At 40.8% G+C, this 64,186-nt stretch overlaps 2 protein-coding genes and 2 pseudogenes across 3 annotated transcripts; 2 read left to right on the forward strand and 2 right to left on the reverse strand.

Moving 5' to 3' along the window:
• Positions 1 to 3,461: 3,461 nt before the first annotated feature.
• Positions 3,462 to 3,580, reverse strand: LOC118606295 (annotated as a pseudogene).
• A 2,403-nt stretch (positions 3,581 to 5,983) lies between these two features.
• Positions 5,984 to 27,887, forward strand: ACTG2 (actin gamma 2, smooth muscle). The gene is made up of 9 exons (XM_016130708.2): positions 5,984 to 6,099; positions 14,547 to 14,708; positions 15,564 to 15,692; positions 20,464 to 20,574; positions 20,819 to 20,903; positions 22,114 to 22,275; positions 23,103 to 23,294; positions 25,063 to 25,244; positions 27,667 to 27,887. Exons 2-9 carry the CDS (start codon positions 14,583 to 14,585, stop codon positions 27,808 to 27,810), a joined length of 1,131 nt encoding a protein of 376 aa, XP_015986194.1. The 5' UTR covers positions 5,984 to 6,099; positions 14,547 to 14,582; the 3' UTR covers positions 27,811 to 27,887.
• A 5,758-nt stretch (positions 27,888 to 33,645) lies between these two features.
• DGUOK (deoxyguanosine kinase) lies at positions 33,646 to 63,849 on the forward strand. Of its 2 annotated transcripts, XM_016130694.2 has the most exons (7): positions 33,646 to 33,843; positions 44,349 to 44,461; positions 52,938 to 53,125; positions 56,422 to 56,569; positions 62,340 to 62,455; positions 63,051 to 63,150; positions 63,603 to 63,849. In XM_016130694.2, the coding sequence occupies exons 1-7, from the start codon at positions 33,702 to 33,704 to the stop codon at positions 63,627 to 63,629; spliced, it is 834 nt and encodes a 277-aa protein (XP_015986180.1). In that variant the 5' UTR covers positions 33,646 to 33,701; the 3' UTR covers positions 63,630 to 63,849. The 2 variants fall into 2 exon arrangements, with proteins under 2 accessions (XP_015986180.1, XP_015986183.1); XM_016130697.2 differs by lacking the exon at positions 44,349 to 44,461 and having other exon boundaries at positions 33,671 to 33,843.
• On the reverse strand, positions 40,092 to 40,209 carry LOC118606008 (annotated as a pseudogene).
• Positions 63,850 to 64,186: the final 337 nt, after the last annotated feature.

Here is a 64,186-nt window from a genome sequence, read left to right on the forward strand (position 1 = left end):
TCTATATTAATGAACACAGAAAAAGAATTCCAAGACATTTTTAAGTGGTAAAAGTACAATTTATTTATTTCTCCATTTAGCAGGTATTTATTGAGTGCCCACATGGGTCAGGCTCTCCTCTAAGCATGGGGGATACAGCAGTGAGCAAAAAAAAAAAAAAAGAAATTACTGCCCTCCTGGAGTTGATGTTCTAGTGGCAAATGAGAGATAATAAACATTGAAATAAATTATGTAATATATAAAGCAGTGTTATAGTACGAAACCATTTTTCTAGATTTGTATTTGCATTGAAAAATATCTGGGAAAATTTTTTGTTTGTAGTGGTTATCTGGATGATGGGGTTTTTTTTGTTTGTTTGTTTTCTACTTCAGACATTTTTTCCCTGAAATTATTTGAATGAGTATTCCTTTTAAATCAGAAGAAATAAGTCAATTTCTATATTGATGAAAATAAAATGACAAAAATTTTATTTAAAGAATATCTGAGTAACTGATATTTGCTATTTCTTTCCTTCAAAGAAATTAACAGATCTACTGTCAAGTGAGAGAATTTTTTTGACATTAAAAGGAATAGCTCAAATGCAAATCAAAACCACAACAATGTGGAATAGTAGAAACTCTTATTCACTGCTGGTGGGAAGGCAAATAGTACAGACACTTTGGAAAACAATTTGGAAGTTTCTTACAAAACTAAGCATACTCTTACCATATGATCCAGAAATCTTGTTCCTTAATATTTAGTCAAATGAGTTGAAAACTTATGTCCACACGAAAACCAGCTCAAAGATGTTAAGAGCAGCTTGATTCATAACTGACAACATTTGGAAGAAACTAAGATAACCTGCAATAAGTGAATGGATAAATACATGATAGTACATCCAGACAATGGCATATTATTCAACACTAAAACAAAATGAATTCTCGAACTATAAAAAGATATGAAAAAACCTCGAGTGCTTATTACTAAGTGAAAGAAGCCAATCTGAAAAGGCTACCTACTGTACAATTCTAACTACATGACATTTTGGAAAAACCAAAACTATGGAGAGTGTAAAAGATCAGTGATTACCTGGGGTTGGTGTGAGTGAAGAGGAAAGAATAAATTAAGAACAGAGGATGTTTAGAACAGTGAAACTATCTTGCATAATACTATAATGATGGATACATGTCATTGTCCATTTGTCAAAACCTATGGAATGTACAACACCAAGAGTGAACCCTAAATTGAACTATAACTTTTGAGTGATACTGCTATGTCAGTGTAGGTTCACTGATTATAACAAATATACCACTCTGGTTAGGGATGTCAATAGTAAAGGAGAATATGCATGTTGCAGAGGGGTTGGTCAAGGTGTGGGAAATTTCTGTACTTTCTGCTCAATTTTGCTGTGAACCTAAAGCTACTTTTAAAAATAAATTCTAATTTTTAAAAAAAACAATAAGATACCACCTCACACCCATTAGGTTGTCTAATATCCAAAGCAAAAACAAAAAAACAGAATAACAAGTGTTGGTGAGGATGTGGAGAAATTGGAACTCTTGCGCACATTGGTGGGAATGTAAAACAGTGTAACCACTGTGGAAAACAGTATGGGTGTTCCTCAAAATTTTTCAATAGAATTACTACATGATCCACAGATTAACTTCTGGATATAGACCTAAACAAATTGAAAGCAGAGTCTCAAAGAGATACTTGTACACTCATGCTCATAGCAGCATTATTCAAAATAACCAAGAGGTGAACACAACCCAAAAATCCCTCAACAGATGAATAAATAGGCAAATATAGGTAATACAAACAATGGAATATTATTCAGCCTTAAAAGGGAAAGAAATTCTAAAATATACCACAACATGGATGAATCTTTAGGACATTATGCAAGTAAAATAAGCCAGTCACAAAAAGACAAGTACCGCATGATTGCACTCATATAAGGTAGCTAAAGAAGTCAGATTCATAAAGTTGGAAAGCCGAATGGTATTTGCCAGGGGCTAGGAGGAGGGAGAAAAGTGGCAATATTGTTCAATGGGTATAGAGTTTGAGCTTCATAAGATGAAAAATTTTTGGAGATTGCACAACAAAGTGAATATACTTAACGTTGCTGAACTGCACACTTAAAATGGTTAAGATGGTACATTTTAAGTTATGTGTATTTTACCACAATTAAAAATAAAATAAGAAGTGCTCGGCCTTCCTTAGGTATTATGAAACTCAAACACCGATAAGGAAAGATATTTGATTAAACTTCAGTAAAGCCAATGATACCAGACAAAATCAAAAGGTGAAAATTAAATCGAGGGTGGGGGAGTATTTGCAACCTTTGTGACAGGCAAAAGGCTGATAGTATCACCAATGTACTATGCCAAGGACACTTATAACTCAAAAAGAAAAAGGTGAAAATTCTAAGAGAAAAATGATAATAGAAAGACAAAAAAGTTAATAAAGGCCAAATATATTCATTCTCATTAGTTATCAAATAATTTCAAATTTCGATTTTAAAACAGGAAGACTCTAAGTGTCTCCTTTCAGATTAGGAAAAATTGAAAATATGAATAATTGCCATTGTTCCACACGGTTCTTTTGGGCACAAGGAGAGCCAGTTGAGCACAGTGGCTCAGTTGACACAGTTAACACCTATTTCACATTTTCCTTTTTTTTTTTTTTTAAACCATTGATGTATTACTTTTATAATCAGGAAAAAAGGTAAACAATTCTTAGGTGGTGAGTCATATGAAAATTAACAAGTTTCCACATGTAATAAACAAATGTACTGGACAAAAATCATTGATGCTCAGCGTCTGAAAGTGTGTGAAGAGGTGATCTCATATTGCTGGCAGAAGTGTAAACTTATACAAACTTTTCGGAGGACGGGTTGGCAGTTTCCATCAATATTTCAAATGTTTTTGCTTTAATGAACAATTCACTTTAAGAAATTTACCAGATAGATATACTCACACACACACACAAAGATGCGTATGAAGTTTTATTATGAAATTGCAGCAATGTTTGTGTAAGTGAAAAATTAGAAATGACCCAAGAACCCATCAATAGGATATTGGTTAAATAATTTATGGTATATACCTACTAGAGAAAACTATGACAGAATTTTTCAAAATTATCTAAAATGATTTGGAAAGACATCCGAGAGTATTATTTCAAAAACATGGCAAGTTCGAGAACAGTTGTTAAAACATGTTATAACATAATCCTATTTTTATGAAGTAATATAAAAACCTTGGAAAAAATCTGGAAAAAATCTGAAAGCATACACACCATACTGTTAATAGTGGCCATCTCTGACTCAGGCCTGTGTGAGGTTGTAAGGGATGTTGGCTTTTTATTTATTTATATTATTTATATTATTTATTTATTTATTTATTTTTAGGCGAGGCAACCCTTAGTTGACCTCACAGATTGCAAGGACCTTGTCAGCTTATAATCTCTTATTTTTTAATACTTTACACCTACAGCACCTGGTCTTCCTGGTTGATCTCCCATCCAGGTACTAACTAGGTCTGACCCTGCTTAGCTTCCGAGATCAGACGGGATTGGGCTTCTTCTGGGTAGCATGGCTGTAGACTGACATTTGCTTTTTAAAATGAACATTTTTGCATTCTTTGAATTTTTTGCATTGATTTTTGAAACCAGGAAAAAAAAAAGTGCTAAGGGTGAGTTTGCTTATACTAGAAAAAAAATGAGTACTTCTGGCACCTGGGTTAACCTGCTGCCTCCCCTACCTCCTTCTTTCTATCAAAGTCAAGGCAGACTCCACCTCCCTAAGCATTTCCTATGGGCTCCGGTTTATTCAGACAGGCTTCCTTTCTGATCTCTCAGCTCTGTGGACCCTGATTCACAACAGATTCCCTTTGATTACAGGCTCTTTATTGTTTGTCAGCTGACTGCACCAACCAAGGTGCGAACGTCCACCTGGCCTCAGTGCTGGATGATTAGAAGGGAGTGGAACCAACCCTGCTGCAGTGACGGGAAACGATGCCCCCCTGGATCCCTGATCAGGACAAAGGAGACTGGCACCCCGTCCCTGCCTAGGGTGGGAGACTTGGAGGGGAGATCACCATCTTGGCACTACTCTTAGTCGCCTCTGCCAGCCAGGACTGACAAGTCTGTTCCTGCTGGACAGCTCCCACCTCAGCGTCTGCTTTGCATGCCCCCATTAAACAACCACATGAGGACTTTTCAGGGACCTGCAAGGCTCAGGGAAGCTTCCCAGGAGTCCTGGACTTTAGTCCTAGTGCTAAGCACGTAGGACAGCGGTCTAAAGATGAGAAAGTATGTGCCATGATAGCTACAGTGTCCCTACGGGGGGTTCTCTCAGCAGCAGGAACTCCTTAGCCACACCCCTCAGTCCTCGGTTAATGGGAAGACTGACTTGCACCAAGCCATTGCGCCAGAACACCAGAAGCCACCAGAACTCTCATGTAGTGTCCCCAAAGTGGGTGCAATTGTTCCTGGTGCAAGCTCAGGACAGCTAAAAGCCGAAGAGAAATGTTATTCACACCTGGGAAAGAAATGCCCTGTGTCCTACTCACTCGCTGCCACTCAACAAACTCCTAAGCCCTGGGCTGAGTCACCTGGGGTCCCAGGACACTTTAAGCAGGTGTTCAATGCATGATACATACTTCTTCTGGTGAAGGGCAGGTATCCTGGGCACTTGGGCAGGGGAGGGGTATAAAATACAAATAGCTGAGCCCCACCCCTAGGGTCATCTGGGTGAGGCCTGAGAATATGTATTTCTAACACAGTCCCAGGTCAAGTTGATGCTGCCTTCCATTGGGACTAGGGACTATACTTTGGGAACCACTGGGTTTGAAGATGGGGCAGTCAGGAGGGCCAGTCAGGAAGCTGTGATGGCTCCAGGCCAGATAGGACCAAAGCGTGAAGCAAGGCAGGGCCAGCAGGGATGGACCAGGAGGGCCAGAAGAGAAGACACAGAGCTGAGAGACATTTCTAAGGGGAGGGCCACCAGGAAAGGTGCCCAGGTGGTTGTGGAACATGAGAGGGAGTGAGGTGTCTAGACTGACTTGGGGTTTCTAGCTCGAAGGGCCAAGTGGAGAGACAGGTAGAAAACCCAGGAGGCACACCAGCACTGAGGGTAGGGGACAAGCGTTCAGTTCTGCAGCATCCTCTGGGTGGGTATGTCCCATAGACAATCGGTAAGTTTAGTCTGTGTTGGGCATGAGGTAGTTGGACTGTGGGAATGTGGAGCTGAAGGTTATTGCCACAGAGGTGGTAGCTGATGATATGGGAAATATAGCAGCTGTCCAGGAAGAATATATGAATTATCAAAAGAGCAGGAACCACAGGACTGTGAAAAATTCTACCAGTGCACGAGTCTTGTTAGGTGTGCTTAATCTCAAGGCAGCTCTCTTGCTCTGTAATTCCCAATATTTAGGGACTGGTAGAGGGAATCCAGTAAGGAAGGGAAAACAGTAGGAGACAGTGAAGTTCCAGAGACAGCTTAAGATGTCCTAGGACCCCAGGTGACTCGGCCAGGGCTTAGGAGCTTGTGTGAGGGGCAGCAGGTGAGCAGGACACAGGGCATTTCTTTCTCGGGCATGGATGACATTTCTCTTGAGCTTTTAGCTGTCCTGGGATTGCACCAGACCAGGTACAATTGCATCCACATTGGGGACACTGCCGGCCAGGATGACGCATAGCAGGGCCTGTGAGGGAGGTGTGGAGGGAGGAGGCCCACTGCCATTCTTGGTATGGTTCTCTTTCCAGGAGCCGAGCTACATCTGGCCTCACTCTGGGCAGCTTATAAGGCCTGGTGTGAGTTTTGTTTATGAAAGTGCAGCATAAAAGGAACAAATCCTCCAGCACCAGGGCTGTTGCCACTCAAGTCCTTTTGCATACATTTTTCAAATGATAATTCATTCTACCCAACCCCCTTCTCCACCCCTCAAGGCCGATTTATTGAAAAAAACACCTTATATGGTAATATTGCTAACACACCGTCAGCTGGCCTTTTTAGGGACTCTGTTTAAAGAAGATCCGCCTCTGGGTTTTATATTGCTCTGGTATTTTTGCCCAAGACACACCAGCCCTCAGTCACTGGGAGAAGGACCTCTCATACATTTGGTGAGTACCATACAGCTTCTGGCATCTCTTCCTTCCTGGTGCTGCCTGGCCCCCTGTGTGCAGGAGCGTCTCTAGATTGGCCTGGCTTCCGTGATGCTGGCCCAGGTCGCACGTTGAGGCCCTCGGTGGGCAGGAGTGCCTGCAAGTACACTGCTGCCTGCCAGTAAAAGGCATTTCTGGCCGTGGGGCATCTTGGGGCAGGAGCAGACCAGAACAGTGCTCCCCGCTCTACTAACTGGGTGGTGGGTAGGATATCACATCTGTGGTCTCTACTAGCCCTGCTTGCCAGGGGCAGTGCACATCTATACTCTCACATCCTTCATCATGGCTCTGAAAGTCTGGCAGACTGCTTAAGGGGGGGCAGATGCTTTTTGGAAAGCCCGCTTCTTCTCAGGGTATTTGTATCAAAACCAATGACGTCCAGTGTCAGTGAGATGATCGTGTTGAGAATAAGAGTGTATTCAGTTTCCTGCAGCTCTCATTGTTCTTAGTTGTGCTTGGCTGAGGTGAACAGAAATTTTTTTCATTCTTTGAAGACTCCAGTGTCACTGGGGGATGTTTAAAGTTAGGGATAGCATAGAGACGAGCATTCTGTGGCATGGATCAGTTTTAGGGATAAAGGAACGTAGAACCATCTAATTCATCCTTTGATGAGGATGCTAAGGCCTACAGAAGTTAAGTGACTTGTCCAAAAGACTCACACCCACCTGTGAAACCACCTGCCAATGCAATTATTCCCCCTCCACACACACATCCCACTTCACACACACACACACACACACACACACACACACACACACAAATAATTAAGAGGAAAATGAGAACAAGGGGCTGTTTCCACTTTGTGATCAATCTGCTAACATCTCTTGATGGCTGAGGCAAGATGGTGCAGCGGTGCAGGCCTTGGAGGCAGACTGCCAGCTACCAAAGTTACTGAGTAACCCCAGTTTGCTCTCTTGTAAAATGGGAGTAATAGTAATACAATCTACTTGGCAGTACTGTTGTGAGGATTAAATGAGACAATATATGTATAAAGGGCTCAGCTCAGCACCATCCCCGAGTGCTCAAACTTTAAGAATCACCTGGAGGGCTGGTTAAAACACAGAGGGCTATATACTCCACCCCAGATTTCTATTCAGGAGGCTGGGGTGGGGCCAACTAATTCTCATTCCTAATAACCTCCCAGGTAGTGCTGAGATTGTAGGTCTAGGACCACACTTTACACAGGAAGGCTCTTAAGTCCTTGCTTTTAATATTTAAATGGATTAGAGTTTGAGGTTATCCCTTAGGCTGAAAAGAGAGCTTCTTGTGACAGTGAGGAGTAGGTGCTGGCGAAACTGCAAAGAGCAGACAGATTCTACATGTCAGGCCTGGGAAACTGAGATGGGTGGTATGACATTCTGACCTTAAGGTGCTATTTCTTTCCTCCTTCCATTGGTTCGTTCCACTAACATTTATTGAGCACTTATTATGTGCCAGACGTTGTCTCAGCTTCTTAGGGACAGTTTTGGGACTTCTGAAATCATTGGGTAAGGCAGAAAAACAGGCGAGAAACATAGAACAAATAAATGTATGAAAAGGCTCCAAGAGGAGCTTCTCACTCGGCCCAGGGGTTATCAGGGAATGCTTCCTGGAGGAAGGGGTCCTGAAGTTGAGATTGTCCCAGTAGAGAGGAAGCATGATCTTTGGGATCCTTTAAGTGGCTCAATTCTACTGAATTTCAACTTCAAGGCATGAAGCAGGGAGAGCTAATCTCAGAGGGCCAGGCAGGACTGGATTATCAGAGTTTTGTATGTACTACACTAAATGATTGGGCAACGAAGAACTCCAGAAAGGTGACAGAAATGATCTATCCTTTGAAGGGATTTCTCTGGCAGCTGTGAGGAGAGTTGACTGGAACAGAGCAAGAATGCTACTGCTATGTGTAGTGGCACTGAATTGGTCATGCAGGGTGGTGTGGAGATAGAATTAAGACAGCCTAGGGATTGGTTGGGAGGGAGGAGAGAGGAGTCAGGGTGTTGGGTGTAGGCCCTAGGGAGGGTGGCATGATTCTCTGAGGGGCAATTCCAGTTTAGAGGGCAGCAATGGGAACAGCAGTCTTGGAAGTGGAGTTGAGGTGCCAGGGGGCATGGGGTGTAGATGCCCAACAGGCAGCTGACTCTGCCTATCTGCAGCCCAGGAGGGGATCCTGGACTGACCCAGGGGATGAATGAGAGGCCTAGAGAAAAGCCAGCAGAGCAGGTCCAAATGGCAGAATGCTGAGGGTCAGAAATATCACTAACCAAGAATCATTTTAAATTCAATCATATACATCTACCAACTCTAGATGCCCTGAAGTTAATTATAGGTAGTACTCGAATTTTTCACTGAAGGAATGTTTTTTATGAAATTATTTCCCTCTGCCAGGTTCTTTGATCATGTGAATATATGTGTGTGTGTGCAAATTATAGTAAGCAGTTGCTTACTTGTCATTGGAAGCCCTCGCCTCCAAGGTTTCCCCACTATTGTTTGAGGTCTCACCATCTGACAGGCCTTCCTTTTAGGGCTTAAACTTTCTGCTAATTTCTAAACTGTCTTTGGAAACTAGCACAAATTCAGCCTTTAATAATCATTGGTTGGTGAAGTGGATCATTCAGCTCCTTCCAGTATGACAGACTTCATCCTGGGTGCAAGTTTTGATGGAGAAGAGTAAGAGGGAAAATAAAAAGCATTATTTTTGCAGACTTTTTTAACAGGGATGGGCAAATTGTTCCTGTAGAGGGCCGGATAGTAAATATTTGAGGCTTTCTGAACCTAATGGTCTCTGTTGCAACTGTTCAACTCTGTCTTAGCAGTAGCAGCCACTGACAGTATGTGAATGAACAAAGGGCATGGCCACGTTCCAATAAAACTTATTTGTAGACACCGATATGTGAATTTCATGTAACTCTTTGGGTCATGGAAATATTTTTCTTTGGCTTTTGGCAACCATTGAAAAATGTCAAAACCATTCTTAGCTCATGGACCACACAGAAAGAGGCCTTAGTTTGGCAACCCTGATTTACAATTTATAAAGCACTTTCATTTCCATTATTTCATTTGATTCATCACCCCAGGAGAAAGATGTTATGGTTTCCATTTCTTAGTTGAGGAAACTGAAGGCCAGAGAAGGAGACAAAGAACTGGGCTACAGGAAGGGGGTGCCTAGAGGAGGAGAAGGGCAAAGAAAGAAAGGAGAGGTGGAAGGAACTCTGACGCCAAACCTTCAGAATGACAGGGAGTGGGTTCAAAGCCTCTGTCCTCACACTTGCTTGTGAGGTGGCTAGGGACATGAGTGAGTGAGCAAATTCTTCGCACTCAATACATCTTCAGTTTTTGGCCACCTTTGGGGCGGGATGGGGGGGGAGGGGCAGGTAGCTAACTTTGTGAAATCCTCAATGAAGCCCAGATGTAGTACGAGCTGACAGAGCCAGAACACTTTCCTCAGCTTTCGGCAAGTATAAAGCAGTTGTGACCCCAGGAAACCACAGTGACTTTGGCTCTGGTTCAACTGACACACTCACATCTAGCCACAAGTTACCAGCAAACAGCTGAGGAAGGTGTAGAATTCCCACCCCCAACCCCCCGCGGAGACACTCCGGGGGTGGGGGGGGCGTCAGGCTCCATGGCAAAGCCCTTCTTCCCAGGGCAGCGTGGGGCCCCGCGGAGGCTCGAGTCCGGGCAAGCAGCCCTAACCCCACCTTCGCCTTCGCTTCCCTCACTTCTCCTTTGGTACCGCCTTTGAGAAAGCAGATTTAAATTCACCCAAAGCGCTGTGTAGAACGACATTGCTGACAGCTTTATGTCGCTTTGCGGCTTGTCTCAGATGCTGGGTAACAAAGTCCAACGCCCCTTTCTGTGCGGGATGTGAGGGAGAGCTCAGGGGACCAAAAGGGCTCACTGAAAGCCAGACAGGCTTGAGCTATAAATCACAAGAGAGAGATCCTGAGGGGACCCTAGAGTGAGATAGTCACAGGGGTGTGGCTTTGCCTCTTGGCCACCTTCTAGCCTTCAAGGTTGCATTCCCCTCAAGGTGGACCGCCTGCCAGAACAGGGAAGTATACCGTTTGCTGAACAGCTTGTAAAGAGAAAACTGTTCCTGTGTGGTTCTAAGTCAGGCCCATGTAACCAAGCTGTCATGAGACTGGACTGTGGGGACCTAGGGGAACCAGGGGCAGCACATACCAGGTGTGGGTAGGTGCCCTCATGAGGTGGAATTGTCATCTGACATTTATTGATCATCTACTATGTTCTAAACAGTGAGATAGGGGCAGGGGCTATAAACATAAATCTAATTGTAATCCAGGCATTGGAGAGACTCAGAGGCTCGGAGAGAGGAAAGGACATAGACCCTTTTGTTTTAGGGCTTTGATGCTAACAGTTCCAAAGAGATGGAGAGGTAGACGTGAAAACACCAAACATGGAGAAGTTAGACAGTTTCACTAAGGTGGTGATGAAAGGTACAAGCTCAGGCTCTGGAACCTGTCCTGGCGATGCCAGCCCTGCCTCTTCCCAGCTAGGAGAACTTGGGTTGTTTCTTTTCAATTCTCTGAGACTTGGTTTCCAAATCTGTAAAATGAAGATAAAAATATCTTCCCTCAGGGCTTTGTGAAGATTAAATAGATATGTGAAGGGCCCCCAATTTTTTAAAATTAAAAATACATTTTTTTTTACTCAACACTGGAAACACTGAAATACTGTTGTGTTTCACCTAACAAAGCAGCTGTCACTTTTCCACTGCATTAAATATTCTGCTTTCTCCACTGTATGGAGGTTTCCGGCAATTGGTTTGCAAAATAATGTATTTGTTATTCAATAACTTTTTCGATTTTAAAGTTGTTTCTGATTTTGGTTATTTAAACAAACCTATGATAGACTAGTTCTTGGCCAAATCTTTGAAGTCACCCATGAGTGTTTCCCAAGAATATATCCCTAGAAGTGCCTTTAAAAGTCAAAGGATATGTACATTTTATATCAAAAGATATTGATATATACATTTTAAGTCTTTCGAAGGGCATTTCCAAATTCCTCTTCCAAAAAGTAGTGCAATTTGACACGTCAGCAGTGAATGCAAGTCCACTACCCCACACTTTTCCCAGCAAGTCTGTCCCCCAAAGCTGGACACCGTACTCTAACCACAGGTGAGGTTAGCACTTATCCTGGCCTCAGAACGCAGCTGACTGTCAGATGAGATGCCAGGACCTCACAGGTGCTGAATGAGAACTTTCACAGTTTGGTCATTTAGACTCACATGCAAAACCTCATATTTAGCCTATTAAATTTAATCTTATTGGATTCAGCTTATTTTCTCTTCTAAGTTTTGGTTCTTCCATTCAACATATTTTAATATTACTTTCTCCCCAGATCTGTTTTATCTGAAAATTTGATCAGCACGTGCTCTATGTTTTCATGCAACTCATTTATTATAATGTCACGTTAGAAAGAAAAACCAGAGTAGAGCCCTGAGGCATATCACTGTCTCCAGTTTGACATTGACCCATCAATTAATACCTTCCAGTGACAGTAATTCAGGCAGCTACAAATATGCCTAATGATTTATTATTCAGCCCTCACGGCTTTATCAAAAGGGATATCACAGGAGACCTTGTCAGATGTCGAGATCAAGTTAAGCTCACCGTCCCCCACCTTCTCCTGCCCAGCAGCTCTGAGAAGAAAGGGATGGCTGCTCTCTGACAACATTTGCTCTTAGTAAACCATTACCAATTATAAGAAATCACTGCTTCTTTAATAATGCATATCAAACTTGCACATCAAGATTATCTGAGGTTTAGAGATCTTCCTTTTTTCCCTTTTGAATATTGAACATTTGCCAGTCTCCAGTCTTCTAACGTCTCGCTACCTCTCCATTCTTCCAATATTGTAGGAGGTCAGGGATCTTCTCTGCAGTCCAGAGACTGTCCAGACGCAGAGACAGTATGGTTTTGAGCAGCTATGTGTTTTCCTTCAATCTCCACTTTACCTCAGACCTTGATTTCCTCTCAACCATTGTTTGTTTTATCCTTGTTGTTCTGAAAAGCTTTCTCCTTGACAACCATTGATTCATTCACACCTTCGTTTTGATAACAAATGTTTAAAGAGCCCACTCTGTGCCAGATATTGTATTAGGTACACGGAAGAATCCCTGGGGAACAAGACAGACCCAGCTCCTTCCTTTATAGAGCTGTGAATGAGTCGGGATATGCAGAGTTGATCATTGCTTGGACATGGGGCAAAGAAGAGGGGCTACTAAGATCAGTGGCCAGAGAGGCCTCATGAAGATGCAGTGTCAACACAGAAGCCTGGCAGGTGTTAGAAGTTAGGAGTAGCAAAGAGGTGGGGAGAAGGGTGTTCCAGATCCTTCATCTGAAGGTCCAGAAGGGAGAGGAAGTAGGAACCCTGCTTTGAATATAACAGGAAAGGGCTTTCTTTTACCCTTAAAGTTTTGTTAATAAGCTTTTGCTCAGTCTCTACTTGTCCTTTCTGACTTTGGCTCATGGCTTGGTCTCCTCTTTACTTTGACCATCATCTTCATTGTCCATGTTCAGCATAAAGTTATTAAGGGCCAAAGTCATAGGTTTCCTTAGCACCCATCTCCTTCCCCTCCTGCGGTTGCACATTCTGAATGAAGCTTGGTTGGGCCTTCCTTCGCCACCGCCTCTTCTTTCCATGCCTGGTGCTTCTTTTCTCTGGACTCCTGAAAGCCAGCCTTCCCAACCCTTCGGCTAGGACCTTTCCCACTCCCACCCACCCTGTCCCACCCAGGTGTTCCCAGGCTAAGAGGCAATCTGCTCACTGCCTCCTGGGTGTCTGTTACTTCGCCATTATAACCGAGTGCCAAGGATTTGTCAGATATCATCTTTTAACCTCCCCCAAAGAAAGAAAACCTGCAACAGATGTTGGAAAAATGAATTCCCTCATTCAATTTACAGCCGTCCCGTTCAGCTACCAGCACTGGAAGAGGGACTTCCCCGTTTTCTCCATCTGAAGCGTCAGGAGGCAGTGAGTCCCACTGTGCATCTCTTGCTTTCCTTTCCTCTCAGGCTGCCCCTTCCTCCTTAGAATTTTATGTTTCACCTATGACTACTGAATCTTTTTTTCTTAATGACATGTTAAGTTGGTTTTAATTATAAACTATTCATGAATAAGTCTCCTTTCAAAAATTTAAAACATTAAAGCTATAACCTAGCACCTCTGCTCCCAGCCACTTTCCACCTCCAGAGGTAATCACTGTGATCAGCCAGACTTTTTTCCAGAGCTCTTTTGCTATGTGTTTATGTCCGCAAATAGAGTATCATGGAAAATACACCATATTTGTTTTCTTGTTTTAAAAAGAACTCATACAAATGGTTTTGTGCTATACATTCTATTTGGCAACTTGCTTTGTTCATTCAGTAGAATGGTTTAGAAACCTGGGCATTAGTCCTTAAAGATCAGCCTGGCTCCTCTCTTAACTTCAGTACAGTATCCCGTAATTTATACCTTGGGGTAGTTCCAAATCGTGCATTTGCGTCTTTCTCTAGTTAAAGAGTGCCAGTTTTCTCACACCTTTGCCAATGCCTATCATAAAAAAATTTAAATCTTTAACACTGGGTTAAAAAGGTCTTATTTCATTTGCACTTCCCTGATAACTAGTAAGGCTCTGCATCTTTTCATATACTTGTTGAGTATTTGGGCTTCCTGTCAATTGCCTACTCATAGTCTTTGGTTTTCTTTTGGGATGTTTACTTTTTTCTTAATGTTTTGTAAGAGTTCTTTTTATATAGTAAATAATAATTATTTGTTACATATACTGCACATTTTTTCAACTCCTTTCCTTTCCTAACCTTCAAGTCTTCTAGAGATTCTCTCCATTGAATGAAAGCTTTGCAGCCATTTCAGATATTTAAGAGGCAGTAGTTTGCTCTGACTGCCATAGCAGAATATCACAGGCTGGGTGGCTTAAACAACAGAAGTTTATTTTTTCATGGTTCTGGAGATCAGAAGTCCAAGATCAAGGTATAAGCACGGGCGATTTCCCCTGAGGCCTCTCTTCTTGGCCCGATGTCTGCCTTCTTATTGTGTCTTCGCCTGGTCTTCCCTCTGTGTATGTCTGCGTCCCAATTTCCTCCTCTTATTGAGACACCCATCTTATTAAATTAGTCATATTGGACACCAGTCATAGTGGATTAACAACCTCATTTTACTTTAATTACTTCTTTAAATGCTCTATCCCCAAACATAGTAAGGACTTCGACATATGAATTTGGGGGATACACAATTTAGCCCATGACGACAGGGTAGAAGAGGCCCAAGTGCCAGAGACTGGGAAGCCAGGTACACACTTATTTCTCCTGGAATTGGGCCCTGGCTGCCCTCCTAAGTCAAGAAGACTATCTCCAACATGATTTTGACAAGTGGCTGACTAGTTCTCTTCTCCCTCACTCTCCAAGGTGCTCCAGCCCCAGGTTCACTTGACCACACTCACCATGTGTGAAGAGGAGACCACTGCACTTGTGTGTGACAATGGCTCTGGCCTGTGCAAGGCCGGCTTTGCAGGAGATGATGCCCCGCGGGCTGTCTTCCCTTCCATCGTGGGCCGCCCTCGCCACCAGGTGTGTGCTAATCTGTACATAAGGCTTTGAGCCATTAGGTATAAGCACTGCATTGTGGAGACTATGTTATTATGTGTTCGTGTGTTTATGTGTGTGTGGGTGGGGGGGGTAGGGTTCTCTCTTCTGATTAATAGAGAAACACCCTTTAAATAGAAATATCCAGATTCTTAAATATCCGTCAGGCACACAACGATGTTACTATGTCTGGCTTAAGTCTTTGGGGTTTCTAGGTTTGAAAAAACCCTATTAAAAATATATGCAATTAAACAAGTCCCTTGCCTTTAAGAAATTTATATTCCTTGAAGATATACCCACAACTAATTTGAGATCACAAGCTGGAATAGAGGCAAAATATTTCACCAGGGGAGCACAGAGGAAGGAGAGAATAAATATGAATGAAGGGACTAGGGAACAGGAACCATTTGTAGAAAAAAAAAAATGGGTAACTAAGATTAAGGAGGATCTCAGCACGTGGAGAGAACAAACAACACAAGCAAAGATTTGGAGGTGTAAAGTTCGAGCACAGGGTATCTGAGGAGGGCAAGTACAAGTTGTGGTGGGGGCGGGTTGGTAAGGAAAGGGGAAGAAGTATACGGGTGGGCCCTGTTCTCTCTCAGAAAAGGACATTATCTTAGGAGACAGAAGAGAAACGAGCCCACAAGAAACTCTCTACCTTCTCTCCCCATCATCTCCTCATTCACTGGTATCTCCCTTACCCTTGTCTCCTGCTGTTTTGTTTCCTGGGGAAGAAGGACATTTTTCCTATCTTCATCTTTCTTTGGAGACCTTCCGATGCCTGAGTCCTTCCAATGTGAGCCCTCGGCCAATTCACGTCTCTCTTCTTTTGCTTTGTAGGGTGTGATGGTGGGAATGGGCCAGAAAGACAGCTATGTGGGGGATGAGGCTCAGAGCAAGCGCGGGATTCTGACTCTCAAATACCCCATTGAACACGGCATCATCACCAACTGGGATGACATGGAGAAGGTATCGGTGGACTCCTCCTTTAACGTGTTTATTTTAATGATAATACTTCATCATGCCCCTTACATCCCACAGTCCTCTGTGCCCTGTCAACTCTTTCTCTAAAATGTTTCTCACATCCTCTTTTCCTTCTTGTGTATCCCATGGCCATTTTCCAATCAAGGATGCCAACATCTCTCACTGGACTACTGCAGTGACTTCCTGACTGATTTGTCTCCTGCCTCACCCACCCGATTAATTCTCTGCACTGCTGCAAAGCTTATCTTTCTAAAAACAAATCAGGTCATGTCACTCACCTTCTCAAGAATCATCTATAGGTCCTCAGTAACCAACAGTAGGTTCCAAACTTCCTATCTGCCCTCTGAGGACCTGGCCCTGCCTTAATTCCCAGCTTCATATTTTCATACAGCTTTCACTCTAAGCCAGTGGCTTATTCCATCTTTCAAATGTTACTACTGTCCCTAGAGAGGCAAATGGCTTCTCTTTCTTTTATTTTCCCTCTCATGACCTCAGAGAGCAGCATTGATGCTATATTATTATGATAAATCTTTAATGAAATTTTTAAGTAGGAATCTATAGGGGTTTCTAGAAGCTTTGTGTGTGTGTGTGTGTGTGTGTGTGTGTGTAAGAAATACCAAGCCGGGGCACGAGGGGAGGGGAAGGAATTTTTAAATGGTGGTTTGTGATCAACAAAATCATGTGTGCAAAATGCTAATAGAGCCTTTTTATATCCTTTTGATAAATTCTGCTGACAGTTGGCCGAGAGTTCTTGTTTCTGCAGTGACTGCCTTTTGAAATGTAATAGAGGGCTTATTGAGAAGACTGCCCCTGGGAATAAAGAATGTTGATTTGAAATCTGTAATTCACTATACTTCTCTCTAACTCATAGATTCGGTCACTCTGGATATGAGATAAATAGATAAAAGACAATAGCTTTCACTTCACACAGTGGAACAATGAAGAGCAAAGACACTGGAATCAGTGACTAGGAGATCTGGTTGCAAACCCTTTCCTCCAAGCCTCAGTTTCCTTATTTGTAGAGATAAAAATACTTTCTTCATTAGGTTTTATTAGAGATGAATTAGATAAATACTTAGTATAACCCCAAGGCATGGAACATACTTAATGCTCAATAAATGGCACATACTAGTCATATATTCTTAACAATATCTAATTCGAAAACATAACAGACAAAACATTTTACTCACAGTAGTAACAATATGAACTCTTAAAGAAACCCCTAAAACTATATTATGTGCCTAAAAAGAAAAACTAAATAGGATAAAGTTGTTAAATCTTTTCAAATTAATTTATTGGCTCATTGCCATTTCAATAAAAATCACAATTTTTAAATTGTATACACTTAAGGTGTATAATTTGATGATTTGAAACATATATACACACACATACACATTGTGTAGCAGTCACTACATTCAAGCTAATTAACATAGCTATCACCTCACATACTGACTTTTTTTCTTTTATAGTGAGAACACTTAGAAATTATTGTCTTAGCAAATTTGAAGTGCACAACATAGTATTGTAACCTATAGTCACCATATGTTAAATCTCCAGAACTTATTTGTACTGCATAACTGAGACTTTGTACCCTTGACCAACATCTGTCTATTTACCCCTACCCTACCTCCTGGTAACTACTATTCTACTCTCTACTTCTATGAGTTTGACCAAAAAAAGAATCACAATTTTTAATTATGCAAGATAATCATAAAGTATGTTTGGAGAAAGAAATAAGGCAAAATTTATTAAAACAAAATGAATAAGAAAAGCTATGAGAGGAGACTTACCATATCCAGATATTAAAATGTAATATGGAGTTATAAAAATTAAAACAATTTGGTAACAGCACAAAAGTAAAGAGAAAATACATGATAAATGAAACTTCCAAACCAGAGGGAGAAAAGGATTATTCAGTAAATTATTCTAGGACAACTAATTACTTATTTTGGGGGTGAGGAATCTTTCTTTATTGCACTTACCTCATACCATTTACCAAACACATTTTGATTGATTGTAAAAGTTAAATATAAAAATTTCGAGTGATAAAAAATACAGTATAGTGTGAGTATTTATCAAATTTTGGTAAAAGAAGTCATAGAGAAAAAGAACAACAAATATGACTTCTGAAAAATCAGAACTTTCAGCACATGAAAAATAAAACCAAATTTATTTTTAAAATTTTTAAAAATAAAAGCAAATTTAAAAGGCAAACAACAAATTGCAAAAAATATTCACAAAAAGTGCAGTGAAGGATTAATATCAACAGCTAGTGCAAATTGATAATTAAAAATACAGTTGCCACCAGACAAAGAATATGAACAGATAATCTGCCAAAAAAAATAATAAAAAGTTGCAAATCCGAAATAGTTTAAACACATTTGAAATAAAAATACTAAAAGTGAAACAACTAGGTATTATTTTTATCTATCAAATTATTTCATATTTTAAGAGCAAGAATGCTGAATACAGGTGAGGGTAAAACAGGCACTTTATCGTTCTGGAGTAAAGAGTAATTCAGCCTCTTTATTGATCATAAAAATTAAAAAAGTCTTCCAATTGCCATACTCTTTAGCCCAGTAATTCCACTGTTAGAATTCTTTTCCTTGAAAACTATCCCGAATAGAAAAAAATGTAATATGTACAGAGATGATTGTCACAGGATTATTTAAAAACAAAACTCGAAGATATCACAAATAGTAATATGATTAAATATGTAATAGTATATGATGAAATGATGTGCAAGCATTAAAAATAAATGTTCAACTTGTTAAAGATAAATATTTACTATGAAAAAGAAAATTATTTATGTTATATTAACTGAAAAGTGGAGGAAAATGAAGCTGAACATAAAAATATAATAATAATATAATAATAAATAAAAGTATATGAAATAAATAAATAGCGATAGTAATAAATTTGAAAATACATAAAGGTAAAATTTAGGAAGAAGAAAAACAGCAAGTTGTTAACAGTTTATTATTAAGTAATAGAAATATGGAGGATTTTTATTCTTAAAAATATTTTTTCTAATTTTAACATTATTAATATCCTTCATTTTTAAAGGACTTTATATAAACCCCCAAAAATGAAATAAAATGCAGATATTTGGGTCCAACACCCAAAGATTCTGAGTTGTGGCTCTAGGATACCCCTAAAACCTGTACTTACCTAGAGCAGTTATTCCCGGCGATGCTGATAGAAGGTGTTCAGGGCCCGCAATTGAAGATATACTGACATCACCTCATTAAGACTGATTGCCATCTCCTTCGCATCTTTGGTGACCCTTTCAAACTCCAGGACCCCCTGCTTGTGCCTTTTGCTCTGCCTCAGATGTCCTCCTCATCTTGTGCAGACTTTCCTTGCCTTCTGGGCCCACCTAAATCTCCTAGGAAATGAACTACTATTGCCTCAACCTTCACATAAAATGTGGATGTCTTCGTATTTTATCTTTTTGTCTGTCTTGCTCTTCTTCAGACTTTGAAAGTAGGATCTATGGGCCATGTCTGGTTCATGGCTGGCATCCTTATGCTTAGCACCATCTTAGCACAAAGCCAGGAATCTGTTAACATATGGGTACAATGGAATCAAATGATTTTGTGCCCCACCTCTGAGGAGATCAAAACCCTTACTTAGATCCCTGGCACTCTTTGCTGAATCTCTGATATAAAAAATAAAATCCCTCTGAAATTAAAAAACAAAACAAACAAACAAACAAACAAAAACCCCTTTGAAATAAAAAATAAAAAACTCTTTTTGTGGTCTTGGATCACTGAAGAGGAAACTAGATGCAGAGAGAAGAAATAACTTCCCCTAAAACAGTAGCTCTCCACTGCGGCTATTTTGCCTCCCTAACAACATTTGGTAGTGTCTGGAGACATTTTCACTTGTCACACAGCTGAAGAGGTGCTACTGGCATCTAGTGGGTGGAGGCCAGGGATGCTGCTTAATATCATACAATGCAAAGGTCAGCACCCTTCTGCAACAAAGAATTATCGAACTCGAAATGTCAAAGTGCTGAGGTTGAGGAACCCTGCTCCAAGGCACCAGCCGAATCAATTGCAAACAATAGAAGTTCAAGTGTATCAGTCAGGTTTTCAGCAGGAGACAGTATACACTCAGCTGGGGTTGGGGAGTTAATTTAAGAAAGGGCTACTTACAGAGTTAGGGAACCAGAAGGGGATGTTGAGGCACCCAGGGACTAGCAACAGAGGGAAGCTCTTACACCCCTAAGACTGGAGGTGAGGGTGAGATTTGGGAATGTCACTAGAACTAGGTGAAAACTGGAGTCCTGGAGGAGGGGTTACCCAATGTAAGGCCACCAATGCCAGGAGAAGCACCCTGACCGCTCTCCCTTCGTTCACTCCCCAACTCTTGCTGGTATCATCCATCAGCCAAACATAATCAGATGACAAGTAGCAAGGAATACTAAGAAACGCAATGGGTCTGGCCCCACTGGGCACAAAAGCAGAGAAGAGAAAGGAGAAGAGTCCAACAGAAAGAGGAGAGAAGGTCTAATGGAAATAATGGATACACTAAGTGTGTTGGCCCCAGGTCTGAATCCTGTCTGGGCTCTATTGAGAAGGAATATGATCTCTAAAGGTCAATCAGAAATTCTCAGGACTGACAGCTCTCCTCCCCAGACCCAGCCTACCCTGAGAACATTGCGCCACACTTCCACAGCACAAGCATGTCAATAAGGACTTTCTAGCCCACTGGGAGTCTGTTGAACTCATCTGACTTTTGTCCTAAACAGATCTGGCACCACTCCTTCTACAACGAACTGCGGGTAGCACCTGAAGAGCATCCTACCCTGCTCACGGAAGCACCCCTAAATCCCAAGGCTAACAGGGAGAAGATGACCCAGGTAAGAGGCCAGGCAGATTTGAGCACCGGCTCAAATATGCAACATGGATGCTCAGCCAGATCCTTTCTCCCATTCATGCATCAATGCAATAGAATTTTTTTAGGACAATGCTGGGCCCTGTAGGGGATGGGAGTAGGGTAAATAGGCATAGTTCCTGCCCTTAAAAAGATTACAAACCATTCTTTGGGTCAAGAGGTGCTGTGATTTCTGCCAGACAGTCTTTAATTCTTCATTGTCCTTTCAGATCATGTTTGAAACCTTCAATGTCCCTGCCATGTATGTTGCCATTCAAGCTGTGCTCTCTCTCTACGCCTCTGGCCGCACAACCGGTGGGTAGCCCTGCTGTAATCATCCCCTTTCTGACTTAAAGAGAAGGAAGGGAAAGCTGGGCTCCTGCAGAAGTTCCTGCTCAGAAGAATCAAACGAACAGCCGAGGTCCAAGGAAAACTTCGCATAGGGATAACAGAGGGGAAACCATGTGGATGTGAATCTATCTGGCCAGTGTAGCTGGAAAGAGTTCACCTGAACAAATCATAACTAGTACATCGAGCAAGGGCCATTTCCCTCACAGTAGTCGGTCCAGGAGCTTATACACACTTTCCAACAATATTGGAATGTTTCTGCTCATGAAGCAGCAAAAGCAAAACCTGTGATGCTGGCTATGCAAGTGTGTGTCTTTGGTATAGAAAGGTGCTTAGAGAAACAGAGGAAGCTTCAAAATTAGTGATGTTTAACAGGGACTGGACAGCTTCCATGAACATTATTCAAACATTCTTTCATGTATTCAGTGATTTGTCCATTCATTTATTCATCAAATATTTCCCATGCCTGCCTGCCATGTGCCAAACGTTGCACCAAGCTGTGGGCACACACTGACAAACAAGGCAGACCCTACCATTATGGAGTGAATGGTCTAGTGGGGGAGAAACGAAAGTAAAAGATATTTTCACTGTAGGTGGTAGAGACGGTGATAGGGAAGTGCAGAGTATATACAGTTTTGAATCCTGTGCTTTGCACTTGATTTTATATTGTAAATATCATGTTTAATGGCCACGTGGTAGTCGTTGTATATGGTTCCATAATTTATTTATTTATTTTACCATTTGTCTACTGCTTGACCTTTATGCTGTCTCCAATATTTTTTTATTATAAAATATGCTGTGATCAACATCCTTGTACAAGACTAATCTACTAGTCCTTGGATATTTATTTTTCCATCTAGCCCTTACTGAATCATCTTATTAGCTATAATCATTTCCAGTTGATTGTCTTGGGTCTTCTAGGTATATAACCACAAAACCGGCAGATGACAGTTCTGTTTCCTTTTGACAATAATACTCTTATTTCTATTTTGTGTCTTATTGCATTAGCTAGAACACCAGGACAATACTAAATAATAATAGTAAAATGACAATATTATAGTGTTTCTCAGCTGCTAAAGAAAAATATGGCAGTTGAAGATCATTGGTAACTGGTCCCAGAATGAGACAGATGAAAGACAAGAAAGACTTTCATCGGTCATATCCCCTCTGTCCACAGGCATCGTCCTGGATTCAGGAGATGGCGTCACCCATAACGTCCCCATCTATGAAGGCTACGCACTGCCCCATGCCATCATGCGCCTTGACCTGGCTGGCCGCGACCTCACGGACTACCTCATGAAGATCCTCACAGAAAGAGGCTATTCCTTTGTGACCACAGGTATCCAGCCTCTTGTCTGATTCCAAGTTCAGTCCAGAACCAAATCTGATCTAGGACGAGAAGTTCTCAGGACTGATGAAAAGTCTGTGGCTCTGTGTCCTCGAACTCTATTTCGGTTGATGGGAAGGCCCTAGGCTGGGGCTGGACCTCTAGATAAGACCAGATAATTTAGGAAGGCTTATTTAAGGAGGAAGGTTCCCCACCGAAATGCCCTGCGGAGGGAGACAAGGCTTAGGCTTACTTATTGTAGGAAGAGCTTGTCTGGGCCCCTTAAATGCCCTTTCACAGCATTCCCCCCTTCCCCAGGGATGTGCTACCTCTGTCCTTGTCCACACCAGGATTAGGGCTAGTTTTTAACAGCGTTGAATGGTAGTAAGACCTGGTGATGCATTTTCTTACCTAAGGGCATTTATGATTTGTCTGAGGACACATGGAATAAATAACATCTGAATATCTAAGGAGAAAGTGTCATGCCTCAGTGGCCACTCTGGGCAAGATGGAATTTTAGGTAGGGGCTGTCCCAGAGTCTAAAGATTACAGCATATGAGCCTACATCGAGACCGGAAGTGTATTACGCAAGGCCCTCAGGAAGGTCTGCAGCATTGTCAGGCCAGAGTGAAGACAGCAAGCAGAAAAGCCTATGCAATATTTTACGTGAGAATCAAGACTTTGAATTCCCCCTTTAGGAAGAGAAATTAAATAATTAACATTCATCCAAAAACTGAATCCAAAGTAGAAGTAAGAAGGAGATTTTCGTGGAGATCAAAATGGGACAAGCAAACTAATAGAACCGAGTGTCTACTTTCTGTCATTTCTACTCCTTCCAGCCGAGCGAGAAATCGTGAGAGATATCAAAGAGAAGCTGTGCTATGTGGCCCTAGATTTTGAGAATGAGATGGCCACAGCAGCCTCCTCTTCCTCCCTGGAGAAGAGCTATGAGCTGCCAGATGGACAGGTCATCACCATTGGCAATGAGCGCTTCCGCTGCCCAGAGACCCTCTTCCAGCCTTCCTTCATTGGTGAGGTGCTGCCCCGTCCCTGCCAATCAAGGGTGGGTAGGGTGGAAGAGTAGGTGAAGGATGGGAAGAGAAACACCAGGAGTCACACACACTTTGTTTATTGTTTATACATAGCCCAAGTTTTTCCAAGAAGAGGCAAAAATACATAAACAGTATGACTAGATAAAATCAGATTTTTAATAAAAGGGTAAGGAAATCAAGATAAAGAAAAAGCAGGAGAAGGAATATGATATGAAACTAAGAATGAGATTAATATACAAGACATTTCTTGGATCACTCAACATTTAGGCCATGGGGCTGAAATTTATAGTAGTAAACAGATGGACTTGGGGGTCAGACCTGGTTTTAAGTCCTGACTCTACCTCTCCAAGCACTGTCACCTTGGACATGTTACCTCCTTCAAATCTCAGTTTTCTTATCTATAAAGTGAAAATAATGATAGTACCTACTAGATAAGGTTGCAACAAGGATTAAATAAGAGAATAATACAAGGACAACTACTTTCTTGAGGAGTGTATAAGAGATAGGCCTATAAGCAAATATTGGTACACAGTGTAGTAGGAAGTAGCAAACTGGACAAGGAAGGCTTCTAACAGAGTGTGAGTATGTGAACAAGACCTTGAAGAATGAATACCATTTCAGGGTATCTAGGGATAGAAAGAGTGCACAGTGGAGAATAGCATACGAGGCAGATGGAATGGTATGTTCAAAGATATGGACATGTGAAAGGTCATGTTTTATTTAGGACACAATGAGGGAATTCTGTGTGTGTGTGTGCATGTGTGTGTGTGTGTGTGTGTGTGTGTGTGTGTGTTGTGTGTTTGCATACAGGGAAAATGAGAGAATGGCTGGGTCACACAGTGAACATGGGGGTTAATCATATCGGCAATGGAGCTTCCCTGAAAACTTTTAGGTATAAATGTAGCAAGGTCAGGTTTGTATTTTAGAAAGATCCTTCAATCTACTATGTGGAATTATATCACATGGACAAAAGACAAAAGTGGGGGAGACCAGGTAGGTGGAGATGAACTGGTTTGGCATATAGGAAAATCTTGGCGTCAGGCTAAGGTAGCTAAACGTCAACCTGTAGGCAATGGGGGACTGTCAAAGACGATATGTATATATTCACACAATGAAATACCATGTGGCAATTAAAGAGAATGAAGTACTTACGCATGCTATAACGGTGGATGAACCTTGCAAACATGCTAGGTGGAAGGAACCAGACACAGAAGGCCACACACACTGTGTATGATTCCGCTTATATGAAATGTCCAGAATAGGCAAAGCTATAGAGACAGAGAGTAGATTAGTGGTTGTCTAGAGCTGAGGAAGGGGTAAAGAGGAAAATGGGGAGCTGCTAATGGCTATGGGATTTCTTTGAGGGCTGTTAAAAATGTAAAATTATATTGTGGCAGTGGTTGCACAACACTGTGAATATATTAAAAACTACTAAAGTGTACATTTTTAAAGGGTAAATATTATGGTATGTGAATTATACCTCAATAAAGCTGGTAAAAAGGTGATATAATGAAAATGTTCCTTTAGAAATATACTTCAGGCAATAATGTGAAAGATCATTCAGAATAGGGGGAAACTAAGGGCAGGACGATGACGAGTTAGAAGGCCTGGTCTTGCAGTCCATTTAGTGAGGTGATTAAAGGGCTGAACTAGCACAGTTGCAATGACAGAAGGATCACCTGAGCTGGAGGTGTGGGCATTTTTGGGTGACGTATGCTGACTGGATGCATACTGTGATCTCCACTAGGCATGGAATCTGCTGGAATTCATGAAACAACCTACAATTCCATCATGAAGTGTGACATTGACATCCGCAAGGACTTATACGCCAACAATGTCCTCTCCGGGGGTACTACTATGTACCCTGGCATTGCTGATAGGATGCAGAAGGAGATCACAGCCCTGGCCCCCAGTACCATGAAGATCAAGGTGGTTCTTGACCCTGTTCTTTCCATTATGTTCTTCGTAAAATGACTTGTCAGATGCTCAGACACACTGTCAGGCCTGTAGCTCAGTGGTCTCCTGGGTTCAGCACCATCTTGGTTTGGGCCAGATTTTGTCTTGGGAGATTATGTTCCTTGGGCACTGATGAGCTGGACACACATTTAGCATGAGCTCTCAGACACAAACCCATGATGTCATATGAGAAGGGAGTGAAAGAATTTGGGATGAAGAGAATTTTGAGGAGGTTAAGGAGGAAATCAAGAGGAAGAAAATAGAGGGGGAGAAAAGAAGGAGGCAACAATTCGGTGTCTCTAAACTTTAAAAAGGTCTTGAGTGTTACCCCAGAGGAGGGTGGAAGTTTCAAAGAGAGAAAGTTTAGCCATGGGGCAGGCTGCTGGTTAGAATTCACAGGTTCCTTGATTCCTGGACAGCCTGTTGTCCCAGCTGGGCCACAGCCCTCCCCACACGGTGTCTCCCCAGGGCTTCTCATTTCATAGGTTTCAACAAAATGGGAGCCCACTTGTCTTACTGCTTCTCCCCAGCCTCTGGTCCATAGGCTATCAGTAATAACAGTCCTTTTTAAGGGCTTCTAGGAACTTTGCTGCTAGCAGGTTTAGAAAAAGCGTTGGGAATAGAATAGAGATAACAAATAGGTTGAAAGTTACAAAGTCTCAATAAAATTGGTCTCTGAGGAGTAGGCCTGATCTGAGGAAGTATATTCTCTGTCAGTATTCTAAGAATCTTCTTCACACAGGAAGGCTGCCCCAGGCCTTCCCACTGCCTAGCAGATAGTGCTCAGCACAGGGAGGCAAAGCGGAAATAGCCGAGCCCCCAGAGCAGTCACACTTACTGAGGCCTGCCACATGGGGGGCATCGTGCCAGGCCTGAAGTAGGAGCTTTTTATTAGGACTGGGTGTCGGTATACCAGCCTCACCCGTGATTCTGGTTCATCAGGGCTGAGGTATTCCCACCACCTATACTGATAAACAAACACCAGTGATTTAATGCACGTCCCAATTTGTGATTCGCTGCCCTGAGTTTAACAATATGTGCCAGGCTTCAAGGAGTTTAGGGTCTATTAGCAGACATGATCAATGAAAGGGCAACTTAAGTAAGATAAAAGGAGGGGAAAGGGCACCCCAGGCAGGGGACATAGAGTGAGCAAAGGTGCTCAGGGGTGAGTGTGTGTGGATTGGATAGCAGGATTTGTGTAGAGGAATTGGGGGAGATGAGGCAAACCTCGGGATATGGAAGAAGAGATATCAGGTACGAGTGGGGCTGAAGCTGAAGATCTCTGGCCCAAGACGACCCAGAGTTTTCTCATAACTAGAACTGCTTAGCAATAAAATATGTTACCTTATTAGTGCCTGTGCCAGTCCTTGAGGTATCTGTTTAAGGAGTGATGGGGCGACTTTTGTCTGCCTGAATAAGATAACTTCTAAAACCCCTTCTTATTCTGCAATACCGTAACCTCTGGAAGTTAGAAAATATGTAGAGAGATTCTAAAAAGACAAAAAGTCAATTTAGTTTCTGGTTTGTTTTAGCACTGGATTCTTAGACCCTTCAAAACCTAGGAAATTAGTTGAAGAATCACAGTCCTGCTAGATCCATTTTTAGGTGGCATTCAAAGCTGTTTGACAGGACAGCCAATTTCTGAAGGCTAAGCTCCAGACTCCCAGTGGCAAGAATGAAAATGTATGTAAGAATTTGAGAACTTCTCAGATACAATACAGATGAAGCTCAAAATAGGGTCTGAGTAGTCTGACTCAGACTCAGGAATGGAGGAAGCCCAGCCTGAGCTACCCATGTATCCAAACTCCAGACAAGAACAGAACATACTCCCCTTATAGGTGTGTGTACTGGTCAGCTATTACTGAATAAAAACAACTCTGAAATCTCAGGCCATGTAACAATTAGCATTTATTGCTCATGTACCTGTAGTTCAGCTGGGAGTCAGCTAATCTAGGTCAGGCTTGCCAAGGCATCTCTGCAGGTCCAGCTAGCTCAGGTCAGATCCACATCTCTCATCAGGGGACCCAGGCTAAAGGGCCAGCAGCTCATCGAGGGAAGCTCTTCTCAGGAAGATGGCAGAGGCACAAGAGAGCATGCCCAACTGCATGCCTGAAGTGTATTTTAAGCTCCTGTTTGGGTCATGTCTGCTAACAGTTTATTGGTTCAGCCAAAGTGACAGGGTGGAATAGTGCACTCTTCCTGGAGGGGTGGGGAAATGGAGGAGAGCAAAGATTTGAGCAATAATCCAATGTACCACAAGGTTTACCCTGTTCCTTTCTGATCATGGAGGCTGTCCTTTTCAATGGCAGCCTGGCAGTGTAATGAAATGATTCCTGGACCACCTTCCCCATTTCCTTAGGGACTGATCATGATTCACTTTATTTACTCTTTGCAGATTATTGCTCCCCCAGAGCGGAAGTACTCAGTCTGGATTGGAGGTTCCATCCTGGCTTCTCTCTCCACCTTCCAGCAGATGTGGATTAGCAAGCCAGAGTATGATGAGGCAGGGCCCTCCATTGTTCACAGGAAGTGCTTCTAAGTCAGAACGGATTGTCTGGGGATCTCCTTAAGACTGCTCTGTTACCACTCATGAAACATTAAAACCTACAAGCCTTACTTCTCTGTGTGGGGCTCCTTTATTCCCCTGGGCTGTGTGTCTCAGAGTGCAAAGTGCTTTTCACCCCTTATTTCTAATCCACACATGCCTCTATGAGATAGGTGATATTATTATCCCCAAACTACAGATGAGGAAATCGAGGCCCAGAGAAGTTAAGAACTTGTTGAAGCTTGCCCAAAACCAAGATTAAAATCCAAGTATAGCTGACTCTAAAGCTAATTAGTACTCCTACTATATAATCTTATTTCCTTTCCCTTGAACATGAGGAAGAAAGAGGGCCAAATGACTCTTGGGCAGTGGGGATTAAGAAACAAGGGCTTTCAGTCTATGACCATGTCACCCTGAACAAGTCCAATCTTGTCTGATCTCAGAAGTTAAGTAGGGTCAGGCCTGGTTAGTACTTGGGTGGGAGACCACCTAGGTGCTGTAGGTGTAAAAAATAAATAAAAAATAAAAATTAAGGAATTGTAAGCTGACAAGGTCCTTGCAAGCTGTGAGGTCAACCAAAGTTTGCCTCACCTGAAAAAAGATTTAAAAAAAAAAAAAAGACAAGGGCTTTCAGAGATGTAAGTCCTTGACTCAAAGGTGATACACAGGGAACAGAAGCAGAAAGAGAAACGCAAAGCTTATAGGATGTGACATATGAGTGGTTCAAACACAATATTACTTGAACTTAGGAGAAGGAAAGTCATAGTGGGCTTGAAGTCTCTACTTGGTCCTTCATCATTGAGGACTGGGTTGTACTTTGCCCCCAAACTAACCATGAAAGTTGCAGCACCCTCAGGAAAAATATTTTTTCTCCCCCTCCCCTACTTCTTTCTCCTCATTCTCCTCCTTCTTCTATTCTCTCTCTCTCTCTCTGTCATTTGCTTCCCATTCCCTTGGTCAATTTTGTTTAATTTCACAAGTATTTACAGAATTTTGGGCATGTACAATTACTGGATAAGGCCACATGGGATTTATATATTCTACAAAGATGATTCCTGCCCTTTGGGTCTCACTATATAAAGTAGGAGACAGACACATACATATAAGTCCATAATTTGAGGTGAAATAGAAGCACTCACAAAGTACTATGAGAAAATAAGGGATAATAATAAAAGCTAACATTAATTGAGTGCCTACCGCATAGGTACTAGGTTAAGAGCTTTGCATGGATTTCCTCATTCAATCCTCATCATAGCCCTATGAGGCAGATACTAGGATCCGTCCTTTTTTATAGCTAGTTTACTAGTTAACTCAATCGCCCAGCTAGTTCATGGTGGAACTAGATCCTCGCTTCTGTCTGGTATACCCTTCACTCTCTTCACCTAGCCAAGTCCCATCCTTGATGATCCTGGGAAGATCCAACTTTGAAAGGTCCATGAGCTTTCCCAGACATACCTATTTGGAGAGAGCAGAGCCCATTGGAAGTGCAGGGACCTCAATGTCAGACATTCCTCCTCTGCCATCTCTGTACTTTCCCTCTGAAGGTGGGGTGGAGAAGCATATGTTGAAAAAGCCCTAGAGGATTTATGTCTTAGGAAGGATTCTCAGAAGCAGATCCTAAAATGAAGATTCACATGCAAGTGACTTATTAAGGACGTGCACGAAGGGGAAACTGGTAAGCAGGGTGGGAAAGGCAGGACAGGACAGGAGAGGAAGCCCAGCAGGGCACCTCTCGGTCATAGCTTCAACCTAGTCCCCAGGGAGCTCTGTAGTATAATAAGCCTACGAGCTGAGCTTTCACAAGAATGTAGTCCCAGGCTTCCTTCTTGAACAGGGAAAGAGCTCCAGTAGGCAGAGGGCAGTCGCGCAAAGAAGAGCTGCAGGCATGGCTGTTGGGAGAGAAAGCACAGGGAGGAGGTTGGAGGGTGGGTGTGCAAGTAGGGACCCATGGAACTGTGGAGCACTGACACGCCCACTGTAGAGGGGCCTACTGGACTCTCCATATGGGGGACGAAGAGGAGGCTGACCAGTCGTTCCCCTCTCTTTCTCATCCAATCTTGCCCCACTTCAAGAAGTGCTGTCCTAGAATTCTTCAGTGGATTGGTTACGATGTCTTGAGGAAAGTGGAAATCCAACAGGAAGTCAACTAAAGATAAATAGAAGTTATGTCTCAGGCACTGAAGGAGCCATTACTTATTATATAATGTCTTTTGGATGGTAGCTGTGTGTCATGCATTATATTAAAAGCTGTGTGTGGATTATCTTTGTTATTCTTCGCCCCTGGCTGTTTGAATCCAGAGCCCACACTCTTAATCACCTTCCTGCATGCTTCCTTTTATGATAAGGTATACCAGTCAGACTTCATTCAGGGGAGCAGAGCCACCAGGAGCCTTGTGGAAATAAGGGAGTTATTATAGGAATGAGAGACTTTGCCAGGAAGGTGGGAGGAGCTGGAGAAGTGAAGGTCTGGAATGAACTGTAGGATGATCAGGGAGGAGTCACTAAAGACTTGATGACTAGCTAGGATCTCTGTGGGCACATCTGTCTGTCATAGTGTCTGACAATGGAGATCTCTCCAGAGGAGTGGTTGAGACTCCCATTCTGCTTTCCAAATCTCACACCAAGTCCTCTTTTAGCCAGGTTTAACTCAGCCCTCTCAGCAGGAGATGCTGGAAGCATACTGAACCAGCTTCCAACTCAAATTAGCCCAACTAGCATATTTGAATATCTTTGATGAGATGAGAATATAACTGACCAGACATCCAAGCAACAGAAGAAAGTCAAGGTCACATTCATGTATGTTTATCTCCCCATTTTTAATGGCCGCATAGCATATTGTAATATGGGCCAGTATTTTGTCACCATTATAGTTACAAATATTTAAAGATAGTAATTCCTTTAGAGCAGCACTTAGAGAGAACTAAGCAGAGTGCCTGGTACATAGCAGATGTTCAGCAAATATTAGATGAAGGAATGGATGCTGAATAATTAGAGTCCACATAAGCCGATCAGCCCTTACTCATAAACTCCAGCAGATATCTGACAATCCCCCAGGAACAGGAAGTAGACTCATTCCTCCAGGCAAGTGGGATGTAATTCTGCTCACAAATATGCCACTACTTACTGTCTTCTGGCCAACATCCTGTTTACTGCTTCTAGAAAAAACTGATCACTACCTTTTTGGGGGTATCTTTCTTGCTCATAATCTATTTAATCACCCACAGGGGTGGGGGCCCAATACTCAATTTCATTCTATGAGACCCTATCTTTTGGGCACAACTGGGCCAATCAGATTCTCTCATGGAAATCTGGAGTTAGGACCAAGAAACATATTGACTTTTTATACCTGGCGTAACATAATAAAACAAGCATAAAGAAATAAAGGGGAATAGAATCATTACTAATATTGGGATAACCAATAAGCATTTGGGCAAAGACATTTTAGTTTCTTACTTTACACTACATATCAAAAAATTTTAAAGCTTTTAAAAGCAAGGAACAGAATAAGAGAAAATGTTCACAAAGGACTCATATTCAGAATATATAAAGAATAATAACAATAATAAGTAAAAGACAGACAACCAATAGAAAAATAGGCACAGGACTGAACAGGTTCTCCACAAAAGAGGTTATTGAAATGGCCAATAAACACATGAAAAGATGTTCCACTTCATTAATCATCAGGGAAATGCAAATTGAAACTACAATTAGATGCCATTATATAAAGCAGAATAAAATTAAAAAAAAAAAAAAAAGCTTACACTACCAATTGTTGAGAGAATGTGGAACAACCAGAATGCTCACTCACTGCTGGTGACAGTGTCAAATGGTACAACACTATAGAGCTACTATTAGGGAATATTAACTAAAGCATAGCATACAAATAACCTATCATTAAGCAATTCCACTCACAAGTATATACCTAAGAGAAATGCATGTTTAACTTTACCAAAAGACGTTTTCAATATTTACATCAATGCTATGCACAATAGCCCAAGTCTAGAAACTCTCAAGTGTCCGTCAATAGAATGGTTAAAATATATTATGGTATAGTGATATAGTGAAATACTTTACAGCACCGAGAATGAATGAACAACTACATACATAACATATAAATCTCACAAATATTATGTTGAATAAAAGTACTTACTATATGATTTCATTTACATAAGAAACAGGTAAAACTAATGTCTGCTATTAGAACTCAAGCTGTTGGTAACTGGCCAGGGGAATGGATTCTGGGGATTCTGGTAATAATTTTATTTCTTGATCTGAATCCAGATACCAGGGATGTGTTTAGTTTGTGAAAATTTCATAAAACTGTGCACTTAATGATAATATGCTCTTTTCTTCACTATATATTACACTTCACTATAAAATTTTAAGGAATAATAACTTTTAGGAGCTCTAACTTTTAGGAGCAGGTTAGTTGCCTGTCTGCACATAAACCTGCTGACAACTTGTTTAACCCTTCCAGAAACTCTGAGGGCAGTGAAGCAGCTAGACATTGGGGGTGCAGTGACCCCTCAAACTTTTTTTGATGAATAGTTTCCAAGTCTGAGTTTACATAAAGAAATGTAAGCATTATTTTTACACAGATGTGGCTGTGGGAGTGGGAATGGGGGATGGGAAAGACTTTAACATCTCCAGTATCTATTAGTCTTACAACCGGGCTATCTTAAATAAATTTATAATTTATTTTTCAAAACAATGTGTTTAATATACAAACATCACTTCAACTATCCCGTATTAAATAAACATCGATATAGGAAAAAGGCCCCGCGCTTGCTCTACAAACAGCTTCAAGACAGGTGTCCCAGCCACAACCTCTCCCCACTCTCTTGCAACCAAGGCGCTATTTCCTAAAAGCTCCCACCTCTAAGATCGCTGCCTGAATGGTTTATCTGTTGATTTCTGGTTTGACTCTTGCGATTTAAGCTTGGAAGATGGAAGCACCTCCTGACAACATTCCATCAATCTTTAGTTCTGAGGTCGTTAAGAAGTTAGAGTGTGGCAGCAGTTCTCCACCGACCGCAAGACTCGTTTTATACACTAGGAAGTTCCTCTCCAACCTGGCTTTTCCTCACATTTCACAAATCCCATTCAGAATCTCCACCACTCCCCCACCCCGCCCCGTACTTCACCCCCGCCCCATCATTGTTCACGCCCAAGAGCCCAATCCATCAAGTTCAAATGCGTTTCAGGCACTTCCGAGTCTCTACCCACTTGATCCTAATTGGATTTTTGGCTACTATGCAAATCGATTGAGTGAACGTTTATTTATTCAAGAGAAAAAGTAAGAGGTGAGGGTGTAATCGAACTAATTTGTTGATTAGGCAATAACATGCCAGTATTGTGCTGAGAGTTACGCGGAAAGGAAAAAAATTAATTTGTGTAAATTATCAGATTACGTCACTTTCCTACTTAAATCCATCCAATTTCATCCCATATTAGAATAAAAACCAGACAATAAACACCTGGAAAAAAGAAATCTGGTTTAAAATTATAATTATTTTTATTTGCCTTTAGTTATAAAATTTATTTTAAAGTTATTTTAAAAATGCAAAAGTGATGGAATTGTTATGTCTCTTTTAAAATGTTATTTGTCCAATGAACAAATCCGAAGAGGCAAAACGTGGCCTCCCAACTCCAGTTATCAGCAAACTCTTCCGCACCTCCAGCTAGACTTTCCTCTCACAACGCTCGATACAAACATCGCGAGAACAGAGCTGTTTCTTTGGCCCCTCCCACCAAGTCAGCTCAACCCCACCTACTTCCTGCCTGGCGGTCTTCTGACGTCTGAAGCTCGCCAGACTGCGTGAGAAGCGCTACCGGGGGCGGAAGTGCTCTCGGCGGAAGTGCTAGTTGCGAGAATCGTGGGTGGGATGACTGCAGGCAGGCTTTTCCTAAGGTTGCTGCGAGTACCCTCCAGTTCCATGGCTCAGGGCCCATTCGAGGGTGTACGCCCTTCCAGGGGTCTGCACGCGGGGCGCGGGCCCCGAAGGCTCTCCATCGAAGGCAACATTGGTAAGGGCCGGAAAGTGGCTGCCAAGCCTTGGCCTCCGCTAAGTAGGTGCCCAAGAGGCTGGGAATGGAACTGGGCCCGGAACCCCTCCTCCCCCTCGCCCCTTTCTCCTCCCCCGGTCTGATGCGGCCGGGCTGCTTGTTCTGAGCTGCCAGGGCCTTTCTTCTCCCAAAGTGCACTGTTTGCGAGTGCCTCTTTGATTTTTTAGAACCTCAGTCCTCTCCAACAGGGACGCAACTGTTGTGGCATAAAAGCCACAAAGTCCGTAAGAAGGACAAGAGTTCTACCAGCTTGTACGGATAGATTGAAATGGAAGCGACAAGGATCTGGGTCTAATTTCTTCGTTCTAAGAGAGGGTTATCAGATTTGGGGGTGGGGGAGGATGCTCATTTAAAATAAAATTTTAGATAACGAATAATTTTTTTAGTGCAAGTATATGTCATGCGACAATTTGGGGCATACAGTGAAAAAAAATCATTTAGCTAAAAAGCAAATTTAGCTGGGTGTCCTATAGTTTATCTGGCAACTCTACCCTAAGAGAGTTCCTAAAGTTCAGTCATTCAAATACCACTTTGACAATTTTTGCCATGTCTCTCTACTAGTTCCACTGTCATTTCATTTCTTAATGTTTTTCTTAGAAGAAACTCACTTTTTAGACCTAAAAAATGTATTAAGTTAAAAATAACTTAGAAGAGCATATAGAAACCCAGTATCATTAATTAAAAGTAATTAAAAAACAGAGCAAAACATGTCCATTTCATATTACTAAATTCTGACGTAATGCTTTTTACCTGCTAAGGTGTGAGTCCTAAAAGGGGATTAGCAAGTGTTGAATATTGATGACATACTAGCAGTAAACTGAATTTATTTTGTTCATTCATTCAAACAATTTATTTTATTCATAACCCTTTGAGCCCCTTTCACATACCAGCACTGTTCTTGACCTTGAGGATACAGCAGTGAACAGAACAAATATCTCTGCTCTCAGGGAACTCAAGTAGAGAGAGACAAGAAACATAAAGAAAGTAAACCTGTTACACAGTAATTAGTGTGATGGAGAAAATTCAGGGATGAGAGATTGAAGGACGTAATTTTCAATAGGATAGTCAAGACAGGTCTCATTTTAAGGTGACATTTGAGCAAAAAACCTAAAGGTGAGAGAGTGAGCCATGTGGATAACTGGGAGAAGAATCTTCCAGAGAGAAGACCAAGGGCAAAGGCCCTTAGGTAGAAAGTGTGTTCAGAGAACAGGAGGGAAGCCATTGTTGGTGGAGTTGAGTGAGCAAGGGGGAGACAAAGTCAGAAAGTAAGAGGTGGTCAGATTGTATAGGCCTTATAGTCCATAATATGTTTTTACTCTGGTTGAGATGGGAAGCTACTGGAAAGTTTGAACAGTCAAGTGACATAATTTAACTTAGATTAAAAAAGAGCACTCTGGCTGATAAGTTGAAGGTAGAAAGTGTTGAGATAATTGCAGTGGTGAGTTTTATAAGTTGGACTAGGTGGTAGTAGAGAAGGGGGTGAGAAGTAATTGGATTCTAGTTACATTTTAAGATAGGGCTAATTAGATTTAATAGATGTAGAATGTGAGATAAAGAATGAATAAGTTGAAAGATGGAATTTTGATTTTCTTGAGAATGGGAAGAACAAATGGGGTAGGGAGTGGTTTCAGGATTTTGGTTTTAGGCATGTTAGGTTTTTATATGGTTATAAGATATCTAAGTGGGGATATTGAATAGGCAGTTGAGTAGGATGTTGAATGGAGATGTTGTATGAGCCTAGAGTTCAGAGTCTCCCTGCACTGGAGTTATAAATGTTGGTAGTATTTAAAGCCAGGAGACTGTGTGTTGATGGAAAGGACTAAGCCCTGGGACACACAAATGTTAAAGAGATTAGGGAGAGGGGAAGGAACCAGCAAAAGAGACTGAAAAGGAATGACCACTGAAAAACCGAAAGAGAATGCTATCCTAGAAGCCAAGTGAATAACGTGTTCTTGAGGAGGGCATGATCAACTGTGTAATGCTGTTTGGTAATGGAGCTCTTGGGTGAACTTAAACAATTTTTAGGAGAAGTAGGGGTGAAAATCTGGCACAGGTTGAAGGAGAATGGGAGGCAAAGAATTGGAGACAGTGGGTTTAGAAAGCTTAGATGTTTTCCTAGATAGGGGAGACATGGTGGTAGCTGAAAGGGGAAGAGGATTTGAGAGGAATTTTTATTGTTGTTAGAAATTAGGTCATATTTGTAAGCTGGTGGAAATGGTCTGGTAGAGAGGGAAAATTTTGGTAAAACAGGAGAGGGTAGAATTGCAGGGGTGATGTTAGTAAGCCAGAAGGAATGGAACCTATATAGCCCAGGTGAAGCAAGGTTGGTCTTAGCTAGCAGCTTATTTCTAATAATGGGGACCATGGTGAATGAGTACTAACTTGAGTAGGTATAGTGGGAACTTATAGCAGGTCTCCTGGTTGTGTCTGTTTTCTCAGTAAAGTAGGAAGAAAGATCAGCTAAGAGTGAGTGTGAGGAGAGAAAAGACATCAAGTATCTAGTGAGCGAAGGGGAGAAATACAGAATTGCTGAGCAGCATTAAGGACCCATTGGACTTGGTGGTCATGGACTTTGTGGACACTTTAAAGTGAGACCAGTCACCGTGGCTGGGTGTGCTTTTCCAACTAAATCAGAAACATGGAAAGGAGTGAGAAGGGAGGGTCCTGCTACCTGCCTGATGGTGTTATTCAAAGATGTTCTGTCTTGTACTTTGGGAAACATGCGCTAAAGGAAGTTCTGTCCTCAGAGCCCAGGGAGGTACAAAGTACTTTATAAAATAAATACTTGAGACAGGCCATCAGGTGAGATGTGAGCTCTGTCTCCCAATTTTCCTGACTTTTGCTTAACCTTTCCAGATTCAGTGTTGCTTCCTTACTTTCTCATGCAACCGAGGCTTACCGAGTGCCTACTATGAAGGTGGACTCTTGTGTGATACAGCTCCTGTCCTTTAAGGAGCTCACAGCCAAGTAGGAAAAGCAGACTTCTCAACAGAACTTATGTACTATGTGATTACTTCCAGAGAATCTCTGGGGTAGGAATTCCAAAGGGAGAGAAGAGGAAAAAGTGTTCCAGGCACAGGAAGTAACATTTGCCAAGGCAAAGCCGGAAGAAACTTGCAGTTTTAATAACAGGGAAGTAGCTGGATATGTCTGGATTTAAAGAACCTGTAAGAGGATGGCAGAACAAGAGGTTGGAAGGGTAAAATTTGCCAGATGCTGGACAGTCTTGTGGGCCATACTAGGAGTTTCTCCTATAGGTAGTGGGAGGCTACTGAAGACTTGAAGCCAGTATGTGCCATGACCAGGTTCATTTTAAAAAAGAGAATTGCTAGAATAAGAAAATGGAAAGAAAGGTCCATAAAGCAGATATTTTCTTTGCATGTCTTGTTTGCTGCAGTACCCATAATGCTGTGCATCCAGTTTGTTGAATAGGAACAGATTTGGAATAGATAGACTAGTTTTGTAACTGCCATAGTAGTTGGAGAAAGGGAAGATGCCGGCCTGTACAGAAGTGATGATAGGACAGAGAAGAGAGAGATTTTAGAAGTAAGATTGAAAGGATTTAGTGGCCAGTTGGAGGCGAGGGATAAGGAAGCACAAAAGATAACAGTGAGGTTTATAATTGGGACACTGACTCTGAAAACTGAGGATGGAAATAAAGGGAGAGAAAGTCTGGGGAGGTAAGAGAGATATTTTATATGAGGTGCTTCTGAAATAGATATGTATTCTGAGGTAGATTAGGATCTATGCCTGAAGTCAAGATAGATGGGAGCAGAGATTTCAAATGTAGAAGTTGTTGACTTGGGGTAGTTGTTGAAGCCTTGGAAATAAATGCAGTTGCCCAAGGAAAATGTGACTAATGAGAAGGTGACTGGGGTTCTTTAATCTGGCTCTCTTTAATTCTATCTCTCATTACTCTCCATCATCCCACACACCCTGATGACTCTCCCCAGGCAGAATTAGTCACTGCCTCCTCTGTGTGCTCATAACATTTTGTACCTACAACTTCTGCAGCACTTGAGATTGTTTGCATATTCCACATCTTCCCCAGGTTGGCCACTTAGTGTCTTATTCATCTTTGTGTCATGAGTATAACCCCCCGCCTGACCCATTGTACTCATTCAGTGTTCACCAGATGCTTGAATCCTATGCTGTGATATCCATGTGGAAGTTAGTCATAGGTACCCACAGAGGAAATATTTTAAATTGCTATTACAATCAAATCAAGAGTTATCTTGTTCTCTAATTATGGATGGCATCTCCAAACAAATCAGAATAAGAATACCTCGTCAGGAAATCTGAACAGGAGAAGGTGAACCCCTGTCCTAAGTGAAGTTAGATATCTTTAGAGTGGCTTTTCTTGTAGTTGTACTGTTCTGAGTGTGTTAATCCGATCCTGCAGGTATAGACAGCAGCAGCATGTATAAGGGAAATGGATCAGTGAAGTAACAACTCATGGCATCTAGCATGAGTTGTGAAGCCATAGGCCATGCATGACTGAAAGTGAAAAGCTTGGTACCTAGAATCCCTTAAAATCCAAAAAATAAGATAACTACCTTATATTTTCAAGTGTATTCACTGAAGGAAAGTATCGCTTTCCAAAACCAGTTATTTTATGATCACAAACCTAAATTGAAGAAGGAGCGCTGTTTGAAATACTGTTATTGAGTCATCTTGCTTTAAATTTAAAGACCCCACCAGAGAAGAGGAAGCTTTTACACTTTGCAGTCTGGAGACCTATACATAAAGCAGTGGAGAGCTTCCCTAATAACATTTTTCTTCCAGCATTCAAGATTAGTGATTTAAGGTCACTAATCTTTTATTGAGTATAAACAATTGGGCAAAGAATTCCAGGGGAAAAAGACCTATTTATTCCAAATATTGTAAATGGGAGTCTTCCTTTCCGTGATTCCCCTCATTCTGTCCATCCATCTCCATTCTTAGTACCTGGCTATATACCCAGGATGCAAAGGGAATAAAGTCTGTCTGTGTCTTCAGAAAGTGAGCCTCCAGTCTTAACTGGAGAGAGTAATGATGAGTCAACAAATAATTATAGTGTAATACCTTGGTAAACCAGAGCAGGCAATAATTAACTGCCTAGGGATGAAGGAGCTGGAGAGAGTTCAAGAAGGCAGCAGTGAAGGGATGAATCAACTGGTGGGAAAAGTGGGGGAGGAGGGCATTCCAGATCAGCGAGGGTCTCATGATGACCAGTATGAGTTTGGATTGCACTCTAGAAGCTGTGAGGGACCTTTTTTGTTGTTGTTTTCCCATGAAAAGAAAATAAAAGGAATCGGCAAAGATGTATGGTTCCTTTTAAGCCTGCTGAGTGCTTTTTGAAAAGTTTTATTACCAGAATGCCTGTGGGTTCAGCCTGTCTGATCCTGGGTACTTGTATTCAGGATTGGTACATAGTTCCTTGAGGGCAAGATCTCAACATAGTTCATCATTTTAGTTATAGTACATACCACTTAGCAGCTTCTCAGTAAACGTGTGTTTATTTGAATGACTAAGTGAATGAATGCAGCATCAAATGAAGTTTCTGGAATAAAGACTTTAGTTTTCTTTGAAGAATTTTTTTGTTTAAAGATAGACAGTTTTATATTTACTGCTTTTGTTTGCTTTTTGGTTAAATATTTTGGGAATGGCATTTTCCCATGTTTTTCATCTTATTTAGGAGAAGAAAATGCTTGGAGGTGATGGTAAATTTAAGAGGCTCCCATGAAATACAACTGTATTAAATTTAAAATAATATATTATTTTGGCTGTTACATCAGATACTATCATATTACTAGGTTTTAGCGTAATGTAGTTATAGCAGGCATTGTAGTTTATAAAAAATTGGTGGGAGGAAAACACCATGACTTAGGAAAAGGTGAACATTAACAGCAGAACTCTTTGGTCCAGCTTGTGGAGTGACAATCCTGATGCTAATAAAAATCATCTTGTTGAAGTAATATGTTCTAAGAAAGTAGCTCCCAGCTCTTTTCAAGTCATGGCACATATAATAAAGTACAAGGATAGCCAAGACCCTAAGGGGAAGGTTTGATGCTGACATCTGATTACCCTCCCCCACCAAATTTCATGATGTTAAAAAGTATATTGGGTTTTTTTGTTGTTTTTTTTTAGGTGAGGCAACCCTTGGTTGACCTCACAGATTGCAAGAATCTTGTCATCTTACAATTCCTTTTTTTGTTTTTGTTTTTTATGCCTGTAGCACTTGGTCTTCCTAGGTGGTCTCCCATCCAAGTACTAACCAGGCTTGACCCTGCTTAGCTTCCAAGATCAGATGGGATTGGGCTTATTCAGGGTAGTGTGGCCATCAGGGACATGGACAATGGATTAGTGGTTACCAGAGGGTAGCGGGTAGGGGAGGAGGGAAGAGGTAGACAAGCTAAAGGAAGTCAAATATAGTAAGGAGGGTGACCTGGGTAAAGGGGATCAAATATATGGTAGCTGAAGGAAACTGGGTGGTAATCATCGAATATAGAATATACAGATAACAAATTATAATGTACACCTGAAAATTATATATTAAAAAAAGTATATTGAAAGATTACAGTTAAGCTGGGATCTAACTAAATTGTGATAATGATTATAAGAGGCTCGTGTTCTGCATAGAGACCAGACAAAGGGAGGAATTTGTCAGTTTGCCCAGTGTTACATGAAGAAGAGTAGCTTTGGGTGACCGTGAGTGTTCTGGCCATTTGGAGGAGGCCAGTGTAGCAGTAGAGAACCAGCCAACACCATTGCCATCATCACTGGGAAGCCCCTGGGAGCACTTGAAAACATTTGTTTTTAAAAAGAACACACATAGTCCAAACCCAAGCAGGAAGAAAAACTATTACAATCAAGTATCACAGCACTAAAAAAAAGTTGCTGTGTCTGGTTTTAATATAAACATAACTTTGAATCATTTTTTAAAATAATTATTCCACACCTGTGGGACTGAAATGCAATTTAAGAAATACTACCCTGTGATAAGTGACTTAGGTGCACTGATCATGGATGACACAGCTTTTAGGACCTTCCACTGCCGCTTACTGTTGTTCTTTGCCGAACCCAACTTCTGATTACTAAACTGGCTTTCCAGAAGCTTTGGAATGAGAAGTTGGGTGCAGTATGGGGGCGTTGCCCTAGTATGATTGTTCCAGTAACTGGAACTGTATATTTCCCATTACATCTAATTTGTTGGCATTCTCTGGGTTTTGTGTGTTTAAATGGCATGAGTTGGTTTCTGAGAATCTTGAATGCCCTTTGATGAACTAATAATGTCTGATCTCTGAGATAAAGTCAGCACTCTGTAGAAACAGGGCCCTTCCTTTCCCTATGCCGTCGTTTCTTGGGTAATTTTTTTTAATTTATAAAAAATTTTAAGTTATTCTATTAGTCATTCAACCCCAACCAGCTAACAACTCAATTATCTTCTTCTTTTCATATTAATTAAAATAACTTTTCAGCTGATAGGCAGGGACCATGTTTTAGACTTAATCAACAACCTACAATCTAAATATTGACCATCTGTGCCAGATATTTTAAACTAGGGGCTACTCAGCATAGGCAGGTATCTGATGATATATAAACTCAACCAATTTATAATTTCTACCTTGAGAAGTACAGTGTTTAATTGAGCAGTCTAGTATGTGGTTTGGGAATCTATATTTTTGAAAAACTGCCTCTGTTGTCTTTAATCAGATTGTTCTGGATAGCATTCTCGAAAATGAGTATGCATAAAAAGTAAAGTATGCATCAGGATCGCTTGGGGTATACTTTACAAATGTGAATTTCCTGGGCCCAATCCTAGAGATTCAGATCCTGTTAGGAAACCAAAATCAAGACATGAAACAATCAAAACAATTAGACGCTAAACATAGGCAGTTCTTGTTTGATTCAGCTGTCCAATATGGTAGGAATTCGGTGTGAGCTAGAGAAGTCCTGAACTTCATGGATGAGATGGGATCTCGGGCTACGTAGGGGACAGGATTTAGACACGAGCCTAGAAGAGCAAGGGAAGGCATTTATTCACTGAAGCGTGGGAAGAGCAGAGGCTGAGCAAATGTGCAGAGGCACTCATAAGTTGGGTGGAGGTAGGACTGAAAGATGAGCATGACTGTACAAAAATGCATAGATTCATGGTGTTTGCTCTTACTCTGTGTATTCAGAGAGGAGTTGGAGTGCTGTGTAATAAATGTCACATATTGGATGTGTGGGCTCTTCTACTGAGACATCTCTATACTCCTGATCAGTAACTGTGAGTGGCTGATAGAGTTGACTGGAAGGGTGCCTCCCTTCTTTTGGTTCTATTTGGGTTACTCCTAAGGCTAGAACTCACTTGAGAAAGATCATCTCTGATAGAAGAGATTGAATTCCAAAGGTACTCTTAGGATTTATTTTTTGGTTTTTAACGAATATGGGTTTCAGAGGGAACCAAAATTAATGTTAATTATTAAGTATTTTATTCATTCAGTCAGGTCATTAGGGCTTTGGATCCTGCCCTGGAGGAGTCCCATCTTGTAAAGAGCAATTACAATGGCAGTGATGGAATCTTACGCAGAATGTGAGGCCAAGCATAAAGGAAGATTAGCTAATTCAGTTTAGAGATGTCAGGGTCTGGAAAGGCTTCACACAGGAGGTACATCTGAGCAGAATCTTGAAGACCAAATTGAAATTGGCCACGTGAGGAGAGGAAGTGAATCGGGAAATGGGAACGCATATGCACAGTCACATTTACAGAGAGGACGTGCATGATTGGAGTTGCAAGGAGTTTGGTCCGGCAGAAGCTTGGGATACCTGAAGAGAAGCTGAGGCCAGACAGGTGTATTAAGGGGGGCTAGATGATGATAAGTCTTGTAGGCCATGCTAAAGGTTTGGATTTTGTCATGAAGGTGATAGGGAGTTTAAAGCAGTGTAATTTTGTGTTCGGTGTAGCTGCAGTATGAATGATGGATCGAAGAGGGCAAGGCCAGAGTTGGAAGGCAAGAGAGAAATTAGAGCCTGGTCTTGAGCAGGAGGTGGGAGGAGAGAGAAGGATAGGTGGGAAAATTTTAGAAGGCAGGTGCAAAAGCAGTCAGTGGTCACTTGAAGTCTGGCAGAGAAGGGAGTTCTGACAGTGAGTGAGTGGATGGTGTTGCCATACCGTGAGGTCCGGGATACAGGAAGAAGCTCAGTTTGGTGAGGAAGGTAATGCGTTCATTTAGGGAATATATTGACTTTAAGGTGTTTGTGAGACATCCAATTCGAAATGTCTAGAGGGCTCTTGAATGTTGAGTCTGAAGCTCAGGAAGCTATGGGCCCAGACATTGGTGTAAATGGGAAAAGATAACTTAAATGTTGTGCTACTAGTTTGGTTTCATCTCCAAAGTATTTCTCCAAGCAACCGCTACTTCCAACATTCTCTGCCATCACCTTGGTTTAAGCTATTGTCTTCTAACTCGTCCACCTACTTCCATATCAGTCCATTCTTACATAGCCGGTAGAGTGATCTTTTAAAAAGGAAATGGAAATTTGTCATTTCCTTCCTTAAAAGTCATCATCGCTGACTTGCCTTTGCCCTTAGAATAGATTCAAACTTCTTACTATGACTACAGGACCCTGGGAGACCTGGCCCTGGCCTGCCTGCCTACCTGCCTTTCCACACATGTTTTGAGTCACTCTCCTCTCTCACTGACTTCTAGCTGCACTGGCTTGTTCAAGGCCACAGACTTTTCTGTTTTGTTGTGCACCTAGTACTTTTGCTTTTCCCGATCTTTGTTCATGCTGCCCCTTTTACCTGGATTACCTTTCCCCTACCCTTGGCTTGGCTAACTCTTCATCTTTCAAACTTTACCTCAGATGTTTTTCAGAGGAGGCTTCCCTGACCTACTGAGCTATATTAGAGCCATCCTAAATTTTTCTTTGCTAGCACTTAACACAATTTGTTACTAGTTGTTTGTGTGTTTGCTTAGTATCTATCTCCATGCAGGCTCTGTGACGGCAAAATCCATCCTGTGTTCATCATTGTACCAGACAGTCCTGAGCATGTAGTAGCACTTCCTGAATATTGGTCAGATTTGTTGAATGAATGAGGGTCATAATCTTTGTTTTCTATGTTGAAAAACTTGCAGTTTTTACAGTCACAGACTAAATAGGACTATGATTCAAGCTTTACAACTAATGTAGCTGATTTGATCTACTTTTGACAGTCTATTACATTTTAACTGTTATTAAATACTCTGCCTCGGGGATGTTAGGACATTAAAATTGCAAATCAAATCTTAGGGGTGTTTCCCCTCCCTGTCGCCTGCATTCATTATGGTAACTCTGGTTAGCATGGCCTGACCCATCATCACTCTGACAATGATATGGTTGCTGCGTTTCGAAATCGGAAAAACCAGTGCATGTTCCCTTGAGTTGGGCAGAATTTAATAGCTGGCTTTTCCTTCAGCCCTGATTGGGAAGTGTCCCAATACATACTGTTTGCATTGCAGCTGTGGGAAAGTCCACCTTTGTGAAGTTACTCACGAAAACTTACCCAGAATGGCACGTAGCTACAGAACCTGTAGCAACATGGCAGAATGTCCAAGCTGCTGGCACGCAAAAAGTAAGTTTTCAGTTGTGGTGGGTAGTTGGCAGGCATGGGTGAGTAAACTAATTGTAATAATCTAATTTGCTCTGAGTAGGTGAGGTAGCCCAATTTGAGTCTCCTTTTTAAAATACCTTCATTCCAGAAAGCAGACCATGTATACCAGAGAGGATATGACTTGTTTGAATATGTTTAGTTTTGATTTTTGTGGTTTTTTGTGTGTCTACAAAAGTGACTGCCTCTGTTCTATATGGTTTCCCAAAGCATGTCCAGCCATCTGGCTTTGAAGATTAATTTTGTCATTCCTGCCCTTAAGTCTATTACTGAAGCTGACCATCAGGATCAACAGTTAATTATAGTGATTTTAACTTATTTATGAAGTTTTAGAAATTGCAAAGGACCTTAGAGAGCACCTTGTCACACTTTGAGTCGGTGCAGATATAATAAGTAACATTTATAAAGCACATGCTTTGTGCTAGGCACTATACTGTGCAAGCACTGTACATTTCATTTATACCTTGTGGTTTAGGCCCTAGTGTCAGGTCTGCTGCTTTGGGAAAAGACTGTAGGGTTAGTTTCAACACCAACCACATCAGCGTGAGTAGGGAAGGACAAGTTTGGACATGTACCTTAAAGGTAGCTGAGGGAGTGGCAGCACCATGCCTCCCGCAGCCAATGGGAGCATTCACTGACTGGCTCATTCTGGTTTTCAACAGCTCTGATTGTTGTTGTATGAGCCACTTTGCATACTTGTGACTCCAACTCATTAATTCAAGTTCTAACTTTTAAGCCTTTCAACTTTCCCACATGGCAGCTCTTCATATAGTTGAAGGCAATGATTTGTCTGCCCTTTCTCCCCCTCAGGTCTTCTCTCTTGCAAGTCAGACACCATTTTTCCTTCTGACTGTTCCTCATTCTGAAGTAACTTTGTCTAGGTGTTGAGCTCCAGTTAGTTTTCCAACTTAGGCTTTCCTAAGAATGGTACTGTAAGCTGAACGGGACATTCTGGATGTAATCTAAATGGTCCACAATATCATCGAACTTGTTCTGGGTGCCATTTTTCTATTATTCCAACTCAGGGTTGTGTTACCTTTTTTGGCAGACACATTATGCTTATTGAGGATATTTGTTTTTTAATCGTCTTTTTGTATATATTTGTGAAATTAACTTTTCCATTAAAAAAAAAGTTACGTATCTTTTTCTGAGTATGTATGCCACAGATCACCTATTGTGGGAGTTTTAAAATATGTCCACAAATTGATACTCTTTTCTTGGAGAGATGGACCTTAATTCTCCCCTTGAGTGTAGGCTGGACTTAGTAACTTGCTCTAGTGAATAGAATGTAGCAGGAGTAACAGTGTGGCTTTCTAGAGTAGGTCCTAAGAGATATTGTATCTTTCGTCTTGTTCTCTGATCACTTTTGCCTCTGGGGGTGCCAGCTGCCATGTTATGAAGCATCCCCATCTGTGAAGAGTCCCGCACAGCAAGGAACTGAGTCCTGCTAACAGCTATGTGAATGAGTCTTTTTGGAAGTGGATCCTTCAGCCCCAGTCAAATCTTCAGATTACTTTAGTGTCAGCCAACATCCTCACTGAAACCTGATGAGAAACCCTGAGGCAGAACCACCCAGCTAAGCTGTGTTCCAAATTCCTTGCCCACTAAAACTAAAATAATGGATATTTTTGTTTAAGCCACTGATTTTTGCCATAATTTGTAAACTTCAATAGATAACTGATACTCCCATAATCCCATTATCTAGAGGTAAAACAGTTAATTAATGTTTTGTCCTTTTAGATTCTTTTTACAGAGGAGAAAATGTATATTTATATACACTTACATAAATGTATAAGATATATATACTTTTTTAAAACAAAAATTGTGATTATCCTCTGCAGTCACTTGATATAGAGTCTTCCTTTCATAGTAATATCATTTTAATGGTAGCAGTATATTACTGATAAAACGATATACTATCATTTACTAATGCCATTTTTTATTTCGAATATTTAGTTTTCTAATTTCTCCCTATTATAAACAGTGTTACAATAATGAGTATCCTTGTAGCTACACGTATGTTCTCTTTAATAGCTAAATTTTGTATCCCCATTTTCTTAGGGTAATCTAAAAATGGAATTTTGATGTACAAAAATTATTTTTTTTTTGTTGACACCTATGTTTTACAAAATTTTCCTTTGGAAAAGTACCAATTTCCTCATACTTTCAGCAACACTGGGTATTATTCTTTTTCATCCTTGCTAATGGGAGAGGCAGGAAAATTGTGTGTAGTTTTATTTTGTATTTCTTTGATTACCAGTGAAAAAAACATTTTTTGTGTGTTTATCAGCCATTTATTAGTATTCTTCAGTGCATTACCTATTCAAACCTCTTGCTTTTTTCTTCTATTGAGTTCTTCAAATTTTTGCAGTAGCTTCATAAGAACTTATAAGTATCCTAACTCTTTGTCATTTATTGCTGCCATTTTCCCCAGTTTGTCATTTTTATCTTTATATATGATCTATTTTGCCATATAGAACTTATGTCTTTATGTAGTCAAATCTGTCTTTTCTTCATAGCTACTGCCTTCAATGTTAAAGAGACCTCTTACAGACCAAGATTATAAGAACGTGCGTCTATGTTTCTTTCTCTTGCTTTTATGATTTTACTCTTTATGTTTATTTTAAAAGTTATAAGAGTCTATGGAGTGTCCTTCAACTTGCTAGATAGGATGTCGTTTGATTCACAATTGCTTAATAAAGCCAATTAGATCTTCAAAAAATGAAATCAAAAGGTATAGGAGTCTAATTTTTCCAAAATCGTTATTTATTTGTCCCACTAATGGTCTTGTTTAGTTTATTCCTGAATGGTTATGTATTTTGTTGTTATTGTGACTGGTTTCTGTTTTCTCATCATCTTTTTCACATTGGTTATTGCCGTTTTAATTTTAAAGGAAAGCAGCCGATTGTTATATTTGTCTTATGACTTAATTCTCATTTATGTTTTTTTATTTCCCTTGTTTACCTCTTTTCTAATTACTAATCATTTGTAACTATTTTTCAAGATCCATACTTCATTTCTATTTTTTTGTTTTCTTTCATTGGGTAGAAGTTCCAGAACAATATTAAATAATAGCAGTGATGATAGTCATTCTTATCTCATTCTGTCTTTAATGAAATTACCTCTCGAGATATACGTGTTAAGTTCTATGGTTTTTCATTTCAATAGACCATGTGGAGAAGGACCTTTCTGTTATTAGGATATTAATTGTTTTTTATCAGTACCAGATGTTGAATCTTCATAAAAAGCCTTTTTAACATCTAGTGAGGTAACTGTAAGTTTTTGTTTTTTAATTTCTTAGTCATAGATTTGATAAATAGTACTATCTTCACATTTCTCGAGTGAACCCTTTTAGTCATAGTGTACTGTTGCATTAACTTGTTAGCATGTTTGGAATTGCATGTATATTTATAAGTTTGGTATTACAATTTGTATATACACTTTTAACAGGTTTTACTATCAAGTTTATGAAACTAGATTGAAAAGTTTTGCATTGTTTTTAGCATAGGAATTATCTATTTCTTGAAGGTATGATAGAAATAATTTTTAGAGATATGGATTTAGTACCATTTGGGGGAAATGCTTACTGGATAACTGCTTCTTTCTCAAATATTCAGGTTTTTTCTAACCTTAAGTCAATTTTGATAATTTTGCGTTCTTAGAAAATTGCTTTTTTATTGAGATTTTCAAATTTAATAGGGTAAAATTAGTACATTTATTTTTTATACTTTTAACTCTTCTGTATCCGGAATTATTGTATCTTTTCTCTGATGTTGCTTATTTGTGTGAATATTTTGGGAGGGGTAGATTAGATAAATGATTGTTTATTTTTCCTTGAAAAAGACCCAATTAATGGATTTTATTTTTTAACTCTATGGGGGCGTGCCTTATTTTTGCCTTTTAATTTATCTATGTCTTTCTCAGAATTTCTTTCATTTTTAAAGCTATTTAGTTTGAGATTAGTTTGCATAGTTTTCTTTTTTCTTTTTTTTCTTTTTCTTTTTCTTTATTTGGCCTTGATAAAAGCAATTGCAACTGGAAACTTTCTTTATGGGATAAGCTTTGGCCCCATCTTCCTGACTGTGACATGTAAGGTTTTAACTCAGATTTCTAAATTGTTTGTAATTCTAGTTTTGATTTATTCTTTACCTAATAATTATTTTTAAAAGATTTCACATTTTCTTATTAGATTTTGTGTACGCATTATTTTGTTATTCTAATTTTACTTTGTTGTGGTCAGACAATGTGACTTATATAATTTCTAATTGGGGAACTTACTGAGGTTTTTCTTCGTGTCTTATATATAATCAGTTTTTATGTATGATCAGTTTTGGTAAACATGCCATGGACTTTTAAGAGGAATATATATTATCTGTAAGGTATGGTGTTTGTGATGTATTTTATAAATTCTAAGATGCCATTGATTGCGACACACATCATGAATTTAATAACATTTCTACAGAATAATTAAAATGTCTTTTAAGTTTAATTTAACAAACATTTTAAGATGTACCCAGTTTCAGATGTGTGAAAAAAAATTATTTAGTCTTATCTTTCAAGCTTTCATTTCATGGGTCTACATTTTATATTAAATTCTGAGAGAACTGTGTTAAAGTTTTGTGCTTTTGTTGTTTTGTCCAGTTTTCCTTGTATTTTTATTGGCTTTGCTCTGTATATATATATTTCAGGCTTTATTATTCCATGTAAAAAGATTCATGACCTCTTTGTGATGTCTTTATTGGTTTATTGGTATAAAAAACCCTCTTGTGACATTTAATGATTTTTTCTTAATACAGTTTTTCCACATCTTTGTATTTGTATCTAGTACTACTTGGTGGATTTTTATGTCCTTTTGTCTTCAATCAATTTATGTCATCTCGCTTTAGAGTTTTATTGTTTTAGGTGTTTCTTTTATGAACAGGATTTTTGTTTTGACCCAATCTTAAGAGTTTATCTTTCCTGGGAATTTTTCTCTTTTATTATAGTTATGTTTAATAATCCTACCACCTTATTTTGTGTTTCTATCTCCTTTTTTTCTTTTTCGCTGTATTTGACGTTTTCTCCCCTCCATTCATAAGGCAAATTTACTATTTTTATTCTAACCATAAACATTTAAATTTAAAAAATATATATGTTTAAACCTATCAATGATTTTAATGGAGTCTCTGAGGGGGGAAAAACTCCACTGCTTTTTATTACCTTTTTCTCCAGACTCCATCCTCAGGTATATTGAAATTAGCTGAAATATTAGAACTCTGGAATGTTTTAACATGATGGAATTTCCTTTTAACAATAGAAATTGTGACTAAATCCAATAACCACATTAACAATAGTGATTTTATACCTGACTCTGTTCTGTTGGTTATCATTGACCACTGTTTGTTCGTTACCACATCTTCCCATTTCTTAATTCTTTATTTTGATTAATGTTTCAATTGATTGAAATATATTTTAAAGAAATGTTTTTTCAGAAAAGGTTAGTGGGTGGTATAATTTCTCAGTGATAGCTTGTCTAAAAAATGTCTTCTGCTCTGGAATATAAAAGGTAGTTTCTGTCATGGAAAACTGTTATATGTTTCTCATCCTTTTTTATATGTATAAATAATACGTGCTTTCCTCTCCTCATGAGGTTTTTGGTTTGTTTTTATGAATTGCTGACATTTTGCCAAGATAGGTCCCATTTGTGGGTATGTGTGTGCACTTGCGAGCTGTATATGTAAATATATACAGAATCTTTTCTGGCACTCAGTGAATTTCTCTGGTAGAGAAAGTCTTGCATCTCAGAAATTTTCTTTAATTTTTTTTTAATTTTAGCTTTTTTTTTTTTCTTTTTAAATCTGACCAGTTACCTCTGGTTGTAACTCCTAGTTGTTCATGGTTTTAAACTTTATTTCTGTTCTTAAATACCTAGAGATACAAAGTGTTTCTATTGCACAGTGATTCTCAATGACGGTGAAATTTGATGTGAGGGAAACATACATCCTACAAGAGTGGCCTTCCTCTGTCCACTTCTTTTTTTGTTGGAGGCAGCATTTTACCTCTCTGTATTGGACTCTTGTCACATGAGAAGGAAAATTGTTTCCTTGGTTAGATAGCCTTGTCTGAGCTGCAGATGTTGTATATTGCAGATTATTTTAGCCCATTTGGAAAATTCTTTGATTCAAAATTTAATTAACTACAGCGAGGCGAAGCATAGGTGGCATTACATTTTGATGTGTCTTTCCAGAGTAAAGCAAGAAAAAACAAAAATATATATATATTTTTAAAATAAAACCCAACCCTATCACTATATTACAACGTACATTGGCTCTCCTTCTAACCTGTATGTCTTCTAATTTATTTCATAATTTTCAGCTTCCCCCCCCCCTCTTATTTAGGGAGAATTTCTTGAGCTGACACTCTTTGTATGATATTTAATAATTTGGTTTACTGCAGCATACAGTCTGCTAGTTACTTATCTTCATTGGGTGTTTTGTTTGGGCAATTGCATTTTTCTCTGAGAATGTTCTTTTCATGTTGCTCCTTTTTTTTATGACAGTATGTTCTTATCAATGTGGCAATCTCTTGAATCTCACTGAAATTCTGTTTTTTCCCATTTCTGGCAACAGCTGTCTTCTGAGAGGCTGTGTCCTGAGCACACAGATTGGTCTACTCCTTTTGAATTGCTGAATATTTTTATATCCAATGATTATTCCTCTATTTGTTTATATGTTTGAAATGATGTTTCCATCTGTTCTCTGTAGCTGAGATGGTTTTTTCAGAAACTGTGTAGGTCCCTGTGCAGTTTTTGTTCCAGAACAGTCTCTCTTTGGTAACCCAAAGCCTACTGGTAAATAGCCTCCACCCAGTCAACCTAGTACATCTGTCAACACAGTGCCCTATTCCATTTAGCAGGTTTCTGTGAAGTCCGGAACTGTGCCATACATTGAGGGCTCCTTATAGCCTCTAGTGACACCCTCAAAGACTCCAGTAGATTAGAATTTGTCCCCCTGCTTCTACCTCCAGCTCTTAGCCAAAGGCCGTTTGTGAACTGGTGTGGGTCTGTGGTTTGGGGGATTAGAAAGAGGGAAATCATTTTGTGATCCACTCCGCTCTACCTACATTGCTCCTGTTGAAGCCTTCCAAAAAGCTAGGAGCCCTGTTTGGAATGCAGGGGTAATATTTAGCCAAACTGGACCACTCATGGATATCTAACCATTTTCCCCCTCCTGTATCTTCATCTCTGCCTAAAATGCTTTCTTCTTAATCCCCATTTTGATCTGTGAAGATTCCACGTATCATTCCACGTAGCTTAATGCTACTTTTTTCCAGAAACTTTCTTAGAGTCCTTCTACCATATGTGAGCACTCCTTCATCACACGTTCTGCCTTATATTCTAGCTCTTTATATCTTTTCTTTTGCATTGTGAACTCCTTGAATTTGGGAACCATGTATTGCTCGCCTCATATGTAGAAATATTAGAATGAATAAGTAAGAGGAAGCCAGGTTTGAGTCACCATTCAATACTTAGTCATCATGAGACCTTGGACAAGTAAGTTATTTCACTTTTCTGAGTAGATTTTCTCAGGAAAATGGGCATAACAATAGTTCCTAACCTTATAGGCAGGTACTTACCTGAAGCTGTTCTGAAGATTAAATGAGCTAACATAGCACAGTGTACTTGGAAATAAATCTTAGTTTTGTTCTCTGTACTCTTTGTAGCACCTAGCCCATGTAGCACCTTATCCACACAGGCCTTCAGTTAACGATGACTGGGTGAATGCAGATCCAAAGTGCTTTGCACAAAACTCACTTTTGCACTGAGTCAGTGGCAGAGCTCAGAAAAGAATTCAGGGCGCCTGAGTAACCCGCACATGCGTAAGTGGGTCTTCAGATGCCTTTCATAAAGTCTGTAGAATGGAGGGGGAGAGTTTTGTTTGTTTAACGAATTGTAGCACTTCTTTAAGAGAGATAATTTTTTTTTAGTTGATTGGATTTTCAAATAATCAGTTGCCTTCTTGTTTGGGTTGAAGTTTTATAAAGAAATACCACAAAGGAAGGCCCAAAAGGGAGGCAACATAGTGTTACAATGGAAATTTTTGTTTCCAAGGAGAGTTTTGGATGGTTGTTGATTGTTAACTCGCCCTCAGACAGACTCCACAGTCCTATCAATCAGTAATGTGCTAATTCTGTGTGTGCTGCTTCCTCTGCTCTTCTCTGGTATGTTGAAGATGGCACGTCATCTCCCTCTGTCAGATTCTTGTCTAACAAGGTAGGAAAATTTCTTCCTTGAGTTGTAGCTTTGACTAAGCTGGGAGCTGTGATTGTATCTTTTTAGTAGGAGGAAACTTTTGTAATTGGCTTCTCTCATTGGTTAGTAAACCTGCAGGGGGAAAGGGAAGGTAAACACAATGAAGTGAACATGCCTTCTAGGAAATTCTCTTGTGTAATTTCCCTGTAGGACTGCGCTACCCAAAATCTTGGAAACTTGCTGGATTTGATGTACCGGGAGCCAGCACGATGGTCCTTCACATTCCAGACATTTTCTTTTTTGAGCCGCCTGAAAATACAGCTGGACCCATTCCCTGAGAAACTCTTACAGGCCAACAAAGCAGTACAGATCTTTGAGAGGTCTGTGTACAGTGACAGGTAAGAGCCTGAGCCCTTCACCAGTCATAAGGCCCCCGTTCAGCGCTGCATGTGTTCTCTTCTTGCTCCGACTCTGCACCACTCTGGTCACTAAAAAAAGTACTTTAAAATTTTGTCTTCTTTTTAAAGACAGCACTATACAGATTTGTTCAGATTCATAATTCCATAGGTTTGTCATATATGTATTTTTCATAAACTAAATGCACTTAATTTCCCACATTGCAACTGATTACATTTTTCCATTTTCTGGCACAGAGTCCAGCTCGTAGCTACCTGATATAAACATTGCATACTAAAAGGCACTGAGTAGACACTTAAGAAGTAGCATGTGTTCTTGAAAAGCAAATGAATCAGTGGTTGGTTATCACTGAGAAGAAGAGAGCAGACAGAATTAAACTTTGTGTTTCTAAAAGGATACAAGAAATATAGTCATCCATTTTTTATTCTTCAAGAAAGGATTTCTAAGTAGGAATAACAGATCTGTGAAATTGGCTTATGTGATAGGGCTTATTGCTGGCCAGAGTCTGTAATAGACATCCACTGTCCGTGTCAGGTGAGGGGAAGAGCAGTGTCCTGACCACCTGAGGGAGCGAGATGTGGAGTCACTTTTAATGAAGCCAGCAGATAGCTTAGGAATTCAGTCCATCTATTCCAGAGGAGCTAGTCTATCCAGGTTCCAGAATTCCTGGCTATGCTACCAGACCAGACTGTGACTTAAGCCATTTAGAGACAAAATGGGAGTGCCTTGATCTGGACAGTGGTAAGGTTTTTTTTTTATCTGAAGGCTATGAACAACCTGTGTCAGTGTGAAATGGTTGTTTAAAGGGTGATGATCTATGTTAAGCCCCTTTGAGTTATCAAAATGGAAAATGCCACATTTTCATTGTCCATTCACTTCTGAAGAAACTAGTTGGTTACCCATTTAAGTCTAAGTTAGACAAACTGGTTATACTTCTTAGCACTACTGTAAACAGGAGCCTCCTGGGAGAAAAAATAAGGGTACGTTTATAATTGTGATGTGATTTGTTTTAATGTTACCTAAAATCATTCAAGATATTGTTAAACAAACCCTATGGGCTCTGCATTCCTTCTCTATGTACCCCAAGAGAGAACCTACTTGTTAAAAAAGCTAAATATGTGAATTACAAATGTTCGTGCTCTAAATTTTGGTTTTTTCGCCTGTTGGTTATACTACCTATTTTCCTCTCCCCTCTCTCAAACCACGCCTGCTGGACTATGAAGATTATTTATAACGGAGCTGAGTTACTTAGAAACATACTCACCATCAGGTTTTTCACTTCCAGCTCTTTAGTGAGGTAGGCATATGAGAGACCCCTCAGAAATATAAATACTGTCTTTAGAAGCTATAAGATCTTAATATTTACTTGTAAAGGAAGAAAATGAGAATTGATTGCACAATAGGCAGCTGCAGCATCCTAGATTTTTTCTTCAGAGGGGTCATTTTTGAGACAAAGGATAACTAATTACATATTCTAATCCTGGTGGTGATTTAGAGCCTTTCCATTCTTAAAAATTCACCCATTTACTCAGCACAGGCCTGGGAGCTGCAGCAGAAAGCAAAACAGACCCAGTCCCTACCTTCACGGTGACCCTAGTCTAACAGGGAACTCGGAGACTGCACACGTGCTCACGTGTTATATGTGTTTCAAAGGACGAACATGATTGTTTGGCAGAGTGGATGATAAGGAGGAAGAAGTCTAAATCTTTTCTGTTTGTGTTAAAAGAAACGGTAGCATATGGTTTTAGGACAGGGACCCTGCCATCTAGGTTCTTACTTTGGTTCTTCTCCGCAGCCTCTACGTTCAGACTGCAGGACTTTCCTCCCCTTAGCATTCAGCACCACCCCCTTCTACTCCCGCTCTCCTGTCACCACCAGCTTTGGAGAAATAAAGACGTGTTCCTCCTTAGAAATGGCGAGGCCCCTTTTTATAGGGCTTATTAACAGATATTTCATTTCTCTTTATAAGATCTTAATTTCCGCATTACCTATGAGGAAGTTAAAAACCTTTTTTTAGAAATTGAGTTACAAAAGTCACCTCTTTTCTTTGTTACCTTTAGCTAGGCTTTAGCTAAACCATTTCAGACCAGGACAGTTGACTTCTAGAGCTCCCAAATTAGTTACTTCATATCCTAGCTCAGAAGCACTTATAATGCTGATTAGGACGTCTTGAATACTATGTGTCTTTCACTCCTCCCAGCACCTTCCAATCTTCACAACAACTCTGTGAGTTGGGTTCTACTGTTCTGTCTACAGAGGAAGAAGTAGGCTGAGAGAGTTTGATGATGTGCCCATGGTGGCACCGCTGGTGAATTTTGGAGCCAAGATCAGACACAGGAATGTGACTCTGCAATACTTCCCTGAACCATTCATACACAGGGATTCTGAATTTCATTTTCTCAAAAGTGGCCAGTAGCCCGAGCGTTGCCTTAGAAACTGGAGCTCATTGTTTAGGATGTAAATTGTGTTTATATCAAGATGCCTGAGGCTTGAAAGCATAATTGACCATTCAGAAGTGTTGGTTTCTGGTTAGTTCTGACTTCCTCTTTACCAGATAGATGCTCCTTTGGATGCAGAAGTAAGTAAGGGACAAAGCTAGTTGATTTTTAGATTTAGCTTTTTATATCTGGATTAGAGGCTCGGCAGCAGATGAAGCAAGTAAGTAAGAGCCATGTATGCTTTGGAGAAAAGTCTGCTTTCTTGGTAATCCTGAAAGTTAATAGGAAATACACTTCCTGCTCCGTAGGTGACACTATTGAAACACAGCTCTTTCTACACTTCTAAACAAAACAAAAGGGTGGCTCAGCAGCTTGGAGACTAAGAAGCTCTCAGTTCATAAATGAAATGTGCTGGGTGCTTTATACTAGATAGGTTTTTGTTTGGGGGCTTGCTACATTAATAATAAGGAAACCTCAGAAGATTGGGTGTACGTGCACCATTTACTGTATGTCCTAACAGGTTTCCAGTGGGGAAAATTGTTTGTGGGCAATTATAGACACTCTTCCAGTGCCCCTTTGTGCTCTCAGTGGGTTAATCTACCTGAAGAGCTGTGATTTGAGCTTCTATCGATGCTGTTTCCCATTTTAGTGTTGAGCAAGGAAGGAGATACAGGTTAAATATTCAGATTTCTTAAAAATTGATAGAGAGCTAAAAGGGTTAAGTGGTTAGAACAGACATGGATCAAGTTGGTTATTAATTTTTCTGCTTCTCTATTTTGCCTTTCATTCTATTTCTCATTCTTCTCCTCTTCCCCCATCCCACCTACATTTCCAACCAGGTATATCTTTGCAAAGAATCTTTTTGAAAATGGTTCCCTCAGTGACATGGAGTGGCATATCTATCAGGACTGGCATTCTTTTCTCCTGCAAGAGTTTGCCAGCCGGGTCCAGTTTCATGGCTTCATCTATCTCCAGGCTACTCCCCAGGTAATGCAGAACCTAAAGTCTTGGACTTCAGGGCCACGTGAAACTTAAGAGGAGATGTTCCCCAAGCCCCTGATTTTCTAGTTGGAAATATTAGACTGAAGGTATTATGTGGAGCACAGAGAGCAGTGGGTAAGCATCCTCCCATTCTAGCACCCAGCACCCCGTTTTCCACAGACTTTCTGCTACAAAGGACTAAAGCAGTTGACTGTGCACAGAAAGCGTCTTGACGTAGCAACAACATAGAGCAAATTGGACATTATCTTTTTTCACCTAGGGTTTGTAGGTTGGACCCTTTGACCAAGTAACCTATCCTAGTTGCCTCAGATTTTACCTCCCTCTGACTGGATCATCAGAGTCTGTGGTGGTCTTAATGGTTTCCTGAATAGGATGTGGGGAGGGAGCGAAGGAGGGTTTCCTCACTTCATCCTGACATCTCTGTTTTATAGTCCCCTTTTGAACCTTGAGGATACCACCGGAAAGGCAGGGTGGACTACAGAAGTTGCTTTCCGTGACTCTGGAAGCCATGACCATGGAGCCAGCATAGCACACAAGAGGATGATATCACAGAGGGAACACCAGAGTCTCTGAGCACAGCAGTGGTCCTTAGCCTCTGCTGACTGGAGTGACCTTAGGCAGCCCCTGGAAACCTTTCCCCTAGAGGGGTTCTTGTCTTTTTAATCCAGTGGCTCAGATTAGTGGTCTCTAAGGGCTCTTCTGGAGTGGGATTCTGAGTCAGGGCAGGAGGTATTTTTTGAGACGTGTGTTGTTCTCAGCCTTTGAGACATATATATCATGTATAGTCAAATGCCAGGTATGCCACATAGTCTAAGGAGTGAAAGCTCTCTTCAGGCTAGAGACCTTGCTTTTTAGAGACTGGACTGAGCCTTGTGGACAAGAGGAATTCTGAGAACAGAGTGAATATGGTCCGAAAACACAGAGGAGAGCCCCGTTGCACAGGCTTCCAGGAGCTAGAGAGGAGAGGATCAGAAAGAAGGGCCTCCCCTCAGGAAGGACTGGGACCAGATATTGGGAGTTCCTGGAGATTATGAGGCAGAAACTAGATCATAGAAGGAAATAAAGAGATCTCACAGAATAAATAGGGTCTCAGGTTTAAAGTGAGACTGAACTAGAGATTTAGTGAGGCCAGAAGGCTGAGAACCTTCAATGAAAAGAACCAAGCTGCAATTAGGTGCATTAATTGTAAGTTGACGGGCTGGGTCAAATTTATATGACTTCTTTCAGTAGTCTTCATTGCCTGGGAGCGTTAATAGAAGAGGCATATTGTGAAAGTGATACTTGAGGGATGGGGATTGGTATCAGCGATTAGGGGAAAAGGAGACCCCTGCCAAAGAGGATGGCTCGAAGAAGCTGAGTGTAGGGTTCAGGGCGAGGGAAAGGCCTGGTCCCCAGGAGAGCTCCTGGCCTGGGCCAAGGAGGAGTGAGAGTGCTGTGGGCTTGGGCTGAGTGAAGTTTGTAGGTGGAGTTCGAAGTGGTGGCGTATTTCCAGTAGGAGTCATGGGACGGATGGCCAAAAGAAGCAGTGGATTGGGGGGCTGAGCTTTAGGAGGAGATTTGAGAGTGCTGACCTAAGCTTTTCCAAGAGAAACAGACCTTCAACATAATCAGCTTGGTGCCATGAAGACAGTATTGGAGACTAGGAAGTGAGTGAACTCAATTCCTGAGAGCAAAGCAGGGCTGCAAAGGCTTCGTGTCTGGGGAGTTAAGGTTGAACCCAGACACTGGGACCCAACAAGGTATGCAAGGAAGTCTTGATCACTTCTTCGTGCGTTCAGATGACTTTGTGAGAAGGAAGCAATGATGATGACAGTGGTGATGGTGATTATTTTGATGGTATAGCTGATATATCTCTTTGGAGAGACTAATTCAGGGGTAGAATGAGGGGAGTTGGAGGATTATTGTAACCTAATGGTAGAAAAAGAAAACTAGCTTAATTCATTTTGAGATCGGATGGAGATTTTGGTGCTGTTTTGATGGCGTTAGAGCCAGGGACCCAGAAATCCTGGTACCCTTCCCCTGAAGTCACCCTGACCTCTTTTGTGAGATTCAGAGGTAACTATGTCTAAAAGAAGAGCAGAACAGAAGTTAAGACATCTGCGTAAAAAGCTATGCAAGTGATCAATACTCCAGTGCAGAGCCCGGATAGAAATACTAAGTTCAGAGCATGTGAGACAGACCTAAGTAGGACCTTCTTCTCCTTTCCACCTGTTTTCACCTAAATTCAAACAAGCAAGCAAGCCAACAATAGAAAATATCAAAACAGAAGTGTCTGGGCCTCAGTGTTTCTACGCAATACCATGGACTCAGGAAGAGATTATGCAGCTGGCCAGTGTGCCTCAAAGAGCCAGGCCCTGCCTGGGACTTCTGCAGCACAGAGGACAGTGTGTGCAAAAGCTCTGGGAGCAATTCCTGTCCTGGCCTGTCAGAGGGAACAAGTGAACAACAGGGAAGTCTGCTTGGTGAAGGATTCAAAAAGAAAAGCTCAAACTTTTCTCAGGTGAAAATAGTTAAGAGAGGAGTTTAGAGCAGGTACCGATAGATACACGCTGAAATACATGAACAACTGCATTAGCAAAATAAGCAAAAGGCAAATAACTTTATTTTAGAAACCTTTGAGATACAAAATAAGACCATGGCAAAGTCTAAGGGTAACAGAAACCACACACGAGAGAAGAATTAGTTGCTATCTCTGATTGCAAGCAGTCTGTGTGGCAAGGGAAGTTTGGCAGCGGTGAAGGGGGAGGGGGGTTGGTTCAGGAGATGAAGAGATGAGGTCAGTCAGCTTGAGACTGCTGGTCCCTCCTTCTGCCCCCCCCCACCCCCATCATTTGCAGCTGCACTGTCTTTCCAGGTGTGTTCTCCCCTTGAGGACTGAGATGAAGAGGGACCAGATTGTGCAGGATTTTTTTTTTTTTAAGAATTTTTATAACCATATCAGTAAAGCAAGAATTATGCCAAATGCTCAAAATAGTTTACCTAGACTTCTGGGGAGGTGGGGGAGTTTGCTCTGTTAAGGAAATGAATAGGAAAAATGGAAATGTTAGCCTGTTTTAATAGGAAAGACCTTAGCATCAATGTTTGCCTGCAGCAATGAATGAATAATTATAGCTTTTATAAAAAGAATTGCTCTGCCCTTGTGTATAATTGAAAACATTAAGTCACATTTTTAAAAATATACATTTTCATTAATTCTGATAATATTTTTTTCTCACAGAAGAAAATCGAGTAGCTTTGCTATGTTTAGAAACCCTGAAGCTACCTTGCTGGTGGGAATGTAAATTGGTTAGCCCCTAAGGAGGCAGTTTGACAGAATGTTCTAGCAAGTGCACATACATTTTGACCTATTAATTATGCTCCTTGGAATTTATTCCATAACTATGCTCCCATGTGGGCAAAATGGCTTATGTGCAAGGCAGCATTGTTTGTAATGGCAAATGATTGGAAACAACCCGAGTGGTCACCAGTAGGGACTAGTTGACTATATTATGCTCCATCGTGCACTGGAAAACTCTAAAGTCATGAAAAAGAATGAGAAAGTACTGTACTGATATGTAACAGTCTCCAAGGTATATTAGGTGAACAAAGACAAGACCAGAGTATATGGTAGGACACTTTTTATATGTATGTTTAAAAAAAAAGATGGAGGCAAAAATGTGTATTATGTGTAAAATATTTCTGAAAGTAAGTTAATAACATTGGTTGGTTGTCAGTGGGGTGGAGAACTGGGTAGCTGGAAGTCAGGAGTGTAAAGCCGTGTGATTGGGTTGGCAGAGGAATAAGGGGAATGATCTTGAAGCCGTCAGCTGTGGGGTGGGGATGGAAGGGCAGAAAGGTAGAAAGAAGGAAAGAAAAAGAGGTTCAGAGAGAAAGTAGAAATGGAAAAGATAAAAGGAGAAAAAGGTAAATGGATAGAAACTAGGTCAAAACAGAAGTGGCTGGGCCTCAGTGTCCCCACCCATTTAAAACATTAAATGAACACATGCAACAAATATTTTTTGACCAGCTACTCTGCCTGAACAACATGGACTCTGGCCTGCCTCCTGGTCTCTCTCAGTCACCGTGCCTTCAGCGTACCCTGTGCAGACTTCCCTCTGTTGTCTAATACAGCCAAAATGCCACTGGTGGTCTGTGTTTGCCCAGGGCCTAGCACAGCGCCCAGCTCTCAGAGTGGGGCTTAGTGAGCTGTTACCAGAGATAAAGGGGGGGGGGGGTCCTGAGGCTTCCAGGAAACACCTCTCAGACTACAAAAGCCTGTTTGCTTATTCCCTTATCTGGTGGCTTCACTTAAGATCCAGACCTCGTAGTTTAGCACTTGATTCACTGTTCAGCATATTTTATTTTACTTATTACCTAATGACATTATAGAATCCCTAGGATAAAGACTTCATATAAATTTGGGATGATTATTGATTCAGGAGAGAGAAGGAGACCAGAAGAGATAAAAGTATTAACGTGTTAGATCTGTCTCTGTTAATCAGTTTGAAAAGTTGAACTTAAGATTATAAATGAAATTTGTTTAAATGATTTTGTTTCCTTAAAGGAAAGATGGGACAAGAGGGAAACTGCAAAGACTGTGTCTTTGGAATACTGTTCACCACAGTTTAGGGGTAAAGTTTTTTAAGTGTTTGAAAGAGGGAAATCCTAAACCAGTGGGTTAATCCACTTATTCTTCCAGGACAGATGGCTTTGAATAATGAAATGTTTGCTGGGCAATTCAGGCAAAATAAACATTTGGAGCAAAAGTTTGGAAGTGTAAATGAACTTAGTCTGCCCTGCAAGCTACAGGTCACATCTGGCCAAAGCAGTGAGTCCAGGGGAGGAGCTAAGGAAGTTGAAAGGGGAGAGGTAGGAGGAGTGGCCACACTCTGGAAGGGAATGGCCCTGCTTGACGGGTAAAGGGAAAGGTGACAGTTTCTGAGCCATTGTGCTTCAAAGTTTTCTGTCAGGTGAAGGCAGGAAAGAATTATGCTTACTCTGGAAGGAGCAGAGGAAGGAGAGTTAGTTCTAAGCCTCACTTTTTTTTACTTTATCTATGCCTATGCAGATTTTGTATTCTGCTGCAGTGAGTGAGTGCTGTGATGTGAAAGATACTTCAAATTACTTTCCCTTTCATAAAGGTCATGCTACTTATACTTTCTTGAACCTTGGGGGAGATGGCTGTAGGCAATAAGGAGCCAGTGAAGTATTTCCAACTAGAGTAAGACCATTATATTGGAGTCCTGTGGAAGGACAGATGGGGAGAAAGGAATAGCTCTTACCAGGAACTTGACCTGCCTTACCTCACAGTGACCCTCTGCAGTGAGTAGGGATTAAAAGATTGCACCATCAGTGCATGGTGGAGACAGGAATTTAATCCTGAGCTTCTGATGTTAGGGTCATTCACTCCACTGCCTCCAGGAGGCAGAAAACCAGAGGCCCTTGCTATAGTCCAGGTGACAGGTGATTAGGACCTGACCAGGACAGAGGTGAGAAAGAGGCAGGGAAAGAATGAACTGGAGAGAGATTAAAGAACATTTCAATGACTTCCTGGATGTGGTTGGGAGGAGGAAAAAGAAAGGTAATTCCAGGTTCCCCGGGCGGACGATATTTACTATTAACCTGTGACTGAATAAGAAAACTAGACTGCAGAAGCAAATCGTGGTGTATAGTGCCCAGAAGAGACATTCTGAGTGGGTCCGAGAGCCCCTCAAGACTGCATTGTAACAGCCAAGAAAACAAATGAGCTCAACGGGGCCTGGGCATTCTCTTTTAGGTTTGTTTGAAGAGACTACACCGAAGGGCCAGGGAAGAAGAGAGAGGAATTAAACTGGCTTATCTCGAGCAGCTTCATGGTCAGCACGAAGCCTGGCTTGTTCACAAGACCACCAAGTAAGCAGAGAAGAGGGTGACAGCCTGCCCCCAATACCCAGTCCTAGAATATAGAAAGTTCAACATGCAGCCCTATAAGCAGGTTCAGAATGTACTGGAAGTGGTTGGAAATGTGAAACATTATTCTATTCAGAAGTTTAATTTTGAGTGTAATCTGTATTTTCCAAGAAACTTTTTGTTAGATTCTATTTCCCCAGCTTTTTTGTTTTTTAAAGTTCCTCTAGGTCAGACATGGTAATTGATGATGATAACATAGTTGGCTCAGGATGAAAGGCTAAAAACTTTTAGAGAAATTGTCCATTTACTAAGTTGACATTCCTAGTTTTAGTCTTTCCTCCCTTCAGGACAGGTATGCTCTCCACTTAAAATGTTTGGGACCCTCACCTTCAGGATTAGTCTGAAGACTAAAAAGGAATTTCAGCCTTTTTCCAGCTAACTTTATTGAATTACTTTTTAAAACTGCTGTTTACATGCCATTTCATTGAGAAGCCATGTGACTGTAGATCTGTTCTCAAAATTATTAAGACTTGGTGAGTGTGTGAAGCTTGGCTCAGTGTTCTCTTTTCTGTTCCTTAAATGTTCATGCTTCTAATAGGCTCCACTTTGAGGCTCTGTTGAACGTTCCAGTGCTGATGTTGGATGTCAATGATGATTTTTCTGAAGAAGGCGGCAAACAAGAAGAGCTCATGAAAAAGGTGTGGAAGGCCTGAATTCCTGCTTTCTGATGGATTTCCTCTATTGTACTTTAATCTTCACCTCAAACTTCAATATAATGGGTCATGTGCTCTGTGCCTCAGATTGCATTTCACACTCCAGAGCCTGCGGGGCATTGTGCAAATTGCAAACGTAATCCCAATTTTCTAAAGTATTTCGAGTTAATGATTGTTAAATAATTGATTTGTAATATGTACTTCCCAGCTAACTTCTCTAAGGTATTCCAGAACTAGGGAAAAGAAACTTCTGGATTCTATTTCCAGCTCTGCCTCTTAATACCATATGTCCCCAGGCAGGTCTCATTTCCTTTCCATACCTATTTTCCCTTCCTCACAAAATACTCATGGGCTTGGCTACCTGTGCATTGTGGTGGACTATGGTATAGTCTGCTGAAAATGTGAAATTTAACTTTTGGGTTTTCTTTTTCCCACAGGTAAACACCTTTATAAAGACTCTGTAACTCATATCAGGGTGTTCTGGCTGTGACCTGGCTCTCTGACTTCCCGAAGCTAGAAAGAGGCTGCGTCACTTTTCCATCCCCATTCCCATCTCCTCTTACTTCTGGAGTGCTCTGAGACGCCCACGGATGGTTTCTGTTACCCTTAGACTTTGCCATGGTCTTATTTTGTATCTCAAAGGCTTCTAAAATAAAGTTATTTGCCTTTTGCTTATTTTGCTAATGCAGTTGTTCATGTATTTCAGCGTGTATCTATCGGTACCTGCTCTGAACTCCTCTCTTAACTATTTTTACCTGAGAAAAGTTTGAGCTTTTCTTTTTGAATCTTTCACCAAGCAGACTTCCCTGTTGTTCACTTGTTCCCTCTGATAGGCCAGGGCAGGAATTGCTCCCACGACCCTGACCAGGCCCTGCCACAGAGGGATGAAGAAGGGAAGTAAATGGCTCAGGAGTGAGTGAGTCCTCAAGTATGAGCCCCCAGAGCTAGGAAATGGAGCCTGAACTTCAGGAAGCTTCTTTATCTCTTTCTACCCAGCACTCTTGGTATGGAGGATGGGGCA

Source organism: Rousettus aegyptiacus, unplaced genomic scaffold (genome assembly GCF_014176215.1).
Source record: "Rousettus aegyptiacus isolate mRouAeg1 unplaced genomic scaffold, mRouAeg1.p scaffold_m13_p_7, whole genome shotgun sequence".
In the NCBI taxonomy this organism is placed as follows: domain Eukaryota; kingdom Metazoa; phylum Chordata; class Mammalia; order Chiroptera; family Pteropodidae; genus Rousettus; species Rousettus aegyptiacus.

Bases quoted from the DNA above. Each gene is read 5' to 3' on its own strand.
- ACTG2 (XM_016130708.2), top strand. From the start codon at position 14,583: ATGTGTGAAGAGGAGACCACTGCACTTGTGTGTGACAATGGCTCTGGC. The intron at 15,693-20,463 runs GTATCGGTGGAC...TGTCCTAAACAG, and splicing joins ACTGGGATGACATGGAGAAG to ATCTGGCACCACTCCTTCTA. The intron at 25,245-27,666 runs GTGGTTCTTGAC...TACTCTTTGCAG, and splicing joins CCAGTACCATGAAGATCAAG to ATTATTGCTCCCCCAGAGCG.
- DGUOK (XM_016130694.2), top strand. From the start codon at position 33,702: ATGACTGCAGGCAGGCTTTTCCTAAGGTTGCTGCGAGTACCCTCCAGT. The intron at 56,570-62,339 runs GTAATGCAGAAC...ATTCTCTTTTAG, and splicing joins ATCTCCAGGCTACTCCCCAG to GTTTGTTTGAAGAGACTACA. The intron at 63,151-63,602 runs GTGTGGAAGGCC...TTTTTCCCACAG, and splicing joins AAGAAGAGCTCATGAAAAAG to GTAAACACCTTTATAAAGAC.